This window comes from Panicum virgatum, chromosome 6N, assembly GCF_016808335.1.
Source record: "Panicum virgatum strain AP13 chromosome 6N, P.virgatum_v5, whole genome shotgun sequence".
In the NCBI taxonomy this organism is placed as follows: domain Eukaryota; kingdom Viridiplantae; phylum Streptophyta; class Magnoliopsida; order Poales; family Poaceae; genus Panicum; species Panicum virgatum.
The window spans coordinates 14522905-14594993 of NC_053150.1; the positions used below are offsets into that span (position 1 = coordinate 14522905).

At 43.7% G+C, this 72089-nt stretch overlaps 1 non-coding gene and 1 pseudogene across 1 annotated transcript; one reads left to right on the forward strand and one right to left on the reverse strand.

Moving 5' to 3' along the window:
* Positions 1-4327: 4327 nt before the first annotated feature.
* Positions 4328-4434, reverse strand: LOC120680326. The gene has a single exon (XR_005677597.1). It is a non-coding gene; the product is annotated as a small nucleolar RNA R71 (small nucleolar RNA).
* A 44552-nt stretch (positions 4435-48986) lies between these two features.
* On the forward strand, positions 48987-51353 carry LOC120677949 (annotated as a pseudogene).
* Positions 51354-72089: the final 20736 nt, after the last annotated feature.

The following is a 72089-nucleotide window of genomic DNA, read 5'->3' on the forward strand; positions in this document are numbered from 1 at the left end:
CACCAACGTGTTCTCGGCAAATCTCACAAGACAAGACCGAAAGGCTTAAACCAAGTGGAGTTAAGACCAAATCCAAAGACAACCCGAAGAATAAGAACCCAACTCGACTTGAGAAGCAATGTGGGCCTTGAAAATGATGTGCCAGAGAAACAGAAGATCGAGACGAGCCAGAGCCAGGCCAGCCGGCCTAGGAGAGGACGGTTGGCCTCTAACTATCACTTTTGGGGCTACGCAACATCTACCGACCTCAGGAGGACATCCAGAGCGTTCACTCAAAGGCGGTGGCCAGATGGCCACATCCCCAGGCCGGCCGGCCTAGGGGAGCCGGCCGGCCCCACCTGGCGGCCTCTGAAGCTCTCCCTTGTCGTGAAAGACAAGCATATCGAACTTACCTGCGTGCAACCGACGCTCAGTCCAGTATCGACCTTAGAGTAGTATAAATAGAGCACCACACCCCTCTTGTAACACACACCAATCCTTAGAGAAGAGAGTCACTTGATACACTCTTGTGTTGAGTAGGAAGAGAGTGAGGTGAGTGCTCTGGTGAAAGTCGAGCTGAAAGGAGCGGACTCGAGTTCTCTCGGTCTTACTCCACTTTGTATCCACCTCGGAGGAATATACTTGAGTAAGTTCCTTGTCTCAACTTCAGTTTCTCGCTAGCTTTACTTTCTGTCTTAGTTACTTGTTAAGTACTTACTTTGATCTGCGGGATCCTGAGTCTGCGTAAGTAGCAAGTTCTGCTTATTTGAGGTTGCTTTCTATCTAAGTACATGGCAGGAGCAAGTAGCTCGAGAGCTGTGGGCGTGGTGCCCAGGCTTGGTAGTTACCTTAGGTTGTGTTCCACCCCACAGAACCGTTGTGGTAGTCGGTAGGTGGTGACAACCCTATCCGTCTTTTATAGTCCACCACGTTCGGGTGTTTACATAGCAGTAGTGCAGGTTGCCATTTGACTCCCCTCTCATCCCTTTCTGAAGTTCTTCCTCTTCCAGCCGCCGAAGCAGATCAAGTCAGTAGTTAGCTCGTCAACTAGTCAGAGTAGTAGATTATCTGGAGTTAGGCCCTCTTCCTATTATCTTCTTCTCGTTGGTTGTGTCCGGTTGAAGATCTCTAAGTTTGGTCAAAGCTTTACCATTCCTTGGATTCGATATCTCAGGTATACTCCCTGGTGAAAGCTACAATCGGTCTCTGTGCGCTTGCGGAGTAATTCGTTAGGCTAAGGAGTGCCAACACCACTGACGCTACCTGCTTTACCGGCCAAGAACCGACCTTGGAGTGCTATAAATAGGACCCTCATCCCTCACTTGTAACACACACAAAAGGAGCTCTCATCTCTAATTCTTAGTTTCTAGAGTAGGTTAGGTAGTATGGGAGTTAGAGTCGAGTCCAGCCTGTCTCGAAATTCCGGAGTCATCATCGGAAGTCGGTATAAGCTCTTGTATCTTCTTTATCTTTTTTAGTCAGCTTTATTTTCCGCATTTATCTTTCCAAGTTATCTTACTTGTGTGCGGATGTAATTCTCTAGCTTAGGCTCTGTACCTATCTTGTTTATCAGGATCTTACCTTACGGGTTTTCTCGCCCGGAGTAGGGAGGCTCAAGTTAGTTCCCGAGGTTGAGGGGGATTTCTCTTGTTAGCGCGTCAAGAGAAATCCTAACACCAAGTACGGACGTGGTGTCTGAGCTCAGTGTTAGCTAGAAAGTGTGTTTCCACCCCACGGAACTGTTGTGGTTGGCGGCAGGTGGTGATAGCCCAATCCATCCTTCGTAGTCCACCACGTTCGGGTGTTTTCATAGCAGTAGTTGCAGGTTGCTGTTGGACTCCCCTCTCATCCCTTTCTGAAGTCCTTCCTCTTCCAGCCGCCGAAGTAAGCTCTAGGTTCCCGATAACTAGTTAGAAGCAAGGTTTAGTCTAGAGAGGCTTGCTTGATAGTTTAGATGTGTTTTAGGAGTCTTTCTTGCTCGTTGTCCTCCCAGCTGCTTACCTCTCTAAGGATTAGAGTCTCCTGTGTCAGGCGGTCATCGTTGGCCATTATCTTATCTATCATATCAGGCTTACCCCCACTAAGTTAGTCGGTTGATATCTCTAGTAAAGTTTGTCCTTCGATTCTCCGATACTCTTTATCCATAGTGCTTCCCTGAGGAAATATACGATACCCTGGAATACTCCAAGGTGAAGTGCTACAGCGGTGATTCTGTGCGCTTGCGGAATCCATATTCTATTGAGCGTAAGAAACGCCAACACACCTCCACTATGTGTGCCCCGTCTTCGGTACAGGAGTGAAGAGACATGTGTACAAAGCCTCTAAACCAGGGATTGCAGGTTGATTTGATCAAATGGACCGAAAGGCCAAGCACATGGATTGAAGGGCACACCTGCAGGACTTACCCAGATCTTTTGGCCCGAAACCACGTCTCTGAACTTCATACACATGTTGATCAAGAAGTCAGTGAAATGGAGGGCCGAGACGTGCCGAACCCAGGCCGGCCGGCCTAGGGGAGGCCTACAAATTTCAGCGTTGAAGCCAAGCAACCCACACCGACACCAGGAGGAGATCAGGAGCGTCCATGAGAAGGGCTGTTGCAAACGGAGAAAATCCTATGACTGCTGGCCTAGGGGAGGCCGGCCGGCCCCACTTTGCAGCATCTCGTGCTCAACTTCGCGTGGAAGCTACATCAACTGACCCTCTTGCTTACACCTGACATCTCGGCCAAATACCGACCTCTAGCTAGTATAAATAGGCCCCCCATACTCACATGTGAGACACACACCAAAGGAGTTCTCTCTTCTCATTCTTAGTTTCTAGAGTACGTTATGTAGTCTAGGAGTTTGAGTCGAGTCGAGCTTGTCTCGGGATTCCGGAGTCGTCATCGGAAGTCGGGTATAAGTTCTTGTATCTTTTCCTTTGACATTTATCAATATAAGTTATCTTCTTTATCTTTTCGAGTCAGCTTTACTTTCCGCATTCATTTATCTTCCCAAGTCATCTTGCTTGTGTGCTCATTCCTCTAGCTTAGACTTTGTACCTATCTTGTTTAACGGGATCTTATCTTACGGGTTTTCTTGCCTGGACTAGGGAGGCTCAAGTTAGTTCTCTAGGTTGAGGGGGATTTCTCTTGAACGCGTCAAGAGAAATCCTAACAACGAGTACAGATGTGGTGTCTAGCTAGAAAGTGTGTTCCACCCCACGGAACCATTGTGGTACGCGGCAGGTGGTGTCCACCACGTTCGGGTGTTTTCATAGCAGTAGTTGCAGGTTGCCATTGGACTCCCTTCTCACCCCTTTCTGAAGTGCTTCCTCTTCCAGCCGCCGAAGTAAGCTCTAGGTTCCCGATAACTAATTAGAAGCAAGGTTTAGTCTAGAGAGGCTAGCTCGATAGTTTAGAAGTGTTTTAGGAGTCTTTCTCGCTCGTTATCCTCCCAGCTGCTTACCTCTGTAAGGATTAGAGTCTCCTGTGTCAGACGGTCATCGTTGGCCATTATCTTATCCTATCATATCAGGCTTACCCCTACTAAGTTAGTCGGTTGATATCTCTAGTAAAGTTTGTCATTCAATTCTTCGATACTCTTTATCCATAGTGCTTCCCTGAGGAAAATTACGATACCCTGGAATACTCAAGGTGAAGTGCTACAGCGGTGATTCTGTGTGCTTGCGGAATTGATATTCTTTTGGGCATAAGAAATGCCAACAAGCATTTCTGGCACCGTTGCCGGGGAAGCAATTGGCTAAAGATTTCATTGAATAGTTTGATAAAATTTACTAGTTTGTCACTGCTAATTTTAGCGGGATTACCATTGCTCTTGGCATCATTGTGATTTCTGCAGAGCAGTGCAGGACCAAATTCGATGTGCCATATTACTTCAACTCAGATGCAGAAAGAATTGGGTGAATTATTTGATGCATAGTCGTCCTATCAGAAAAATTAACTTAGGATCAAGGTTTGACAACACCAGCTTCAATACACATGGCTTAGAAGACACTCCATCAATTCTCAGCCCCGTCCAATAGCCATATCCCTACTGAACTGACCAATGACCAAGGCACTGATGGCTTTGGGATAAAGACTGGGCTTGTTAACATGGTTCAAGCAAGTCCCTTCTGCGGAAAGGCATCAGAGGATGCCCACGCTCATCTACAGAATTTTCTGGAAGTGAGCAGCATAATCAACCCAAAAGACACTACGATGGATAATATTTGTCTTCGGCTGTTCCCATTCTTTTTGCTTGGGAAAGGAAAGACGTGGTTTTACACCTACAAGGAAGGATTCGACACTTGGGATACGTACTCTAATGCTTTTCTGGTCAAGTACTTTCCGGTGGGCAAGACCAATGCCCTTCGGAATAGGATTTCCAGTTTTGAACAACTCCAGAACGAGACAACCCTGGAAGCCTGGGAACGTCTTCAGGAATACATTGCAGCATGACCACACCACGGCATGGAAGAATGGCTTATCATTCATAACTTCTTCCATGGCCTGAACCAGCGATCGCAAGATCACATGGACGCGGCAGCAGGAGGAGCATTCCTCTCCCTCGATGTTGCAGGAGCTAGAACGCTCATCGACAAGGTTACTTCCAACCAAAGTTCGAAGGGAGATAGGCAGCCGGCTCATGCAAAAGGAATACATGAAATCGATAGTGTCAATATGCTGGCAGCTAAGATGAATCTTCTCATAGAAATGCTGGAATCTCCGCACTAGGGGGTCAACTAGACTATGGAGTCTCAGATGACATGTGAGAAATATGGCAATACTGGACACTCGGCCAAATCTTGGACATTCACTCAAGAGGACGAAAACTCCATTGGGAACAACACTCCCAATGACTCACACTGTAGTCCTCGGCAAGATTAGAATTCTAAGCCCGACCTCCCCTTTGACCAATGTTGGTGCTCCTTAAGTACCCATTTTATCCCTTTGTTTATCCTTGATAATGGCATGACTTTAATATCAAAATCACTAACCATCCTAACCCCGGCCTAATTATTGGTCATTTTCACATTTGCACATATATTTTGGAGGAACTTCGTTTTTGCAGGTTTGTGGCCTATTTTGGAGCATGAAATGACGAGGCCCGTGATCGAGCGCTAACACGGAGAAAGATGAAGGCCAAAGCCCAAAGGAAGGACCAAAGCTCATGTTGATTCGAAGCCCATTCATGCACATCCATCCTCCAAGAGAGCCCAAAGGACCAAGCCCACGAAGATGAGATCAAGATACTTCGGGATTAAGCAAAGCAAATGAAGATTTAAGGAAGGATTCTTGTTGACGTTCACTAACGCCCCCGATTTGTATACCGCAAGCGCACAGTTCGTGGTAGCTTTTCTCTTAGAGTATTTCCCCAAGGTTTATCAATCCGTGGATCGACAATGAACTTACTAGGGTTTTCCATCTAATCTAACGGATCTATCCTAACATGAAGCATTAATTGCATATAAAAGGTGAACCTTTGATAGATATGAGTGATGTACGAAGGTTGATCTCATCCATGAACATCGGTAAGGATAAAGCATGACCAAAGGCATGACTAAACCTATCACACGCATTCTAGTTGTAGTTCTAGCTAAACGAGTAAGCTCAACATGCATCTCATCCAAAGCCTCTTTAAATCAAAACCTCCAATCCGATCCCTCGATACCCAACCTACTAAGTGGCAACGGCCTGTCACGACGCCACCCCTTTCAACGGGATACCCTGAAGCAAGTCGAACCCCCTTTGGGTAGATCCGGTATGAACTCCTAGCCACCATAGCTACAAGAACACCCCATGCAATCTATCTCGAGAATAGATCTAGGAATAAGCGCACCCAAAGCAAGAACGAAATCGAAAGAGGTGAGACATGATCGCTAAATAGATCGGATGACATGAAGACATTACTCACATAATAGATTCGTTTGGATCGCCACCACCGCGTATACACCATTGACGACTCCAACTAGCTCATGAACTCCACCATGACACAACCACACAGGGAGGCCATGGCGGCTAGGGATGGCCTAAGCCATCTCCTAAACAACTTCGAAGACTTGCGACGGCCGTCGTCTCCCTCCGGTCTTGGCCCTAGGTTTTCGTCGAGTTCTGGTTGGATGGATGCCTCGAGTTGAATAAGATGCGAGCTATTTATAAGCCGAGGAAGCCACCGGTCGAAGGGGAAGGCAAACCGCCTCAGAAAAGGGCTGGGCCGGCCGGCCCCATGGGCCTAGGCCGGCCGGCCTACCCCTTTTCGGGCTCGCCTCGGTCTCATCTTTGGCATGTAGACTCCTCGCATCTTCTAGAGTTTCTGTCCTTCACGATTGCACCCCTTTGGTCGTTGTTATCTTGGAGATATCTTCGAGGAAAGGATAGGATAGGGAATCCTTCCTTAAATCTTCATTTGCTTTGCTTAATCCCGAAGTATCTTGATCTCATCTTCATGGGCTCGGTCCTTTGGGCTCTCTTGGAGGATGGATGTGCGTGAATGGGTTTCGAATCAACATGGGCTTTGGTCCTCCCTTTTGGGCTTTGGCCCTCGTCTTTCTCCGTGTTAGCGCTCGATCACGGGCCTCGTCATTTCATGCTCTAAAATAGGCCAAAAACCTGCAAAAACGAAGTTCCTCCAAAATATATGTGCAAACGTGAAAATGACTAATAATTAGGCTGGGGTTAGGACGGTTAGTGATTTTGATATTGAATTCATGCCATTATCATGGATAAACAAGGGATAAAACGGGTACTTAAGGAGCGCCAACATTCCCCCCATGCTTAAACCTTGCTCGTCCTCGAGTAAGTCCAGGAGCTTTGCTTATAAAGAAATCAGCGTTGCCCCTCAATGTCCTCTCTGCACTTAGTCATACATAGCAAGACATATTGCTCTCTCAAGTATTTAGCATTTAAGTTCATGTTGTGACCGGCTACTTTTTCATTATGGAAGATAGACTAGCAATTAAAGAACAAGCCACAATAATAAATAAATGCAATGCTCTCAAACTTAAGCGAACTTCAAACCTTTACCTTGTTTCATCGTGAAGAGTTTTCAAAAGAATGCATATCAAACATAAGTGAGGTTCTCTTGCAAAAGATCATGGAAATACTCATCTCATCAAGTCGCTCAAGCCTACATTAGATTGTTTTCAACCTATTCTACTCATATATAAAAGTGGAAGGCTTATGTGGAGCTTGGTAGGTAAAAATAATCCTAGCAAAACATTATACTTGAAATATTATCAAACTAAGAGAGAGATCTAATGGGATTACCGAGACTAGTCAAAAAGGCCATTGGAAAATAATGTTGGAGAGGGGGAAAGATGAAACACACACATTTAGATAGGTGGACAGGTGCAAGTGGCAAATGGATGATCCCGAGACACAAATGAAGTTCTCGTTATCGGATTGCACATGGTTGGAAGATTTGAGTATGGAATAGTTCTTCAAAGTAACTTGGACAATTAATGAAGCCAAAAAGAACTAAGGAGCATTTTATTCTTCTCTTTTTTTTCTTTCATTTTTCTTTTCTTTTCTCTTTCTTTTTGCTCCTTAGAACTTTTGATAGCATAGAATACTTACCCAGCCATCCCCCCCATGCTTGAATGAATGCTCGTCCTCGAGTATGAATAGTGGGAGAACCAACTAGCTAGGGTAAGTATCTCAAATTCACCTTCTTCTTCGTAGAACCACTTGAATCTCGGGGAGCCTTGTCTCCCAAAACTTTTCTTTATATGATGCCCTTGATTCTTTTGATTCCGTCGAAATGATAATCCATACTCAAAGTGGGTTGTGGTCAAGGAGGTAATCACAAAAAGATATTTTTGGTTTAGGGTGGATATCCAGCGAGGTTTGTAAAATTCCCGAAGTAGAAACTCACAATGCATGGATAAATAGGCTAGCAAAAAGAAGGTTACACAAAAAAACGGAATGACCAGCTTCTTAGTCTCGTACCAAAGAAATCAATCTTAATCCAACTCATCAAAATATAAGTTTGCAATCTAAAGGTTTCATCATGAAAGAATATGCTTCTATAGGCTTTGGTAGGTAGAACTTTGCAAGAGATTCACAAATGTAGATACCATAGGAATTAAGTTTTCAAATTAAACAACACAAGGTGTAAGGTCATCGGTAGACTTAAATCAAAGAGCAACATATAATATGTGGGTTTAGAATTTAGTCATTTAACCTCCACAAATAAAAGAGCTGGTATTTAATCATTTTAATTCCATTTAATTTAGAGCAAATGGTCAAGTCATATACAACATAGCGTAGGTAAAACAAAGCAGCAACTTTCATCATTTTTCCATAAGCATAAGGCATTGCCAAAATGTATCAATGTGGTGAGCTCAAAGTGATGGCGATCCTACACTTATTGAAAACAAAAACAAAACTAGGTTGTCCTCCTAGAAGCCATGTGATTGGTTGAGAGATATATACAAAGATTGCATCTATGGTTGAAGGCATATATGTACAAGCATTTAGAAAAAGAGAAAGTTGAGGAAGAATTACCGTCCTTCTCGATGCTCGTAATGAAGTGTAGCGCGGCCTCCCCCATACTTAAGCATTGTGCTAAGCATGGAAGAAGAATCATGAGCATCTTGTGGCAACCATGATTATCTTACTCCATGAGATCTTTCTTCCTTGTCCACGAAATCCTCCCCCATGCTTAGCATGATGCTAGGCGTGGAAGGAGAAGATGGACCATCTTGAAATTCTTGAAGTCCTTCCCTCATGCGTATGAATATCATCTTCAATGTGTATTCTCCTTTGTTTCCTCAATTTCCTTCAACTTCTTCTTGTACTAAGTCATGGTCCCAATCATTGCTTCACGTCATCGTCACCACCTTCAATTCCTCGTTGTCTCATTGCTGCTGCATCTTCACGAATTTTTCTTTCAATTTCCAGAACAGAACCTGTACTGAAACATTGCTCCATTGCGAAGTGCACGAATTTTCCTTTCCAACGAGTCCTTATTCTCCCAAAATTGATTCCGAACAAGAGAGTTGTGTCCATTTTATCCCAGCGCTGCAATCTGTCCCGACGAATTTCAGAACGCGCAACGTCCAATGTTCTTGCTACATCTCCTTGTACGGGTCTTCAAATTCATTGATCTTGAATGCATTGGAATGGAAATTTGATGGAGCTTCTGAATATCAACTTTTTGCTTCTTGTACAGCTCTGAACATGTTCTCAAATTGATGAAAACAGCTGCGTCCTTCTCGGGTTTCGACGATGTTGACGATCTTGATTGAAATTCTTTTGGTCTTGAACTCATGGGAGCACTTCTTCATGCCTGCAAAACATTTTAATCACACACTATCCCCGGGGTGACGGTTAGGAGTAGAAACAAATGCCAACAAACCTACCGTTCCTAAAATCTCAAATTGTGGCAAAGTTAGCTTAGCGAAACTAATGAGTGTACGTGTGTGCTAGTGTAAATGCAAATGAGAGGAAGGTATATAAACAAAGACAATGTTTACACCTAGTTCTAAACACCATGTTTACAACTAGGTTGCCGAACTTCTCCATAGCCACAAAGACTTATTTAACAAAGGTCAAAACACCATGTCTATCCCAAGATCAATAGGCCTTCATAGCATAAGAAAAAAATAAAGCGCATTGCAAAGCTTATAAACCAACCAAATGCAACCTCATAGCTTGGTAACTAAATGATGATGGTCTTCAATCATGTCTAAACACCATGTTTACACAAGATTGCAAAAAGGAAAATGCTCACGTGAAGCATTAACATGGATATGAAAGCTTTCTTCAATAAAGTTGAGACCAAGCTAGCAAAATGAGTGCATGAACAATGGAATGGACGCAAAGTGCAAATGCAAAGTTAGTAAAAACAAGTGTTAGCAAGGTTGAAAGGACCTTTCGACGTTGTTCCGTAACTAGCTTATTCAAAAACAATTGCTAAGAGTGACAAAAAACCTTCGCGGCACTTCATAAGAAGTGAGGCTTTGTCAATGAAAAGGTTATTTATCGAAAAAGGATCAAGCAACTAAGCTAACAAGGTTTTAGAAGTAGGTTTATGGGTTTCCTATATTTTTGGCTTAAAACAAAAATTTTGAAGAGAGAGAGTGTTGGGTATAGAAATTCTATCTAAGGTGGTTTCAAAAAAACTAGAGAGAAACAAAAGTTAGATTTTTTTTGAATGAAAAACATACCTTATGGTTTTAGGATTGCTCTATGAGTGGTTTTCCTAAGGGTTTTAGGATCTCAAAAGCGAGGCAGGTCAATGTTTTTAGAAAAGGTTTTTTTTAAATGCAATATGCAATGCAATGCAAGGGTGAGACGAACAACATGGTATGCAATGCAACACGGGGTGGGTGAAGAAAATGATATGACATGATGAGGTGGTCTAAAACAAAACAAAAAGTTAGCCTAAGTTAACTAGCCACAAGTTTAGAATCAAAGGGTGGTACAATGCTTCATAAATCTCTCTAAAAGGGACACAAAGAAAAAGACTCTAAACACTAATAGGCACACAAAAAGGTCTACAAGTTTCCCAAGATCAAATAACAAAGTGCTCCCTCAATAACATTTAGAATGAACAACATGAAGTTGTGGTTTTTATTAGAGCAATGGTACAATGTTACTTGATATTCCGATTAAAGAGTGCAATGTAGACGGTCATATTAATATATATAAAATAAAAGATCGGGTTGCCTCCCGCAAAGCGCTTCATTTAGAGTCATAGAGCTCGACTTTCTTACATACCTTCTCATTGATGCGAAGCCATGGTCCTTCATGCAAGAGGTGAAGGTGTTCCATGCAGCTCTTATTCCACTTCCCATATTGGACATGATCAATCACGCTTAATGGAAAACTTGCCCAATCGTCTCTCACATCATCGTCACCTCCTTCTTTGTTGTCCTTCGTCGCTACCTTTCTTTTCATGAATTTTCCTCTCTGTCCAGATTGGGAGTTGCACCAACTAATTGATCCAATGCAAGGTGCAAGAAATCTTCTTTCCAACAAGTCTTCATTTACCCAAAATGCATTCCAATTGAGGGAGTTATGGCCATTTTTCCCCGTTACTGCAATCTGCCTTGTGCTGATTTCAGCACGTGCATCTCCGATATTTGAGACATAGCTCCTCCCGTGGGTCTTCAATTGTATCGATCATGGATACGTTGAACCGAGGACTTGATGGAGATCCTGAATATTCAACTTTCTTGGATTGTAAACCTCTGGACTTGTGCACAAAATTGGTGAGGCTTAGCGACGTCCGTTCTTGAAACTTGAAGATGTTGATGATGGTGTTCAAAATTTTGGGCACGGTTTCCCTCCTCATCATTTGAGTTTCATGTCCTGCATGGTTAGTGAAATCCCGGGCTTCTCCCGACATGTGCTCTTTTAGGGTTATGAGCTTGACCAAGCGCAAAGCAAGATCGAGATTTGCAATTATTTGTAAACATATGCAACATAATCACATCCTCAATTAAATTTCATCAACAAGGCATGGTGTAATTAAATGCGGCATGTGTTTCTTGCATAGCGCGGCGCTCATTATTAGGCAGAGGTTCTTTAAGCATGAAATCAACATTCTCAAGAAACTCTAGCATATCATCATGAAAAGAACAAGGCATAGAATTTAAACTTTCATTCCGACTATCGGTTCGAGCATGAGATTTTTAAAGATTATCAACAAAACCAATAGAAGCTTGAGAATTCAGTGTATACCTTAGCCTCGGAGCTTTTTCATACACAATGGAGTTGTAGTGCTTTGTGCGAGATGTCATCTTGATGCACTCTTCGTGGTTTGCTTCTCACATCTCCATGTGTTGATTGTTGCGCTCTTGTAATCCGTCGTGGTTTGTTTGCAACATCTTCGTTTGTCGAAAGTCGACCGTTGTGTCTTCATTTGCCAATGTCATTGGGGTTCTTCCTCTGCTCCAAGCCTCTGAATTTTATCATGTACGCTTGATGAAAACATTGCCCAAGCTCCCCTTCATTGTTGTCATCGTCATCTTCTTTATCTCATTCTCATCGCATTGCTCCTGCCTCTTCTTCATGGAATATCTCCTGTATACTTAACAGAACATATACCAAAATATAGATCTATTGAAATGTTTATGAAATTACCTTTCCAACAAGTGGTCATTCGCTCTAATCGGAGTCCAAACGAGAGAGTTATGACCGTTTTACTTTAGCGCTGCGTGCTGTCCAGAAAATTTCAGAGTGCACGACCTTCGATGTTTTGGCCATAATTCCTTGTAGGAAACTTCGATTGACTTCATTCTTGATTCGTTGGAACAGGAACTTCATGGTGCTTTTGAATATCCAGAAATATTCTGCTATTTTCTTCTGAGGTCGAGCTGGACATTGATGAGAATAATATCTTCTTGTAAATTCATCCGAAGATGTCAATGATCTCGATCAAGTGGTCTTTGGAGCGTAGTGTCGTGCGTCCCTAGGCTTCAAGGTCATCACCATTGATTACCAGCAATCACAGCTTCAATGATGTGTCTTCTCCATTGTTCTTGCTTTACCCAAGGTGTCGGGATTGGAAGATGCTTGTGTGCATCGTGTTGATGATCCGAACGGTTTCCTTCCTTAATAGCATCACTCGATTAGAAGTATATCGAGCATCTCACTGGAGAAGATAGGTGGTGTTGTGGTTCTTCTAATCTTGTTGCCTCCAGCTTTGGTCAACTTCAAATCATCATCTTTTGTGTACACAGCCTTCCAATCATCGTCATCACCTTGTTCGTCGGTTGCTACTGCCTCTGTCCTCGTTGAATTCCCCTTCATCCAATGCAGAACATGTACTAAACTTCTGCTCCCTTGCAAGGTGCATCAAATTATCTTTCCAACAAGTGGTTATTCACCCCAATTAGACTCCGGATAAAGAAGTTATGCTCGTTTTATTACGGCGCTGCAAGTCTGTCCAGAGGGATTTCAGAACGCGCAGCGTTGAAAGATTTTACCATAACTCTTCACACCGATCTCCAAAGCTGATGGTTCTTGATCCATTGGAAAGAAGACTTGATGGAGCTTCAAAATAATCTATTATTTGCTCATGGTACTTCTCTGATCTTGGACGAAAAACTCATCACATCAGTAACACTTCATAGATGATGATGATCGCACGATTTTCTTCGTGGGCATGCTTCATACCTATTGCTTGAACAAACAATTCTTCCCAAAAACAACAGTCTTTAAAATTAATTGACACGGCGGCATACCTTATTTATCATATTTTTCTTTAGGGAGTGGGGACTCGATAGCGGATGCTTGGTCACTAACAAAAGTTAGCACCTACCACTAAAGAGTGAATCTTGATGTTGTTGCCGTCATGTCGATGTGGATGTTGTCGATGTTCCATGTCGAGGCTCCTCGATCATCTTGTTGCCGATTGTTGAAATTTGTCGAAGTGGATTATGGACTTCTTGAAATCCAAGTTTGGTGTCTAGCTTTTTCCACCTGCTTTCAAGGACACAAACAAGAAAACAAGGGTATATGCAATAATAAAAATTAGGGTTAGTCCAAAAAAACTAGATAGATCGCCCTAGGGTTCGAGTTGCCGATCCCCGGCAACGGCGCCAGAAAAGCTTGTTGACGTTCACTAACACCCCCGATTTGTATACCTCAAGCGCACGGTTCGTGGTAGCTTTTCACTTAGAGTATTCCCCCAAGGTTTATCAATCCGTGGATCGACAATGAACTTACTAGGGTTTTCCATCTAATCTAACGGATCTATCCTAACATGAAGCATTAATTGCATATAAAAGGTGAACCTTTGATAGATATGAGTGATGTACGAAGGTTGATCTCATCCATGAACATCGGTAAGGATAAAGCATGACCAAAGGCATGACTAAACCTATCACACGCATTCTAGTTGTAGTTCTAGCTAAACGAGTAAGCTCAACATGCATCTCATCCAAAGCCTCTTTAAATCAAAACCTCCAATCCGATCCCTCGATACCCAACCTACTAAGTGGCAACGGCCTGTCACGATGCCACCCCTTTCAACGGGATACCCTGAAGCAAGTCAAACCCCCTTTGGGTAGATCCGGTATGAACTCCTACCCACCATAGCTACAAGAACACCCCATGCAATCTATCTCGAGAATAGATCTAGGAATAAGCGCACCCAAAGCAAGAACGAAATCGAAAGAGGAGAGACATGATCGCTAAATAGATCGGATGACATGAAGACATTACTCACATAATAGATTCGTTTGGATCGCCACCACCGCGTATACACCATTGACGACTCCAACTAGCTCATGAACTCCACCATGACACAACCACACAGGGAGGCCATGGCGGCTAGGGATGGCCTAAGCCATCTCCTAAACAACTTCGAAGACTTGCGACGGCCGTCGTCTCCCTCCGGTCTTGGCCCTAGGTTTTCGTCGAGTTCTGGTTGGATGGATGCCTCGAGTTGAATAAGGTGAGAGCTATTTATAAGCCGAGGAAGCCACCGGTCGAAGGGGAAGGCAAACCGCCTCAGAAAAGGGCTGGGCCGGCCGGCCCCATGGGCCTAGGCCGGCCGGCCTACCCCTTTTCGGGCTCGCCTCGATCTCATCTTTGGCGTGTAGACTCCTCGCATCTTCTAGAGTTTCTGTCCTTCACGATTGCACCCCTTTGGACGTTGTTATCTTGGAGATATCTTAGAGGAAAGGATAGGATAGGGAATCCTTCCTTAAATCTTCATTTGCTTTGCTTAATCCCGAAGTATCTTGATCTCATCTTCGTGGGCTCGGTCTTTTGGGCTCTCTTGGAGGATGGATGTGCATGAATGGGCTTCGAATCAACATGGGCTTTGGTCCTACCTTTTGGGCTTTGGCCCTCGTCTTTCTCCATGTTAGCGCTCTATCACGGGCCTCGTCATTTCATGCTCTAAAATAGGCCAAAAACCCTGCAAAAATGAAGTTCCTCCAAAATATATGTGCAAACGTGAAAATGACCAATAATTAGGCCGGGGTTAGGACGGTTAGTGATTTTGATATTGAATTCATGACATTATCAAGGATAAACAAGGGATAAAACGGGAACTTAAGGAGCGCCAACAATTCTCTATCCTATCCTTTCCTCAAAGATATCTCCAAGATAACTACGTCCAAAGGGGTGCAATCGTGAACAACATAAACTCTACAAGATGCGAGGAGTCTACACGCGAAAGATGAGACCGAGGCGGGCCCGAAAGAGGGTAGGCCGGCCGGCCTAGGCCCATGAGCTGGCTGGCCTAGCCCGTTTCTGAGGCGGTTCTCCCTCCCCTTCAACCGGTGGCTTCCTCGGCTTATAAATAGCTCGCACCTTATTCAACTCGCGGCATCCATCCACCCAGAACTCGACGAAAACCTAGGGCCAAGACCGGAGGGAGACGATGGCCGCCGCAAGTCTTCAAAGTTGTCTAGGAGATGGCTTAGGCCACCCCTAGCCACCATGGCCTCCCTGCGTGGTTGTGCCATGGTGGAGTTCATGAGCTAGTTGGAGTCGTTAATGGTATGTACTCGATGGTGACGATCCAAACGAATCTATTATGTGAGTAATGATAATCATGTCTTCCGAATCTATTAGCGATCATGTCTCTCCTTTTTTATTTCGTTCTTGCCTTGGGTGCTCTTATTCCTAGATCTATTCTCGAGATAGATTGCATGGGGTGTTCTTGTAGCTATGGTGGCTAGGAGTTCATACCTGATCTACCCAAGGGGGTTCGACACGTCTAGCGTGCTTTATGGTGCTTTTGTCCAAAGGGAGTGTCGTGACAGGGCGTGGCCTGAGTAGGGGGTTCCCGAGGGGTTGGATTAGAGGTTTTGATTTAAAGATGCCATTGATTGAGATGCATGATTTATTTGCTCGTTAGTTTGAACTACAACTAGATGACAATAGGCCTAGTCATGTCTTTGGTTTTGCTATGGTTATGCCTATGTTCATGGATGAGATCAACCTTTACACAACACTCATATCTATTAAAGATTACTCTATATGTGCAATTCATGCTTCATGTTAGGATAGATCTGTTAGATTAGATGGAAAACCTTAGGTAGTTCTTTGTCGACCCATAGATTGATAAATCTTGGGGGAATACTCTAAGGGAAAAGCTACCACGATCCGTGCGTTTGCGATACATAAATTGGGGCGCTAAGGAGCGTCAACAAGCTTTTCTGACGTCATTGCCGGGGATCTGCAACTCGAACCCTAGGGCGATCTATCTAGTTTTTTGGACTAACCCTAATTTTTATTATTGTATATACCCTTGTTTTCTTGTTTGTGTCCTTGAAAGCAGGTGGAAAAAGCTAGACATCAAACTTGGACTTTGAGAAGTCCATAATCCACTTCACCAAATTTCAACAATCGGCAACAAGATGATCGAGGAGCCTTGACATGGAACATCGACAACGTCCACATCGATATGACGGCAACAACATCAAGATTCGCTCTTTAGTGGTAGGTGCTAACTTTTGTTAGTGGCACAGCATCCGCTATCGAGCCCCCACTCCCCAAAGAAAAAGATGATAAATAAGGTACGCCGCCGTGTCAATTAATTTTAAAGACTAATGTTTTTGGGAAGAATTGTTTGTTCAAGTGATAGGTATGAAGCATGCCCGCGAAGGAAATCATGCGATCATCATCATCTATGAAGTCTTACTGTTGTGATGAGTTTTTTGTCCAAGATTAGAGAAGTACCATGAGAAAATAATAGATTATTTTGAAGCTCCATCAAGTCTTCTTTATTTCCAACGGATTAAGAACCGTCAACTTTGGAGATCGGTGTGAAGAGTTATGGTAAAATTTTTCAACGTTGCGCGTTCTGAAATCCCTCTGGACAGATTGCAGAGCCGTAATAAAACAAGCATAACTTCTTTATCTGGAGTCCAATTGGGGCGAATGACCACTTGTTGGAAAGATAATTTGATGCACCTTGCAATGGAGTAGAAGTTTGGTACATGTTCTGCACTGGATGAAGGGGATTCAACGAGGACAGAGACAGTAGCAACCGACGAAGAAGGTGATGATGATGTCAAAGGATGATTGGAAGGCTGTGTACGGAAAAGATGATGATTTGAAGTTGACCAAAGCTGGAGGCAACAAGATGAGAAGAACCACAACACCACCTATCTTCTCCAGTGGGATGCTCGATATACTTCTAATCGAGCGATGCTATCAAGTAAGGAAACCGTTCAGATCATCAACACAAGGCATGGGAGCCTCCTTCTATCCCGACACCTTAGGCAAAGCAAGAACCATGGAGACAGACTATTGGAGCCATGCTACTCGCTGGTCAATCAATGGTGATGACCTTGAAGCCAAGGATGCACAACAAGACGCTCCGAAGACCACAAGATCAAGATCATCGACATCTTCGGATCGATTTGTAAGAAGTCATTGTTATCATCAATATTATGATCGACCTCAGAAGAATATTGCTGTATATTTTTGGATATCCAAAAGCCCCATGAAGTTCCGGTTCCAACAAAACAAGAATGAAGTCAATCGAAGTTTCCTACGAGAAGTTATGGCCAAAACATCGAAGGTCGTGCACTCTGAAATTTTCTGGACAGCACGCAGCGCTAAAGTAAAACGGTCATAACTCTCTCGTTTGGACTCCGTTTAAAGCGTATGATGACTTGTTGGAAAGGTAATTTCATAAACTTTTCAATAGAGATATATTTTGGTATATGTTCTGTTGAGTATTATTGTCGGTCGAAACCCACCGGCGAGCAGCGACGGGCAACACGAAGAGCCGGGAGGTCGCCGGGGCGCTGGCAGGCACTGCTCCCTCGTCGACGGCCCGCAATTCCGTCACACGCCCGGAGATTCTGTGGAAAGCCGGGCGTTCCACCTGACCTATACCCGATCAGGAGGGTGCAAACGTGCTCCAAACAGTTTCCTGCATACAAAGACACGTGTAAACGTAAGTCCGAGCCGTGGTCGGCTCCCCGGGACGACTCTTGCATCGGCTTTAAAGAGCTGATTGAGTCCCGGTGTCAGATTGTATCTGTATCTATCCAGATATTGATGAATAAAGCAAATGACTACGAAGCTGCTTCAATTAAATCTAATTAATCTAATCCACGATGGTAAAAGCATCACTGCTAGATCAGAACATCCTACACGTGACTAGGCCTAATGAACATAACAGACAACTAAACCATAACCCAAAATAGAGGCCTAAGAACTAGCAAGAGCCAATTCCCGGAACAATCCCTATCAAGGCTAAGATAAAGCATCTACTACACCACCGGATCGTCCAATCCGTTTGCAAGGCCTAACCTACCAGATATTGCACCAACTCTTAAGACAAGAGCAAACCATAACAGATTAGATCTACTAGACATAAAAGAAGCAGGGTGTTGCCTCTGTGCAACTAATTCTATGCAACAAGAACTAGCATAAGATTGAAAACGTGACTCCACAGAGACAACATGATATTCGTAGATGATAAGCAACGAAGCACAATAGATCTGCTAAAAGCCATGCTACGAACATCAAGATAACTAGCATTACTCGCCATAAAAAATGCTTCAGTATGAGTAATACCAAGGTAAAAGCAAGAACAACGCTGCCCTGATCGCAAGAAGCGATATGGGCAGCATGGCGCTTACTTGGATGAAACCCTAGGATTAGGGGTGGCGATGTGCCGAGAGTTGTTATTTGCGAGACGTGATGACGCTCTCCCTTCATGAATAACATAGGGTACATATTTATAGTCCGGAGACTTGGGAAACAATCTAAACTAATCTTGTCCCGATCGGACTCTATCTCTAATCTTAAACTAAATCTAAGGATACATGGCCCATGTGGCCCAGATGCTCACGCAGGAGCCGATTTACAAGTCTTCTTAATCTTCTGCTTCAAGCCCATCTTGCCTTCGGCCCATAGATTAATCCTATTAATTTATGGCAATAACAAGTATACAGGAGAGATTCCACGAAGAAGAGGCAAGAGAAATGAGATGAGAACAAGATAGAGAAGATGACGATGACAACATTGAAGGGGAGCTTGGGCGATGCTTTCATCAAGCGTACATGATAAAATTTAGAGGCTTGGAGCAGAGGAAGAACCCCAATGATATTGGCAAATGAAGGCACAAGCGGTCGACCTTCGACAAATGAAGATGTTGCAAACAAACCACGACGGATTACAAGAGCGCAACATTCAACGAAGAGTACATCAAGATGACATCTCGCACAAAGCACCACGACTCCAATGAGTATGAAAAAGCTCCGAGGCCAAGGTATACATTGAATTCTTGAGCTTCTATTAGTTTTGTTGATAATCTTTAAAAATCTCATGCTCGAGCCGATAGTCGGAATGAAAGTTTAAATTCTATGCCTTGTTCTTTTCATGATGATAGGCTAGAGTTTCTTGAGAATGTTGATTTCATGCTTAAAGAATCTCTGCCTAATATTGAGCTCCGCGCTAAGCAAGAAACACATGCTGCATTTAATTACACCATGCCTTGTTGATGAAATTTAATTGAGGATGTGATTATGTTGCATATGTTTACAAATAATTGCAAATCTTGATCTTGCTTTGCGCTTGGTAAAGCTCATGACCATAAAAGAGCACATGTCGGGTGAAGCCCCAAATTTCACTAACCATGCAGGACATGAAACTCAAATGATGAGGAGGGAAACTGTGCCCAAAATTTTGATCACCATCATCAACATCTTCAAGTTTCAAGAACGGACATCGCTAAGCCTCATCAATTTTGTGCACAAGTCCAGAGATTTACAATGCAAGAAAGTTGAATATTCAGGATCTCCATCAAGTTCTCGGTTCAACGCATCCATGATCAATACAATTGAAGACCCACGGGAGGAGCTATGTCTCAAACATCGGAGATGCACGTGCTGAAATCAGCACGGGGCAGATTGCAGTGACGGGGAAAAAGGGGCATAACTCCCTGAATTGGAATGCGTTTTGGGCAAATGAAGACTTGTTCGAAAGAAGATTTCATGCACCTTGCATTAGATCAATTGGTTGGCGCAACTCCCAATCTGGACAGAGAGGAAAATCCGTGAAAAGAAAGGTAGCGACGAAGGACAACAAAGAAGGAGGTAACGATGATGTGAGAGACGATTGGACAAATTTTCCATTAAGCGTGATTGATCATGTCCAACATGGGAAGTGGAATAAGAGCTGCATGGAACACCTTCACCTCTTGCATGAAGGACCATGGCTTCGCATCAATTTGAAGGTAAGAAAGTCGAGCTCTATGACTTTAAATGAAGCGCTTTGCGGGAGGCAACCCGATCTTTTATTTTATATATATATTAATATGACCGTCTACATTGCACTCTTTAATCGGAATATCAAGTAACATTGTACCATTGCTCTAACAAAAACCATAACTTCATGTTGTTCATTTTAATGTTATTGAGGGAGCACTTTGTTATTTGATCTTGGGAAACTTGTAGACCTTTTTGTGTGCCTATTAGTGTTTAGAGTCTTTTTATTTGTGTCCTTTTAGAGGGAAATATGAAGTGTTGCACCACCCCTTTGATTCTAAACTTGTGGCTAGTTAACTTAGGCTAACTTTTTGTTTTGTTTTAGGCCACCTCATCATGTCATATCATTTTGTTCACCCACCCCGTGTTGCATTGCATACCATGTTGTTCGTCTCACCCTTGCACTGCATTGCACATTGCATTTAAAAAAAACTTTTTTCTAAAAACATTGAATAGCCTCGTTTTTTAGATCCTAAAACCCTTAGGAAAACCACTCATAGAGCAATCCTAAAAACCATAGCTTATGTTTTTCTTTCAAAAAAAAATCTAACTTTTGTTTCTCTCTAGTTTTTTAAAAACCACCTTAGATAGAATTTCTATACCCAACACTCTCTCTTCAAAATTTTTGTTTTAAACCAAAAAAGTATAGGAAACCCATAAACCTACTTCTAAAACCTTGTTAGCTCGGTTGCTTGGTCTTTTTCGATAAATAACCTTTTCATTGACAAAAGCCTCACTTCTTATGAAGTGTCGCGAAGGCTTTTTGTCACTCTTAGCAATTGTTTTTGAATAAGCTAGTTGCGGAACAACATCGAAAGGTCCTTTCAACCTTGCTAACACTTGTTTTTGCTAACTTTGCATTTGCACTTTGCATCCCCATTGTTCATGCCACAAGTTGAGTCTAGGGATGCTTGGTTTGTTGGCATTTGTCTCTACTCCCGACCGTCACCCCGGGGGTAGTGTTTGCACTTGATTGTTTTGCAAGCATGACAAAGCATTCCCATGAATCCGTGATCAAAGAAGAAATCAAATTCGTCAACACCTCCAAAGTTCGAGAGCAAGCTCAGCTTTTTTCATCAAATTTTGCACATGGACAGAGATGTACAACGAAGAAAAATTTGATATTCAGAAGCTCTATGAAATTTCCGTTCCGATGCATCCAAGATCAATGAATTTGAAGACCCGTACAAGGAGATATGGCAAGAACATTGGACGTTGCGCGTTCTGAAATTCGTCGGGACAGATTGCAGCGCTGGGACGAAATTGACATAACTCTCTTGTTCGGAATCAATTTTGGGAGAATAAGGACTCGTTGGAAAGGAAAATTCGTGCACTTCGCAATGGAGCAATGTTTCGGTACAGGTTCTGTTCTGGAAATTGAAAGAAAAATTCGTGAAGATGCAGCAGCAATGAGACAACGAGGAATTGAAGGTGGTGACGATGACGTGAAGCAATGATTAGGACCATGACTTAGTACAAGAAGAAGTTGAAGGAAATTGAGGAAACAAAGGAGAATACACATTGAAGATGATATTCATACGCATGAGGGAAGGACTTCAAGAATTTCAAGATGGTCCATCTTCTCCTTCCACGCCTAGCATCATGCTAAGCATGGGGGAGGATTTCGTGGACAAGGAAGAAAGATCTCATGGAGTAAGATAATCACGGTTGCCACAAGATGCTCATGATTCTTCTTCCATGCTTAGCACAATGCTTCAGTACAGGGGAGGCCGCGCTACACTTTATTACGAGCATCGAGAAGGACGGTAATTCTTCCTCAACTCTCTCTTTTTCTAAATGCTTGTACATATATGCCTTCAACCATAGATGCAACCTTTGTATATCTCTCCCTATAATAACATGGCTACTAGGAGTACAACCTAGATTTGTTTTTGTTTTCAATGAATAATAACCACCATCACTTTGTGCTCACCACATTGATACATTTTGGCAATGCCTTATGCTTATGGAAAAATGATGAAAGATGCTGCATTGTTTTACCTACGCTATGTTGTATGTGACTTGACCATTTGCTCTCAATTAAATGGAATTAAAATGATTAAATACCGGCTCTTTTATTTGTGGAGGTTAAATAACTAAATTCTAGACCCACATATTCTATGTTGCTCTTTGATTTAAGTCTACCGACGACTTTACTCCTTGTGTTGTTTAATTTGAAAACTTAATTCCTATGCTATCTACATTTGTGAATCTCTTGCAAAGTTCTACCTACCAAAGCCTATACATACATATTCTTTCATAATGAAACCTTTAGATTGCAAACTTATATTTTGATGAGTTGGATTAAGATTGATTTCTTTGGTATGAGACTAAGAAGCTGGTCATTCCGTTTTTTTGTGTAACCTTCTTTCTGCTAGCCTATTTATCCATGCATTGTGAGTTTCTACTTTGGGAATTTTGCAAACCTCGCTGGATATCCACCCTAAACCAAAAATATCTTTTTGTGATTACCTCCTTGACCACAACCCAATTTGAGTATGGATTATCATTTCGACGGAATCAAAAGAATCAAGGGCACCATAAAAAGAAAAGTTTTGGGAGACAAGGCTCCCCAGGAGATTCAAGAGGTTCTACGAAGAAGAAGGTGAATTTGAGATACTTACCCTAGGTAGTTGGTTCTCCCACTATTCATACTCGAGGACGAGCATTCGTTCAAGCATAGGGGGATGGCTGGGTAAATATTCTATGTTATCAAAAGTTCTAAGGAGCAAAAAGAAAGAAAAAGAGAAAAATAGAAAAATGAAAAAAAGAGGAGAAAAGAAAAATGAAAGAAAAAAAAGAGAAGAATAAAATGCTCCTTAGTTCTTTTTGGCTTCATTAATTTTCCAAGTTACTTTGAAGAACTATTCCATACTCAAATCTTCCAACCATGTGCAATCCGATAACGAGAACTTCATTTGTGTCTCGGGATCATCCATTTGCCACTTGCACATGTCCACCTATCTAAATGTGTGCGTTTCATCCTTCTCCCTCTCCAACATTATTTTCCAATGGCCTTTTTGACAAGTCTCAGTAAATCCAATAAATCTCTCTTAGTTTGACAATATTTCAGATATAATATTTTGCTAGGATTGTTTTTACCTACCAAGCTCCACATAAGCCTTCCACTTTTATATATGAGTAGAATAGGTTGAACACAATCTAATGTAGACTTGAGAGACTTGATGAGATGAGTATTTCCATGATCTTTTGCAAGAGAACCTCACTTATGTTTGATATGCATTCTTTTGAAAACTCTTCACGATGAAACAAGGTAAAGGTTTGAAGTTCGCTTAAGTTTGAGAGCATTGCATTTATTTATTATTGTGGCTTGTTCTTTAATTGCTAGTCTATCTTCCATAATGAAAAAGTAGCCGGTCACAATATGAACTTAAATGCTAAATACTTGAGAGAGCAATATGTCTTGTTATGTATGACTAAGTGCAGAGAGGACATTGAGGGGCAACGCTGATTTCTTTATAAGAAAAGCTCCTGGACTTACTCGAGGACGAGCAAGGTTTAAGCATGGGGGGAATGTTGGCGCTCCTTAAGTACCCATTTTATCCCTTGTTTATCCTTGATAATGGCATGAATTTAATATCAAAATCACTAACCATCCTAACCCCGGCCTAATTATTGGTCATTTTCACATTTGCACATATATTTTGGAGGAACTTCGTTTTTGCAGGTTTTTGGCCTATTTTGGAGCATGAAACGACGAGGCACGTGATCGAGCGCTAACATGGAGAAAGATGAAGGCCAAAGCCCAAAGGAAGGACCAAAGCTCATGTTGATTTGAAGCCCATTCATGCACATCCATCCTTCAAGAGAGCCCAAAGGACCAAGCCCACGAAGATGAGATCATGATACTTCGGGATTAAGCAAAGCAAATGAAGATTTAAGGAAGGATTCTCTATCCTATCCTTTCCTCGAAAATATCTCCAAGATAACGACGTCCAAAGGGGTGCAATCGTGAACAACATAAACTCTACAAGATGCGAGGAGTCTACACGCGAAAGATGAGACCGAGGCGGGCCCGAAAGAGGGTAGGCCGGCCGACCTAGGCCCATGAGCCGGCCGGCCTAGCCCGTTTCCGAGGTGGTTCGGCCTCCCCTTCGACCGGTGGCTTCCTCGGCTTATAAATAGCTCGTACCTTATTCAACTCGTGGCATCCATCCACCTAGAACTCGACGAAAACCTAGGGCCAAGACCGGAGGGAGACGACGGCCACCGCAAGTCTTCGAAGTTGTCTAGGAGATGGCTTAGGCCGCCCCTAGCCGCCATGGCCTCCCTGCGTGGTTGTGCCATGGTGGAGTTCATGAGCTAGTTGGAGTCGTCAATGGTATGTACTCGGTGGTGACGATCCAAACGAATCTATTATGTGAGTAATGATAATCATGTCTTCCGAATCTATTAGCGATCATGTCTCTCCTTTTTTATTTCGTTCTTGCCTTGGGTGCGCTTATTCCTAGATCTATTCTCGAGATAGATTGCATGGGGTGTTCTTGTAGCTATGGTGGCTAGGAGTTCATACCTGATCTACCCAAGGGGGTTCGACACGTCTAGCGTGCTTTATGGTGCTTTTGTCCAAAGGGAGTGTCGTGACAGGGCGTGGCCTGAGTAGGGGGGTTCCCGAGGGGTTGGATTGGAGGTTTTGATTTAAAGATGCCATTGATTGTGATGCAAGATTTATTTGCTCGTTATCTTGAACTACAACTAGATGACAATAGGCCTAGTCATGTCTTTGGTTTTGCTATGGTTACGCCTATGTTCATGGATGAGATCAACCTTTACACAACACTCATATCTATTAAAGGTTACTCTATATGTGCAATTCATGCTTCATGTTAGGATAGATCCGTTAGATTAGATGGAAAACCTTAGGTAGTTCTTTGTCGATCTACGGATTGATAAACCTTGGGGGAATACTCTAAGGGAAAAGCTACCACGATCTGTGCTCTTGTGATACATAAATCGGGGCGCTAAGGAGCGTCAACAGCCAACAGCAAGATAACAATTTTAATAACAGTTTTCAGCCCTCGCTTAAAAACTTCATGAACGGCCAAGAACAAATGAATGACAACATTAGTGAGAAATTTCTTGCCAATGATAAAATTCTTGAGTCTTTGGCTATGTAACTAGAGGGGTTTAACTATGTTATTAAACATTAGTTGAGTTTCAATAAATTGATAGAAACTAAAGTAACTCTGCTGGCCTCATCCTACCTTAACCATGACACGGGGAAGCTATCCGGGCAACCGGAAGTGACCCCGAAAAAAAGTGTGAATACGGTAGATGTGCGGGCAAGACAATCCGCACAGAAACCACATCTTCCGCAGGATGTAGGTACACTATCCTGCCTTAACCACGACACGGGGAAGCTATCCAGGAAACCGAAAGTGACCCCAAAAGAAAGTGTGAGTGCGGTAGCTGTGCGGGCAACACAATCCGCACAGAAACCACCTATTCCACAGGATGCAGGTACACGGTGGAAGACCGTAACCGCCAGGAATACCGATGCTGAAGACGGGGTGCTGGTGGAGGCCGAAGAATCCAACACCATTGCTACCCAGGAAGACCCTGTGGAACCCCCTAGAACTTCACGGGATTGTCACGATACAACTGCCTTACTGTTTCTAGAGCGGAGAAGGAGGCCGATGGCCGACGAGCAATTCGGCAAGTTCGTCGAGGTAACTAAGAAGTTTTACGGCAACATACCAATTCTAGATACTATGTAGTTTGCCACGAACGCCAAGTATCTCAAGGATATCCATGGCAATAAGAGGGTCCTGCCGACCACCGAGGTCGTGCAGCTTACAGATGAGTGTAGCACAACTATACTCAATCCTCTCCTAGAGAAGAAGAAGAAACCAGGATGCCCACCATCACATGTTCCATCGTAGCTCAACACTTTAAGGACGCTCTTTGCGATCTGCGAGCAAGCATCAGCGTCATGCCAAAGGTAATTTATGATAAAGTTAACCATCATGCGCTTGCTCCTACTGCCATGTGTTTGCAGCTAGCAAACCAATCAGTTCGTCATCTCGCGGGGATCGCCAAGGATATTCTGGTGAAAATATGGAATTTCTTTGTCCCTGTTGATTTTGTCATTCTCGACATGGAAGTCGACACTACGATCCCTATCATATTGGGGGGGGCATTCTTGAGTATGACAAATGCACACATTGATGAGGGAGTTGGAGTAATCCAACTCAACAGCAATGGGCAGAAGGAGAGATTCGGTTTCAGACCGAAGGATGAAAAATGCTCACAGATCAAAAGTTTCAACCGGAAGGAATCCGTGATAGAGCTGGAGAAGCCATATACTCCATCCAACTATACCCTCATCGAATTTGTCGAGAATCTTCGAACTCGAGAGGAGATCAAGGTGTATAACCAACGGAACGCGAAGCGGAATATCGAACGTAAGAATTTTCTGGAATTTGAGAAGAAAGAGATCGAAGTAACTCTGCCTTCACGAAAGGTGTGGCAGAAGAAAGCATCACCACCAACATCTCCATTAAGTGACGACGACCGAACCCAAGGTATGGATAGTCTCGCTCGAGGCGAGAAACTCGAGTCCTTGCCATGAGGTACGTGGTAGTTATCCATTCCTGCATTTGCATATAGGATAGTTTATCTTCTTGCAAATTTTTCCCTTTCACATCATGGCATGTTTAGATTCTCTCAAATGCATTATTTTGATTTTACACTACATACGAAAAAAAATTAGCCAAGATGGCAGACCTACTGAGCTTCATTCAAGCTTGGGGGGTGGGGTGCCGATGTATCCAGGTAAGTCATCCGACCTATCCTTTCGTCTTGTGTAGTAAAAAAAATTAGTTAGTTTAAATCATTCAAAAACTCAAAAATGGTAAAAGTATAAAATAAAATAAAAATAAAAACAAAATAAATAAATTAAAGCGCAAAAAAATGTTTCATGCTTTGAATAAAACTCCCAACTCATATGTGTGGAAATCCGTGTAAGCCCTTATCATAGAGATGATGTATAGTTGCTCTGTCCATGCTTTGCAAGTGCCTCATTTACAACTTTTTACTCTCCTAGTACTTGAACTAGTTGGCACATGAGTAGTTCCACTAAAATCTGGTTTGAGTGGGAGCATGAGCTTGATTTCCAAGTCTAAGTTGTTGTGAGATTTGAGATGGCCCGAATCGGGATGAAACTGCTTTCTCTAGTAGGGAAACTCTCGGAATTTGTTTAAAATGAAACATGGTAAAGATTTCCCCTTTGGTTTGCATGTCCTACCTAGAGCCATAAAGTTTTATCATATGAATCGATATAAGCTATCTTGAGTTATTTTGAGCTTTGCCGAATGATGAGTCCATTCAAGGAAGGTACTTGTCATCTACCGATTTTCTCCTTTGCGTACCCATTGTTTTGCTAGCCTCAAAATGTCAGTCATATCAATTACCTACCCCGGGTATTGATATCCACCTTCGTCAGACAATTCCCCTCACAACAAAACCCAAAATCTCCACGTGAACCTATCCATCTCGAATGGTCTATCCAAGCAATGCTCCCTTCCAATAACTCTATCATCATGGAGTATGGGCCATCTTCTTAAAAAAAACTAGAGCAGAAGAAAAAAACTGGAGCAGAAGCAAAAAAAAAACTGAGAGAGACAAGACCCATATCTCCACTCAAGAGAGTTGAAATAAGGGGCTCAAATAAAAAACCAAAAAATTTTCCAAGTGTGAGTCCATTTCCTCCCTCTCCCCTGAACATTTTACCTTATATAAGATCGGGATTTGATCAAGTACCAACCTCTTGTGAACCACTCTTCGGTTCGGCAACACAGATAACCAAGGTATGATACACTCTCCCTACCTAAAACTCCACATATAAGCCTTAGAGTAGGAAGAAGATGGTCAAATTGTCCGACCATGATGAGGATCATACACCTTGAGTGACTTGAGAGTACCATCAGGGAATCTTAAACCACTTTTGAAAAAACTTGCAAAACTCCGAGATAGGAAACTGAACAGGAGGCAGGAAATATTCCGGTGAAGGTTCAATCTCTCAACCGCCCAAGACGAGGAATGAAATGCGAGTGAGCCCCATCTCCAGAAACCAAGGTATGAGCCAACTTATTCAAAGTACATATGGGTTAGAGTATTATGCTATGCATAAGGTTTCTGCAGTGTATGAGCACTAATGCAACTCCTGATCCACCGAGCCTCTGCTTTAGCATTGCTCGAGGACGAGCAAAAGTTTAAGTTTGGGGGTTGGGGGGTGGTGACGGCCATTATTTCTCATTTTGACAGTCAACTTCTCGGGAATAGAATGAGTTTCACACTATGTTCCATACATATTTTGCTTATTTCTAACAAGTGCAACAAGTTTTGGATGAGTTGTGGTTGCAGGAACTAATATACCAAAAATGAGGCAAAACTTGGAAAAACCCAGGCCAGCCGGCCTCACCTAGGCTGGCCGGCCTATCACCTCCACTATGTGTGCCCCGTCTTCGGTACAGGAGCGAAGAGACATGTGTACAAAGTCTGTGTACAAAGCCTCTAAACCAAGGATTGCAAGTTGGTTCGATCAAATGGACCGAAAGGCCTAGCACATGGATTGAAGGGCCCACCTGCAGCACTTACCCCGATCTTTTGGCCCGGAACCACCTCTCTAGACTTCATACACATGTTGATCAATAAGTCAGTGAAACGGAGGGCCAAGACGTGCCGAACCCAGGCCGGCAGGCCTAGGGGAGGTCGGCCGGCCTACAAATTTCAGCGTTGAAGCCAAGCAACCCACACCGACACCAGGAGGAGATCAGGAGTGTCCACGAGAAGGGCGGTTGCAAACGGAGGAAATCCCAGGTCGACCGGCATAGGGGAGCCAGCCGGCCCCACTTTGCAGCGTCTCGTGCTCAACTTCGCGTGGAAGCTATGTCAACCGACCCTCTTGCTTACACCTGACGTCTCGGCCAAATACCGAGCTCTAGATAATATAAATAGGCCCCCATCCTCACTTGTGAGACACACACCAAAGGAGTTCTCTCTTCTCATTCTTAGTTTCTAGAGTACATTAGGTAGTCTGTGTAACACCCCAGAAGACAACAAAACAATCCTCTAGAGAATTACCACACTACAGCACAAGAACATATAACAGAGTATGCTAAAGTAACATAAATCGTTTAGATTGATTAACAAAGACTTAAGCTTTTCACAAACCAAACCACATGAGAGAATTTAAAAAAATATCAAAGTCTCCACATCCAAACATTTTATTATAATCATTTGAACAACAAAATAGACAACTGTGTGCACATGTGCTGCTACTCCCATCCAACGCTGCACCCACCAACTCATGAACCTGCGGAGGGGGGAAAACGTATGAGGTTTATGGAAAAACCTCAGCAAGCAAACAGCTTTAACCAAGCTATTCAAATCATAGTTTGATTAAACATTAGATTAATAATTTGATTAAAAAAAGTATCATAAAGAGGCAATGTAACTTCAGGTAGAGATTTGTAAACAAGTGCTTCATAAAGATGTTTCAATGCATATGCAAATGTTGCAATGCAATGCATGACTTCACTTTTACCCACAAATCCCAAGAAAGGAAGTGAGGGTTGCAACCACATTGCTATATCTCAATGTGTGTTGCTATACCGGTACTTACCGCACCAATCCAGCTACGGTTTTTTCATATGCATATTCAATATGAGAGTGTAAATGTATGCTTGCAATGCATGTACTTTATATACCTCCAAACTTTATAACTCCAAGAGCAATGCCACAAGTGGATAAACATATAAATCCACAAATAAAGCAAAATTCATACTTTATCTGGCTAGTGTGGGCTTCTGAAATTAATGGAGGCAATTCAAATAACAAAGTTAAAGCGAGTAGACCACAATCCTACGTTTACTTGCCTTCACCGAAGATCAAGAACGTGAGCTAAGCACGGACCGAAGGTGCACCACCTATTCACAAACATAGCTCAGCACTAAAACAAACACACTTCATAATAAATACATCGAGTAAGGCAATCCTACGCCCGAACCCAACGTCCTCACACAAAACACTCCAAACTAGACATAACATCAGCGCTGTAGATTATTCTTTCTGTATAATTAAATTCTGATGGACAAAAATTCTGGTATTCTTCCACATGAAAGATAATTCCAGAACCTACAACTTTCTAGTTATCCAGAAGTAGAGAAAAAATCATAATCACTGGGGTAAACTTGAGGTGAACCTTAATCCGACAATCTGACAGATCCTGCACAATAGTCCTACTAAAATAGTCATAACTGAAGAACCAAAATTTTGTATGAATATGAACTTTACCAATCTGGAAAGCTTGTGAAAATATCTACAACTTTTAACCACCAGAAAGTCTAATTCGGCCATTAAGATTTCGTAAACTTCAGGTTAACAGACGCTGCCCAGAATTTCGAGACTGAAAAACAGTCAGATTCAAACTTTTGTTTCTCCCTCATCTTAAATCCGATTGAGGTGTTCTTTGCGGCCACGGAAAGATCTCAAAGTCTTCTCCAACTCATATAAAGGTTTAATAAAGCATGAAAAACTGCCACGAACAGAAACTGCTCAGATTGACAGCGTGCTGAGAACAGCGACGAGGGTAAACCCTTAACCCTAGTCCGAACGGCGACTAATACCGCTACTCCTATGAACTAAAAACCTCTAAAATCAGAGGCAAAATCAAGTTCTACAGCAGGGGCATATCTCACCAAGGGTTTCCCCTTGAAAAGATCAAAGGCGACGGCGACGGAGACCATTCAAACAACAATTCCCCACCGTTTTCTTGGCGGCGAGGGTCACGGTAACCCTTCGATTGCCCCCAAACTGCAGCACACATGGGGAAACCACCATGAACAGCGAGGAGAAGCCATGGAGATGGGGAAAAACGGAAAGAGGAGAGGAAATCCTACCGGTTTTTAAAGAGGAACAACAACGACAGACGGCGGCATGCCATAATCTCCCTTCTCTTCTCTTCCTCCCCCCCCCCTCTATTTTTGATCTGGTCACGGCAACAAGGAGTGGCGGCAGAGGGAGGGGCATGGCACTGTAGCACGGTGCCACGGTGCTACTGTAGTACACGGCACTGTTCACAGTCCAAAAGTGCGGGCCCGCCTGCCTAGCAACTTAAAAAAACTATAACTCTTTGATCCGAACTCCAAATGCGTCATTTAAATAGTCAAACAGAATGTACTCGACCAGTTCTATGCAACCACAGTGTCCGTTTTTCCATTCGAACCATGGATCAAAAAGTTAATTTTTGCTATCATCTTTATGTTTTCCCATGCAGAAAGCGTATTTTTCCATTTGTTCATTTTGGGTATTACATTCTCCCCTCCTTAAAGGAATTCGTCCCCGAATTCAGCATCACTAACGCATTATTGGGATAAAAACCACATATAAATAACCAATTACTTGCAAGGCTCGAAGAGCTCCTGGTATTTCTCACGCATCTGCGCCTCCAATTCCCATGTGGCTTCCCGCTCTGACTGATTAGTCCATAGAACCTTCACATACTTGATGGTTCTATTCCGCATAACACGATCGGAAAAATCCAATATGTGCACTGGGTGACACTCTATAGTCAAATCCTGCTGAATAATCAATGGATCAGCATCCATCTTCTGCTCTGGATCCTTTAGATACTTCCTCAGCATTGATACATGGAACATAGGGTGCACACAACTCATCGACTCTGGCAACTACAAACGATAAGCCAAGGCTCCAACTCGAGCGGTAATCATGTAAGGTCCAATGTACCTCGGACTGAGCTTTCCTCTAGCGCCAAAACGAACAACACCTTTTGTTGGTGACACATTGAGAAGAACCTCATCACCAACTGAGAACTCTAAGTCCCTCCGTCTAACATCTACATAGCTCTTCTGATGACTCTGAGCGGTCAACAATTTTTTGCGGATCTCCCACACCTTATCATGAGTCTGTTGTACCCAATCCGGACCAACCAATGACCTCTCACCGATGACATCCCAACAAAGTGGGGAAATACACCTGGGGCCATACAATGCTTCATATGGAGCCATTTTAATGCTAGCCTAATAACTATTATTATAAGCAAACTCTGCCAGAGGTAAGTGATCTTCCCAACTACCCTTCCAAGAGAGGACACAGGATCGCAACATGTCTTCTAATGTCTGAATAGTACGCTCTGACTGACGATCCATCTGAGGGTGAAAAGCAGTGCTGAGATCCAATCTGGTGCCCAAAGCACTATGAAAGCTTTTCCAAAAAATTAGATACAAAATTGGAATCACGATCAGAAACAATAGACTTAGGCACACCATGCAACCTTACCACTTCCTTGATATACAAGGCAACCAAATCTGAAGCAGAATTTGTAGTCTTCATGGGAATAAAATGGGCAACCATCATGAGTCTATCAATTACAACCCAAATAGCATCCTTACCTTTAGGGGAACGAGGTAAACCAACCACAAAGTCCATGGTAATATTCACCCATTTCCACATGGGGATCTCCAATGGTTTCAACAATCTAGCTGGCCTTTGATGCTCAGCCTTCACTTTCTGACATACACCACAAGAAGCCACATATTTAGCAATATCAACCCTCATCCGCTTCCACCAGAAGCTTTGCTTCAAATCCTGATACATCTTTGTCTCACCAGGGTGCACTGTATATGGACTGTGATGAGCTTCCCACAAAATCTCCATCTTTACTGCAGCTTTCTGTGGTACACAAAGACGACATCTAAGAAAAATAATGCCATCCTCCTCCATACTAAACTCGCGAGGTCTCCCCGCCAAAATATGCTTGCGAACAGCCTGAAGCAAGCGATCCTGTAATTGTGCCACTCGCACCTGCTCACGCAATGGTGACTGAATTAACAACCGAGTCTCCTCATGGGCTACACCAGCATAGCAGAGAGAAATACCCATACGATCCAAGTCAACTATCAAAGGCATACAAGTCTTAGGAACACCCGTCCTATTGAGTGCATTTGCAACAACATTTGCCTTGCCAGGATGATACTGAATAGTCAAATCATAATCCTTAATCAGCACAAGCCACCTCCTCTGTCTCATGTTTAACTCCTTCTGAGTGAAAATATACTTGAGACTCTGATGATCCGTAAAGATATCACACAACTCACCATAGAGATAATGTCTCCAAATCTTCAATGCAAAAACCACGGCTGCTAACTCTAAGTCATGTGTAGGATAATTCTCCTCATGCTTTCTCAACTCCCTGGAAGCATAAGAGATCACCCTTCCCTCTTGCATGAGCACACAACCAAGACCGACACGGGAGGCATCCGTGTACACTGTGAAACGCTTGCCACTCTCTGGCAACACCAAAATAGGAGCACTCACCAACTTCTCCTTCAGAGTGCGAAAGCTTGCCTCACAATCATCAGTCCAAACAAATGGAGCACCCTTCATTGTTAGCTTCCTCATCGACTTTGCAATGGTGGAAAAATCCTGAACAAACCGACGATAGTATCCGGCAAGACCAAGAAAACTTTGAACCTCTGTAACAGTAGTTGGTCTCTGCCAGTCCACCACAGAAGTTACATTCTTCGGATCAACAGTAATACCATGCTGATTAATAACATGACCTAGGAAAGCAACCTCAGAAAGCCAGAATGCACATTTCTTCAGCTTGGCATAATATTTATACTCCCTCAGCTTATCCAAGACCAAACTAAGATGCACCTCATGCTCTTCCTCCGTCTTTGAATAAACCAAGATATCATCGATGAACACTACCACAAATATGTCCAAGTACGGGTGCAACATCCTGTTCATGGCTTCCATGAAAATAGCAGGAGCATTTGTTAGACCAAAAGACATGACCACATATTCATAATGCCCATACCTTGTGCTAAAAGCTGTCTTCTCAATGTCCTCCTCCTTAATCCTCAACTGGTGATAACCAGACTGCAAATCAATCTTGGAGAATACCTTGGCACCCTTCAATTGATCAAATAAAGCATCAATGCGAGGCAAAGGATACTTATTCTTGATTGTCACCTGATTAAGCCCTCGACAATCAACACACAACCTCTTTGTGCCATCCTTCTTCTCCACAAAGATCACAGGAGCTGCCCAAGGAGAGATGCTTGGTCTAATAAATCCCTTTGCTAAAAGCTCATCAATCTGCTTCTTCAATTCAACTTGCTCAACAGGTGCCATTTTATATGGTGACCTAAAAATAGGTTGAGTCCCAGGGACCAACCTAATCTCAAAGATAGACTCCCTTTCTGGAGGCAAACCAGGAAGATCCACAGGAAAAACATCCGGATATTGACAAACCACTAGAATATCCTTAATGCTCAAGGTAGCATCACGAACCTCGGTCATAGCCCACAAAAGACCTGACTTCCTCAACCAGCGACTACGAAACATGTAGCAAAGCAGTGCAACAGAAAACTTGGGCGCACTACCCTGGAAGACCACCTCATGCCCTGAAGGCGCCTGCAGTGAGATTGTCTTCCAGAAACAAGAGATAATAGCTTGATACTGAGAAAGCTAGTCCATCCCAAGTATAGCATCAAACATATCTAGTGGGATAATCACTAGATTAGCCACAAAATCTTCATCTGCTAGGGAGATATGACAACCAGGACAAACAGAAGTACTAGAGATAGGTCCCTTAGCAGAACTGACTGTAACTGCCTGACTAATCTACTGAACAGAAATACCAGTACGAACCACAAAACCCTCCGAAACAAACGAGAAGCTAGCTCTAGAATCAAATAAGACATATGCATCAAAGGAATTGACAGAGATAGTACATGTCACCACATCACCACGGTCTCGGCCATCAGTTGAGGGCATGGTATACCCCCCCCTTGAACACCACTTGAAGTAGAAGGCCTAGGAATCTCAGCCAGAGTAGGTGTCCATGTAGGATCTGATGGAGTAGGAGCCTGGGAGAGCCAATATGCACCACCGGGTGCAGGTGCTGGTGAAGAACCAAACATCGGAGCCGCTGGAGGCGCCGGTAAGAACTGCTGCGAAGAGGACGCAGGTAAATACTGCGGCACAAAGGATGCAGGTAGAAGCTGCTGTGTCGGAGTACTGTGCTACTGCCCAAGAGAAACTCCAGTCATCTTGTGTGCAGTACCACGCTGTCCAGACGAGGAAGAAGATATTGACTCCCAAATAATCTTGCTATTCGGATTCTTCCTACATACCATCTCCTTGTGATCTTTACCACACCTCGAGCACTGACCATTCCACCGACAATCCACGCAGCAGTGGGCATCACCACATCGGAAGCACACTAGTCCCAATCCTGGCCTGACAGTAGCTCGGTACTGGCTGAGCCATCTCTAGAACCACCTCCAGAAGCACGAGACTGAGATGAACTACCACTATAAGCATGATGACGACGGTGCTTGTCCTTCTTCTGACTAGGGCCACCAGAATGACCCTTCTGATCCTTCTGGGCTTGAGACTGATCTCCACCCCTTAGCCCCTCAGTGTAATCATCCTGAACCTCAACACCCAAAGCTCTCTCAACTTTCAAGCGGAAATCCTCCAAAACAAAAGCCCCCAAGACTCGGCGAATAGAAGCCTTCAGACCCTGTCTAAAAATCCTTGCCTTCTCATACTCATCATGTGCCACATGAGGAACAAAGCGCACAATCTGGTTGAAATCCATCTCATACTCTGCCACACTCCTCTTGCCCTGATGGCACCTCTCAAGCTGAGTCTTCATCTTATCAACAAATGCAACAAGGTAAAACCTCCTCTTGAACTGACTAACAAACTCTATCCAAGTGATAGGACCACAAGCAGCAGGACGAGACAACTGGACATTCCTCCACCACACAAGAGCATCACGCTTCAGTAACTGATGAGCATAACGTACCCAATCTGAAGCAGGAACCTGAAAGGACTCTAGCTTGTCAATAACTGCAGATAGCCAATCTGCTGCCTCAATAGGAGCACCAGTACCAGCAAACTTCTCAAGTGACATGCCACACCAATCTCTCAACTCCAAAGGACGCTGCGGAGCTACTACTGGTTCTCCACCACCAGTAGCCACCCCACTAGGATCAACAGGAATAGTGCCATTAGCAGCAGCCCCCAACTCAGGAGCCTAATGAAGAGCATTTAACTCTGCACGCATTGCTTACATCTCTGCTAACACTGCAGGCATGTCCACATTCACAGGAGCACCCTCAAGAGCAGCCTCTCCAGAGCCCCTGCCACTACCACGACCGCGACGACCTCCCCTACGCGTAGGAGGAGGCATAGCTACAACCATCAATAACACAAACAGTCAACAAGTCAAATACAAGTAGTTGAATGCATAAATACACAACCAACCATGTAAAAAAACACACATAAAAGCGACAACAAGAAAACCCATCCCCAACCTAGATGTGCAAGTGTGTCAAATTTTAAAGTGAGTCAATTTTAGCAAAAACAACTCAGCCTAGGATATCCTAAGCTCTGATTACCAACTGTAACACCTCAGAAGACAACAAAACAATCCTCGGAGAATTACCACACTACAGCACAAGAACATATAACAGAGTGCGCGGAAGCAACATAAATCGTTTAAATAGATTAGCAAACACTTAAACATTTCACAAACCGAACCACATGAGATAATTTAAAATAATATCAAAGTCTCCACATCCAGACATTTTATTATAATCATTTGTTCAACAAAATAGACAACTGTGTGCACAAGTGCTGCTACTCCCATCCAATGCTACACCCACCAACTCATGAACCTACGGAGGGGGGAAACATATGAGGTTTATGAAAAAACCTCAGCAAGCAAACTGCTTTAACCAAGCTATTCAAATCATAGTTTGATTAAACATCAGATTAATAATTTGATAAAAGAAAATATCATAAAGAGGCAATGTAACTTCAGGTAGAGATATGTAAACAATTGCTTCATAAAGATGTTTCAATGCATATGCAAATGGTGCAATGCAATGCATGACTTCACTTCTACCCACAAATCCCAAGAAATAAAGTGAGGGCAGCAACCACATTGCCATATCTCACTGTGCGTTGCTGTACCGGTACTTACCGCACCAATCCGGCTACGGTTTCTTCATATGCATATTCAATACGAGAGTGCAAATGTATGCTTGCAATGCATGTACTTCATATACCTCCAGACTTTATAACTCCAAGAGCAATGCCACAAAGTGGATAAACATATAAATCCACAAATAAAGTAAAATTCGGACCTTATCTGGCTAGTGTGAGCTTCTGAAATTAATGTAGGCAATTCAAATAACAAAGTTAAAGCGAGTAGACCACAACGCTACGTTTACTTGCATTCACCGAAGATCAAGAACGTGAGCTAAGCACGGTCCGAAGGTGCACCACCTACTCACAAACATAGCTCAGCACCAAAACAAACACACTTCATAATAAATACATCGATTAAGGCAATCCTACGCCTGAACCCAACGTCCTCACACTAAACACTCCAAACTAGACATAACAGCAGCACTGCAGCTTATTCTTTTTGTATAATTAAATCCTAATGGACAAAAATTCTGGTATTTTTCCACATGAAAGATAATTCCAGAACCTACAACTTTCTAGTTATCGAAAAGTAGAGGAAAAATCATAATCACTGGGTAAACTTGAGGTGAACCTTAATCTAACAATCTGACAGATCCTGCAGAACAATCCAAATAAAATAGTCATAACTGAAGAACCAAAATTCGTATTGAAAGTGATCGGGTGCTCTAGCCTAAGAGGGGGAGGGGGTGAATTAGGCACAATTAAAACCTTAACCTATGACTCCAACTAGTTTGCACAAAACTTAAACTAAAACAAGCTATCTAGATGTGCAACCACGATTCACCTTAGTGTGAAACCCTCATCCCAAAAGAGTTTTGCAACCTATAGCCAATCCTAGCAAGATACTACACTAAGAAAGTAAAGGCACACAAGTTGCAATATGAAATGCGGAAGCTTAAAGGGAGGAATGAGAGGAAGCGAACTCTCGACATGAGGATTTATCCCGTGGTTCGGTTTGCCACAAAGACGCCCCTACGTCCATGTTGTTGAAGCACTCACTAAGAGTATCGCTTCCCGGCAATCAAGTCTCTTCCGTGAACAGAATCACGGTCACCTTGATCCCGATCTTCACTAAAGGAGATTGCCCACGAAGGAGGGGTCTCTGTCCCCCGCACAATGTCGTCGACGCCGCTCCACACCAAGCCGGAGGGTCGTTGACTTGCCGGCGAGCCACCAATTGCTCCAAGGGGCCGGCGCACCGTAATACAAGTGTGGTTCACTCTAGAACCAGCCACAAGGATCTCAACCTTGCTTGTTCACTCACTCAAGAGCTAATCTAGCACTCACACTTTACAAAGCTAGTGCTAAAACCTAAGGATATGATCAATGAGCTCTTGTATGGCTTGGAGGTGTTCTTGGGTGTGTAAGAGATGTCTTGGGACTCCAGCCAGCTCAAAATGGTTGGGGTGAGGTGTATTTATAGGCCACCAACTCAAGAGAGCCGTTACTAGCCGTTGGCCAGTTTTCTGCGTAGGCATCGGAACTTCCGGTGCTTAGGCCATTGGTTCTTCCGGTCACTCTGCGCTCTGAAGTAGCCGTTGGCCTCTCTGACATTGCTGTAGCAACTTCAGGGACCATCGGATGAACCGATGCTATAGTGTCGGAACTTTCGGTGGCATTTGATCTTCATATAGCCGTTACACCTTGCTGACGTCATTGCACCGACGCATTGCTCCGATGGCCATCGGTTCATCCGGTGCTGAAGGCTTGCTGCTGCACGCTTGACATCGTCTCTGGAACATGGTACATCGATTGCACCGATGCATCTGAATGGACCGTCGGTTCAACCGGTGCTACACTCTTCCTTCAGTTGATCTTCCCTTGATCTCCAGAGGCGCTCAGACTTGCACCGATGACAGGGCGTCGGATCTTCCGACAACCATCGGATGCACCGATGCTCATGCATCGGTTAAACTGGTGCCTCTGTTTTCTGCCGAACTCGTCCAATGCATCGCAGCGATCAATTGGATCCTTCGGATTTATTCTATCTCTGGATTTCCACTATGCTTTGACATCTCTACGGCGGATTGGACTTGTCATCTTGATGGTGGATTGGACTTGGCGTCTCGACGATAGATTGGACATTGCGTCTTGACGATAGATTGGACATATTGACTCATATCCATGGGACCTAAAAACTTCTACAAGTGTGATCTCACAAACTCATTAGTCCCATTGATTATGTTGTCACTCAATCACCAAAATCACAAACAATGGCCTAAATGGGGCCAATGTCCTTACAATCTCCCCCTTTTGGTGATTGATGACAACACAATCAAAACAAGCATAAATTTACAAAAAAATTTACAAATTTAACCACTTACACTTGCTTGGATGCTTACCACCATCCAATGTTGACTTGGCCTCCCCCTACAGTTACGATTCCCCCTTTGTTCCTCCCCCTATTTGCTACTCCTCTCTCATATGTTGACTTGATCCACTCGACATGTCTCCCCCTTTGGAATATTTTTCCTTCTTGGGAACATCTCTCCCTCTTTGTTGGGAACATGCCTTGCTTTGATCAACATTTCTCCCCCTTTGGAATCAAATCACCTAAAAGGTCTTGTACCTAAAAGGTCTTGCAAAACAATATAGCTCAAGAGAAGATTAGTAGCCTAGGGAGTTTGTTTCATGACTCATGATCCAATTGTATGATATCAATGAAGATACCAATTGAAAATTTACTATGGTGGATCACAAAATCACGAAACTAGCATGACATGAGCTAAGCTTTCCACAAGTGTGTACACAACATGATAATGTGAAAATCAAGTGTACAACAAAAAGTTTCAACAAGAAAGCTTAGATCATATCATGCACGGAGGTAGCTCTAAAAAGATAAGAAATTGACAATTATACCAATTGAATGAGTTTAGAACCTTGCATACCTCCGGGGGTGCTTTGTTTACCTTGCATGTACCAATTGAAAGTCGTTAAACAAAGAGCACTTGGTACACCAAGGTTAAGCAAATGTATGAGCACATAGCCTATGAACTTAGATATAAGCATTTAAGTTCAATAGAGCATGGCTCAATCTACATGAAAGCACAATTTATCTACTCACTCTTATAGAGTTGTTTGTTCACATTGATCGTGAGAAACATTCTCTTAGAGTGTTAACTCCACGTGAGACTACAAAATATAAACTTACAAACATGTTAGTCTCAAAATCACAACTTATAGGATGAACTCCCCCTAAATGTGTGCATTTAGTGATTGAATCACCAAGCAAATGTATGCACATTGATTTTGATAACAATGGGAAGTTTACACTATAGCTTGTGTTCATGATACACATATGAAATACATACCTCATAAAGTTCATGTACCATGAAGGGTGACTTTGTGTAGCTTTCTACATACTTAACAAACCATGTAGGTTGCTCATGGGTTAGAATCATGACACAAGCAACCTACCATATATAACACTAGGAGATGCAATGTATGCAAACAACCTAGCAAAAGCAATGGAGCTACATGATGCTTGAATTGAAATCTAGCTACCATTACCTTATGGGGGACTTGGGCAACAAATGTCCAAGTTGTGGGCTTAGCTTGTTTTGGCTTGAACCTTCACTTCAACTTGTAAGCTAAGTCTCCAATCCCCCGAAGCCGTTCTTGGCTTTAAGTCTCCTTTGGAACCCACACCATTTGAGGCCCCTTCATGTTGGTGATGATGTCCTTGGACACCCAAATGGAGTGGTTCCAACTCCTTTCCTTCTTCCCAACCTTGTGAGCAACCACCTTGCCATTGGTTTTCTTTTTGATCACATAGGAGGTGCTATTGCTTTTGTTTCTCCGGTTGGGCTTGGTGTAGATGAGAGAACTCTTGATTGTGAGTTTCTTCTTGTTCTTCTCATCCGGAAGCTTCTTCCTTGGTTGAGGACACTTGTTGGACTTGTGGCCTTCTTTGTGGCACTTTGAGCAAGTCACGGTGGACCCCTTCTCAAGCTTCTTCACCATGTCTTCACGGTTATCTTGAGAAGGTTGGACATTGCTCTCTATGCTCTTGCCCTTCAATCTATACAAGTCCTTCATGAGCCTTTCCACTTCTTGCTTGAGCTCATTATTCTCCTTGGCAATGAGATCATCACATGATTCTACAACAACATTCTCATAGCATTTCTCATTGCAAGGGTTAGAGCAAGAATCATCAATTAAATCAATGCAAGAAGTTAAAGCATCTATCCTAGATATAGGAATTGCACAAGGGATAGTTTGGTTCATTTCCAAAGAGTCATTAGTATCATTAATGCTCTCAAATTATAATTTGAGCTCTTCATGCTCCTTGCTAAGCAATTTGAATTTGCACATCAAATCTTCAAAATTTGTAGCAAGAGAAGCATTTAGATCATTGAGAGCATTAAGATTTTTAATTTCTTTTGATTGCTTCTTAATGACTTTTTGGTGCTCATGAACAAGGTCAAGAAGTTCATCAATTGAAGGAGAGTCGGAGTCATCATCACTTACATCGCTATCCATACCTTTTGCCATGAAGCAAGTGTTGGATGATGGTCCTATGCGGGTGGTGAATTTCTTGTTTGATTCGTCACTTGAACTTGCACTTGATTCTTCACCACCGTTTACCCATTCACCAAATACGGCATATGATTCATGCTTGGGCTTCTTCTCCTTCTTTTGCTTGTTCTTCTTGAATTTCTTCTCAACCTTCATAAGTTGATGGTGAGGCCCATCTTTGAGGAAGAACATATACCCCATTGAGTTGATTTCCATCAAGCATTTGTTCATCTTCTTCACTTGCTTGTAGATGTTGGGGTTCATTGGCTCTTTTTCATCATTTGAGGAGCTTCTTGCATCCTCTTCTTCCTCATCACTTGAGCTACCTTTGATGGCCATCTTCTTCAACATCTTGAGATGTTTGCATGCAAGTGCGCTATGTGTTGGTGAAGAAGATGGCGCTTTTGCCTTGATGTCATTGCGTAGCTCATGGGCGATCACCTTGTTGAGGACTTGATTTGGTGTCATTGTGTCGAGCTCTTTCTCATATAGAATTGTGGTCACCAAATCATAGTCCGGCCTTCGGAGTGAGTGAAGGATCTTGCGAATGAGTTCCAAATCTTCAATTTGCTTCACACCTAAGGAATTTATCTCATTCACAAGAGTGTTCAAACGTGAGTACAGAGATTCGGCATTCTCATCATCAATTTGCTTAAAGCTATTAAGCTTATCAATGAGAACATGATATCTTTCGTTGGCAACATCCTCCGTGCCCTCATGGTTCTCAATAATAGTCTTCCATAGCGTTTTAGCATTTTCACAAGAATAAACCCGATTGAACACATTGTCACTAAGAGAAGACAAGATTATGCATTTAGCGGTGACATCATATTGCTTCTCTTGTTGATTATTTTTTACACCTTCACTCACAACTCTCCAAACGTTTAATCCCGTTGCTTGGAGACGGGCTTGCATCAAAACCTTCCAACGTTAGAAGCCCATGCCGTCGAACCGTGGAGCGGGTCTAAAAGGATCCATCCTTTCCCCCTAAGAGCTAACTCACCAGGCAGTGAAGCCTACCGATCTAATGAGCCGGTAAACACAAATTTACCAATGGAATTGGCTTTCTTTGTGAGAGAAGTGAGTCCCGGCTCTGATACCAATTGAAAGTGATCGGGTGCTCTAGCCTAAGAGGGGGAGAGGGTGAATTAGGCACAATTAAAACCTTAACATATGGCTCCAACTAGTTTGCACAAAACTTAAACTAAAACAAGCTATCTAGATGTGCAACTACGGTTCACCTTAGTGTGAAATCCTCATCCCAAAAGAGTTTTGCAACCTATAGCCAATCCTAGCAAGATACTACACTAAGAAAGTAAAGGCACACAAGTTGTAATATGAAATGCGGAAGCTTAAAGGGAGGAATGAGAGGAAGCGAACTCTCGACATGAGGATTTATCCCGTGGTTCGGTTTGCCACAAAGACGCCCCTATGTCCATGTTGTTGAAGCACTCATTAAGAGTATCGCTTCCCGGCAATCAAGTCTCTTCCGTGAACACAATCACGGTCACCTTGATCCCGATCTTCACTAAAGGAGATTGCCCACGAAGGAGGGGTCTCTGTCCCCCGCACAATGTCGTCGACGCCGCTCCACACCAAGCCGGAGGATCGTTGACTTGCCGGCGAGCCACCAATTGCTCCAAGGGGCCGGCGCACCGTAATACAAGTGTGGTTCACTCTAGAACCAGCCACAAGGATCTCAACCTTGCTTCTTCACTCACTCAAGAGCTAATCTAGCACTCACACTTTACAAAGCTAGTGCTAAAACCTAAGGATATGATCAATGAGCTCTTGTATGGCTTGGAGGTGTTCTTGGGTGTGTATGAGATGTCTTGGGACTCCAGCCAGCTCAAAATGGCTGGGGTGAGGTGTATTTATAGGCCACCAACTCAAGAGAGCCGTTACTAGTCGTTGGCCAGTTTTCTGCGTAGGCATCGAAACTTCCGGTGCTTAGGCCATTGGTTCTTCCGGTCACTCTGCGCTCTGAAGTAGCCGTTGGCCTCTCTGACACTGCTGCAGCAACTTCAGGGACCATCGGATGAACCGATGCTATAGCGTCGGAACTTTCGGTGACATTTGATCTTCATATAGCCGTTACACCTTGCTGACATCACTGCACCGACGCATTGCTCCGATGGCCATCGGTTCATCCGGTGCTGAAGGCTTGCTGCTGCACGCTTGACATCGTCTCTGGAACATGGTACATCGATTGCACCGATGCATCTGAATGGACCGTCGGTTCAACCGGTGCTACACTCTTCCTTCAGTTGATCTTCCCTTGATCTCCAGAGGCGCTCAGACTTGCACCGATGACAGGGCGTCGGATCTTCCGACAACCATCGGATGCACCGATGCTCATGCATCGGTTAAACTGGTGCCTCTGTTTTCTGCCGAACTCGTCCAATGCATCGCAGCGATCAATTGGATCCTTCGGATTTATTCTATCTCTGGATTTCCACTATGCTTTGACATCTCTACGGCGGATTGGACTTGTCATCTTGATGGTGGATTGGACATGGCGTCTCGACGATAGATTGGACATTGCGTGTTGACGATGAATTAGACATGTTGACTCATATCCATGGGACCTAAAAACACCTACAAGTGTGATCTCACAAACTCATTAGTCCCATTGATTATGTTGTCACTCAATCACCAAAATCACAAACACTGGCCTAAATGGGGCCATGTTCCTTACACATATGAATATCAAATTTACCAATATGGAAAGCTTGTGAAAATATCTACAACTCTTTTAACCACCAGAAAGCCCAATTTGGCCATTAATGTTTCCTAAACTTCATGTTAACAGACGCTGCCCAGCATTACGAGACTGAAAAATAGTCGGATTCAAACTTTTGTTTCTCCCTCATCTTAAATCCGATTGAGATGTTATTTGCGGACACAGAAAGAAGTCAAAGTCTTCTCCAACTCATATAAAGTTTGAATATTTTTTGGGATCAAATAAAGCACAAAAAACTGCCACGAACAGAAACTGCGCAGATTGACAGCATGCTGAGAACAGCGACGAGCGTAAACCCTTAACCCTAGTCTGAACGGTGACTAATACCACTACTCCTATGAACTAAAAACCTCTAAAATCAGAGGGAAAATTAAGTTCTACAGGAGGGGCATGTCTTTCCCCTTGAAAAGATCAAAGGCGACGGCGACCATCCAAACAACAATTCCCCACCGTTTTCTTGGCGGCGAGGGTCATGGTAACCCTTCGATTGCCCCCAAACTGCAGCACACATGGAGGAACCACCATGAACAGTGAGGAGAAGCCATGGAGATGGGGAAAAACGGAAAGAGGAGAGGAAGTCCTATCGGTTTTTGGAGGGGAACAACAACGACGGACGGCGGCTTGCCCTAATCTCCCTTCGCTTCTCTTCTCTTCTCTTCCTCTCCCCTCTCTATTCTTGATCTGTAGCACGGTGCCACGGCGGCTACTGTAGCGCACGGCACTGTTCACGCTCCAAAAGCGCGGGCCCGTCCGCCTAACAACTTAAAAAAACTATAACTCTTTGATCCGAACTCCAAACGCGTCATGTAAATAGTCAAACAGAATGTACTTGACGAGCCCTATGCAACCATAGTGTCCATTTTTCCATTCGATCCATGGATAAAAAAATTAATTTTTGCTATCATCTTTACGCATTCCCATGCAGAAAGCTTATTTTTCCCTTTGTTCATTTTGGGTATTACAGTCTGGGAGTTAGAGTCGAGTTGAGCTTGTCTCAGAATTTCGGAGTCGTCATCGGAAGTCGGGTATAAACTCTTGTATCTTTTTCTTTGATATTTATCAATATAAGTTATCTTCTTTATCTTTTCGAGTCAGCTTTACTTTCTGCATTCATTTATCTTCCTAAGTCATCTTGCTTGTGTGCGGAAGTTCATTTCTCTAGTTTAGGCTTTGTACCTATCTGGTTTATCAAGATCTTATCTTATGGGTTTTCTCGCCCAGACTAGGGAGGCTCAAGTTAGTTCCCGTGGTTGAGGGGGATTTCTCTTGAATGCGTCCAGAGAAATCCTAACACCGAGTACGGACGTGGTGTCTGAGCTTAGTGTTAGGTAGAAAGTGTGTTCCACCGCACGGAACCATTGTGGTAGGCGGCAGGTGGTGACAGTCCTATCCATCCCTTGTAGTCCACTATGTTCGGGTGTTTTCATAGCAGTAGTTGCAGGTTGTCGTTGGACTCCCCTCTCACCCCTTTCTGAAGTCCTTCTTTTTCCGGCCGCCGAAGTAAGCTCTAGGTTCCCGATAACTAGTTAGAAGCAAGGTTTAGTCTAGAGAGGCTGGCTCGATAGTTTAGAAGTGTTTTAGGAGTCTTTCTAACTCGTTGTCCTCTCAGCTGCTTACCTCTCTAAGGTTTAGAGTCTCCAGTGTCAGACGGTCATCATTGGCCATTATCTTATTCTATCATATCAGGCTTACCCCCACTAAGTTAGTCGGTTGATATCTCTAGTAAAGTTTGTCATTCAATTCTTCGATACTCTTTATCCATAGTGCTTCCCTGAGGAAAATTATGATACCCTGGAATACTACAAGGTGAAGTGCTACAGCGGTGATTCTGTGCGCTTGCGGAATTGATATTCTTTTGGGCATAAGAAACACCAACACTTTGTCGTGTGTCAGATCTAGGGCACACGGCAAAGTCTGTTTGAAATAATTATTTTGACCTTTAATTTTTTACCATTCAATTTGTTCCACTATTTCATATTCGCATAACTTTGTCATAATTTTTACCTTGTCAAAGTGATTCAATAATTCATGTTTGAAGATGCTATATGAAAAAAATCATTATTTCATGCGTTTCAAGCTCAAATACAAATTATATATTAATTCTGTAATTGCTCTTGTTACATTAAAATTATCAATCGATTCCAAAAAAATTACCAAAATTTTATACGAAACAATTTATATTGTCCTTTGGCTATAGAAAAAATTTCAAAGTCAAACCCGAATTCTATTATCACTCTCACTCCAAACCTAACCACATCCTTCTCAACTCTCTGATTCTTCTTCGCTGATGTTTCTATTTGTAAGCATAGTAAGTGAAAAATTGCGAAATCCACTCAAATTTTTACCACAGCCTCCACGTATGATGTCATGAGATATTGACAAATCTCATAATTTTTGGACTTTATTTGCTTTTTTTAGAATTTTAAAATCATTCAAACACACGTTCATGGTCGTGTTTCTGGGTAAGGCCACAAACTAGGTTAAATAATATGAATATCATTTTTTACTTATTTTATTCTATTATTTGAATCACTTGCGGTTCAAATTTGATTTAATTCAAAAAATTGCTTGAAATGCAATTATTTAGTTAAATATAGCAAACAAACACAAAAAATACCAAATTTTAACATGGAGTATCATATGTTGCATGCAAATAGTAGAAAAAGTTTTGTGGTGAGAAGAGAATTTTTTTTACTTTGTCGTGTGCCTAAATAAAACACACGGCAAATCATGTATTTGCCGTGTATCAGAAAAAAGCACACGGCCAAAAAAATGCACACGACAAAGCATGATTTTGCCGTGTATTATATTTTTGCCGTGTGTGCACACGGTCAAAGACTTCTTTGCCATGTGCCCGATAGAAAACAGATGGCAAATACGCGTTTTGCCATAATATATGCGTGGTCCAGCACAGTAGCAAAGAAAAGGTCCATAAGTGCACACGCTGTCCAACTCTTGCCCGAGCCTTGCCCGATGCCTATGGCCTCCTCTCTAGTCTCTACCCCTGCGCGTCAAAAAATCCCTCGACACTATTTGCTCTCTAGTTCTCTCACCGTACCTCTCCTACTAGATTTGTGTAGTACTCCGTCCATTCACTGATGATTGTTTTATTTGGAATGGGCAGAATGACCAAGACAAAAAACTTAGTTATCAATCCTACTTATCCCGTCATTATTTACCTAGTGAAAAGAAGCAATCTATAAGGGCAGCCCAAACAGGCCGTTAGTCACTCTCTATAGTGAAGCCACCTCAGCATTTCACATTAAAAAAATATAGAGAGAGAAGCTGATGTCGCTATATTATGCGAGTGCGCTAGCATGCGTTCCCAGGCAAAACGGTTCCCACCATATTCACCTCTTCACTATGCGGTTCTCTCTGTGCTCCCTTGGAGAGTTAAGAAATTACTGATATATAGAGCCCACATAATTTACGAAATTGAGCTATAGTAAGGTTGTTGGACAGATCATCTACACTACATGGATGTTATTATAGAGAGTAGAATGTTGTAACTATTGCTGGTGCCCTAATGGCTAAACCTCATGAAAACAAATGATATTTAATGCCCCTCCTACATGTAGCCAGTTTTTATCACGTTGCGTCGTTTCCCGAGGTACAAATTTACTACTGCAGTTAATTAGTGTTGGGTCCAAGAGGCAATAGGCGGTTGGGCTCAAATAAGAATATCAATCTTGAATTTTTCAATTTTGAAATAATACTATAATCTGTGAATGGAGGAAGTAGGAGAGAGAACCAGAAAGCAAACCAATTCTTGGCGTGGGCAGCGAAAATAAGCTCTGAGCTTGCAAATGAGATCTAACTACCTTTTACTTTTTTAAAACAAAGTAAACAAAATTTAGAAAGAGAACAGTCACATTAGAATTGGTTCCATCCATACATTAATTGGCGTTTGGAACTAGGTATCTTTAACTTTGATTCTTGGCGTGCATCTTTTCGTTTTCGTTGGTTGGTTCATTGTGTCTAATCACTTTTTTATATAGTGCTTTGGTAAAGAAGACAACGTCTTTTTCTTTTACATAATACATCTTTTCCATTACTATTCCCGATCGATTTTTCTTTTGATGAAACATTACTATTCCCGATCGATTCGTTCTGTCTCATCATGAGTTAAAGAATTTTATTTTCCTTCAGACTCCTTTGCTTTAGAACCTTCGTTGAGGGGAACTAGATTTAATCATTATGCATCTGTCCCTTTGTTCAGATCGCCTCAAGAGTGTCGAGGCAAAATAGATGGAGGAATGGATATTTATCTACTATAGAAAACACACAATATATAGTTCATCTGAAATTTTATGGTAGTCCTTGCTATTTTGGAACTCAATATACTATATGATTGAATGGAGCAAAAATCCAAACGTGTGATTGGGAGATGTACTACGATTGAAAATTGGAGTTGAAATAACAATAAGCAATTCCGCTCAAAGAAGCCGGACACTTGCCTGAGCATTCTCATTGTGCTTATATATGCACATGCCTGCTGCTCATTTCTGCAACAACCAAAGCAAACTAGCCATTCGAGAGATGGACTTCCGCTACTTGCCTAGCTCCTACGACCTATCGGCAGTCTGTCAGACAAACAATGATAACTTCAAGAACCTGACGAGGTCCTACACCCAGCAGCTCCATGACGCCACCACCTTGTCCGCCTCCTTCGTCATGTTTGCCATCACCGCCGTCTTCTTCATCCTCAACCTCTTCAGCGGCCTCTCCGACGTCAGCGCCATCATCGACCCCAAGGTCCGTGTCGGCCTCTCGTCGGCGCTGTCCATCTTCCTCCCCGTCATGTCCTACCTCTTCTCCGAGGCCAAGAACAAGGGCGGCGCCAATGACCCGGACTCCAAGACCGAGCTCCCCCAGAGGGCTCGGTTCATCCTCATCTGGATGCTCCTTGTGGAGCTCCTCCGGAAGAAGGTGGAGGTGATCCACATGCAGGGGTACTCGGGGACCCTCGAGCGTGCCGGGCGTGTCCTCTGGCTCGGGAGCCTCGTCTTCTCCAACCTTGAGGCGACCGGCAGGAAAGCCATGACTGGCATCCTCTGGGTCATCTGTGCCTCCAAACTGGTGCAGAGGATTTCCTTCACCGAGTTTGGGAAACGTTCCCTCGCCTTCGGCAAGAACGCCAGGCTCATCTCCTCCTAGATGGCCCAAGTTGTTGGAAAAGATGGTAATCCCTGTCTCCTGCCGGAAGATACTACGGACGAGCTGTTGAAGAGATGCAAGTACGCGGTAATGGACGAAGACAAGTTGGTGGTCGAAGCCATCCCAACTTCCCAAGTGGCTATAGGCTTAAGGAAGATCACCACGACGCTGCCACCGTCGGCAAAATCTGGGTGCTCGCGGAGACTGACCCTCTCGCTTCTCTTGACCGAGGGAAGCGGTTGAGGAGGATGTGCCTGTCCTTCTCCCTTTTCAAGCTGCTTCGTCAGAGGTTCGAGCACCTGCCTGCACTGACCACGTCGGAGGCTCCAAGCTACAGGCAAATCATCTTCAGAGGCCTGCACGACAAGCAGCACGACACCCTCACACCGGAGGTTCTCTTCGACGTGACCAACGATGAGCTCAACTTCCTCTGCGAGTACTACCACTCTGTGGTCCCCGTCGTCCTAGCGAGCCCCTTCTTCCTCCTCGCAAACTACATCCTCCTCCCGCTCGTGCTCTTCATCCTGTGCTTCGTGCTCATCGTCCTGTGCAGCAACGGCGATGTTCCCTTCGCCTTCAGCAAAATCTATAGTGACAACCACCTAACCTACTTTGGCGTCACCCAGATGACTCGATGCCTGCCCCAGTTCTTCAAGTCTCCGATCGTCTTCTTCCTCATCGTCGACTTCTCCATCACCTTCCTCCTCTTCATCATGTTCATCTACGAAGTGTTGTGGGAGTTCTTCGTGTTCCTGCTCTCCGACTGGTTCGTGGTGTCGCTGCTCTGCAAGTACGCGACCAACCCCTTGTAGCACAACAGCCACGCCTTCTTCGGCTGGTCCATGCGCTGCATCTTGTTCGCGCGAAGCCTGATGCACCGCCCGAGCATCAGCTTCAATCAGTTCTCCGTGCTCCAGTTCTGTGGGGTAACCATCCCGGCCCACATCCCATTCAAGTTTCCGATCCTAGTCCGTCAAATTCCTGTCCCAAACAAGTCAAGCATTCCATCTCGGATTACCTCACCAAGCTGTACGACCGTGACGGCAACGTGGCACCCAATGCTCCTGCTCTCGGCAATGGCAGGTCCGCGCTCAAAGCTCCCAGGTATCACGACCTCTTGGCGTTCTGCGACTGCGAGAGCGTCGCCGAGGTTATACTCACCTGGCACATCGCCACCAGCATCCTGGAGGTGGAGCTTCCTCCTCCAAGCGGCAATAATAACAACCAAGTGGCGACGAGCCTGTCCAAGTACTGCGCTTACTTGGTGGCCTTCCAGCCGGAGCTGCTCCCGGAGAACCAGGACAGCGTGGAGCGCGTGTTCAAGGCCACGAAGCTTGAGTTGTTTCAACTCCTTGGGCTATGTGGCTACTATTTCTCACCGTGCCGGAACACCCGGTATCGCAACATCAAGTCCTCCGGCAAACCGGAAGGAACGCCAGCAGCGGAGGCGACGACAGTGGTGGTGAAGGGTGCAACCCTGGGAAGCATTCTGGCGCGCAAAGCTGGGCAGGATTCTGCAGAGGAAGTGTGGAGCGTCCTGGCGGACCTATGGGTCGAGCTCATCGTCTACATTGCGGCGTCCAGCAACGAGGAGAGCGTGGGAGCGCACGAGAATGTGCTAGCCAAGGGCGGCGAGTTCATCACTGTGCTCTGGGCGATGGCGACACATGCCGGCATGAGACGCCCGGACGATACACCGATCTCTGGAGGGAGCAACGCCTGATGTTCCCGGACACGTTGCTGGTCTATCTGCAACGGTGTGTTTGTTGTGCTGTCGTGTTTGCTAGTTTGGTGTGGCTGCTGCACAAACATTTGCTTCATCGGGTGTGCATGTTTTTTTCTTCAGAACAAATGTCGAGCGTGCAGGTTGCTTGTGTTTTGCCCCTTCTTATTTGACCGCAGGATCTGCTTCTGTGGGTGTATGAACAAAATAATATGTGCACACATTGTTCTCAAACAAATAAAACTAACATATTTTCTTGTCTTCAAGTGCTTGAACATTCAGTCAATGATATTAGTTTTCATTAACTAAATGAAAATATTTGTTTCACTTTGTTGGATGTTTTAATACGTCATTGGATCAAAGATCTAATGGCTAAAACTACTTTTCGCTTGAACATAAGTCTTATGTTCAAGCACTTGAAATTTAGCATCCGCTTAAAACTAATATTTTGATTCCATAAGTGATTACTTTTTAAGTAATATACTTGGGCCTTAGGGCCCAACCACTACTCCAGCGCCACCATCACCGCCGGTTCGAAATGGGCCATCACCACCGGTTTGGGGGCATTGGATTTAAATCGATGGTGGTAGGTAGAACTGGCGGTGACGGGGGGTTCATCGCCGCCGGTCCATAAACCGTTGATGATGAGTGCTCATCACTGCCGGTTCGTGTCTGGAATCGTTGGTACGTGATGGGTACATCAACACCACCGGTTCAAGACACAAACTAGCAGTAAAGACCCTTTTCCCATGAAAAATATATTCATACAAAGAGTCCATACACCAAATATATTACAATGTTTGATAAGAACGATACAATCTTTGCATCACACCCTACTATGTTGTACTCAGCTCCTGGCTTCACAACGTAGTCCACAAGCCATCCGGCTAGTTGCTATAGAAGTGCTACTAGCCCGCCAAAGAGTAATTCAGAAGTACTCAACTTAGCATTCTGTAAAATTACGAGACATAATAACATGATATTAGACAAGTTAGGAAATTCAAGACACAAGAACATACATATCCTAACATCAAATCATTTCATACGAACTAGATTGGCACCTCTAAAATCACCAGTGTAGCAGTGCATGTAATGCATTGCATAGAACCTGCAGTGATCGTTGCCTGAAGGCTGCTTGAGGATGTATTTAGCCTCATGTATAGTGAAGTCTCCCCAAAAAGGTCTATAGTTTTGCTTTTCTTACTGTGCTTAGCGAAGGCTCTATGTGCAAAATTATGAATGAGAAATTTCATGAATAAGATACAAGATATTCAAATATTTGTATTAAATCACTTGTTTTACTTGTTGAGGACATCAATGACGGCCTGGATTAGTGATAGTGGCCTCTTTCGTGAGTCAAGAACTAGGATTTGACTTTCGTTGAGGCAGATATCGAGTAGGTTATGATGGTAGCTACATATAAGGCGCAACAAAGCAAATCATTAATAAGCATGGTGAGCATAACTTTGATATGGAAGTAAAAAACAAACTTAGTAGCACTTGTATGAAAGAAGTATGCATCTTTTGTCCAGAGTGGCGAGGAAAGCATTGTACAAGTAGCGAACAGTGGCTGGTAAGTTGATTGTCTTCTCATTTACAGTGCTAGGGTCCAAGAAGCCTACAATGTTAATCCCCTCTTTGTCTGCATTTGTGTGACTCTATTAATTCTAGAAAGAATGATGAAAAGTTGAACATGCAAATGAGTTATAATTGACGTCAGATGACCACTAGTGAGGACACTTACATAGTCCACAAGCTCATGATCGAGACCTCGAGGGTAGCCTTTTGGTAGAAGTGATACAAGTACTTGAATTTAACCCACACTATGTTTTCCTCCTTATGAAGATCTTCATCATGATATCTTCGCACCTTTTTGAGTCTTGTACCAAGAACGCAACTGCCGCATTCTCGTGGGTAGCATCGGGATTTGTTCTGGCTCCACCAGTTCCTTCCCCATTTCAAATTGCTAGTGAAGTTGTGCTACTAGTAACGGTTGTTTCCACTAATCTCTATACTCTATTACGAGAAATTCTTCCTCTGTCATGTTGTGTTGGGCACAAATGTAGCCCATTCATCTACATTACACTTGTGTACAACTCGGGTTCCTTCCCGCCAGCTCTCCTTACTCATAGTTCGCTCAAAGTCTGATGGTGGAGGTCGCGGATTTCCAGTTTGCTTCACACTCATTTGCTTTAAGTAATGATCGCTTGCTTTTTGCGGGACTATGAAGTCCTTCTCTCCTTTCTTTCCTTTTTCTTTGACAAGCGATGTTATGCTCCTACTCACTCGTTTTGTGCCCGTCCCTTCACATGGTGCCTCTTGCTTTTTTGTCGGTTCTCAATATTGCTTCTGAGATGATAACTTCAGTGTTCTCGATGACCATCACTATTTTTTTGGTGGGGGGGCTAGGAGGAGTTTGCTCCTTTCGAGGCGGCAGACATGGTGGAGGAGGTAGGTCCTTCTCCAATGACTCTTGAGGATCATGATCAGATGACTCGAATTCTGACTCAAATATTATGTAGCGTTTCCGCCACGCCACAAAGCCTCCGATGTTATCCCCTAGAAACTTGCTATCATCAGCGGAGATATCCAACTCCACATTTTTGTATTTCCTCTTAGCAAGAGTATCAATGGTAACCTTTGCGTAACCTTCATGTAAAGGGCGATTATGTAGCATAACCCCTTCGCCAGCTGGCCAAGCCTGACCTATGACGACCTTCATATCAAAGAACTTATGATGGATGTATAGCTTGCAGGTTGTTTGTTGTGTGATCTTATCCATAGAGAATGTGACTCCAACATCCTCCTCAGGCAACACGGTGCTTCCATAGCTTCTCTGAACCAACCCTGGTGGACTTGCAAGATGTGGTCCAGCATGTCTGATTGCTTCTCCCGGTGCGTGGGAGCACCCCGGCCAAATGATTCCACAAGCTTTGCCCGGAACTTCTCATTTGTTGCGGTTACTTCTTCACGAACAGCTTGTAAAAGAATTTGCAACTCGGCCTCTCATTGAGCATTTCGCGTCCCACGGCTCCGAAATGTGCCCAAATGTTCATGGAAGGCAACCCCCCATGTGTTGACGCAAAATCATGATGATGACGAACCTTGCATTGACCAACACATGAACCTGGGTGTCGGTGTTTAGCCGCCAAGCCTAATCTGGGATACCCCAATTAGTAGGATTGTAGGCAAGGGATCGACTAATTCTGAAACTGAGGGTGCAAGGAACACAAAGATTTGGACAGGTTCGGGCCACGAGGTGCGTAATACCCACATCCTATGCGGTTGTTTGTATTGCCTTAGAGGTTGTATGTTTCAAAGGGGTCCCTACCTGCCCTTATATATGCCGGGGGAACAGGGTTAAATGGAAAGTCCTAGCGGAATACTACTCAAGGAGTCCTTCCCGATGTCTATAGGGTAGTTTCCTTCTATTTGACTAGTCCTACTTCTGTATGAGTAGTTACAACAGGATAAGGTACATGCCACGCGCTATCCCTTATTCTAGACCATTCTATGCCTATGAACAGTCCCGCTGCCCTGAGTCTGACAAGCCCCCGATCTCTTCGTAGCTGAGTCCTGCAGGAATCGAGTACTTCTGAAGGCATCTTCAAGTGCTTCGAGTGCTTTGGACATCATATGGCAGCTCGGAGCATAGCTCGGGCCATCCTTAACTTCTTCCTTCCTCGTCGTAGTGTGACGCCATATGGCAGCTCAGAGTGCTCTGACACCAAATGATGAATCTGGCCCATGCCAAGTGCTATCCCTTATTCTATACTATTCTATGCCTATGAGCAGTCCCACTACCCCGAGTCTGACAAGCCCCCGAGCTCTTCATAGCCGAGTCCTGCAGGAATCCAGTACTTCTGAAGGCATCTTCAAGTGCTTCGTGTGCTCTGGACATCATACGGCAGCTTGGAGCATAGCTCGGGCTATCCTTAACTTCTTCCTTCCTCGTTGTAGTGTGACGCCATACGGCAGCTCGGAGTGCTCTAATACCAAATGATGAATCCAGCCCAGGTGGGGTTGGTTGAGGCCGAATAAATTAAGGTTGCCCAGACCCTAACAGTTCTTAGTGCACACCCACTCGGAGAAAGGCCCAATTTCCCTAAAAGACTAGTCCGATAGGGGAAGAGTGGCTCTCTCTTTTAAGGCGGCTTGCTCCTCCCAAGCTAAGCAAGGTGGTATTATTCAGAGGCTCACACGGTCACCGCCTGACTACAATTGGGCCACTTGGCCCATTTTTATTGCGTATTTGCCAGCGAGTAATAGAGGAGGATGTCCTCATCATTCCCACCCTCTTAAAAGAAGATTAGCTACCGCTTCCACTTTTTTGACTATTTTCCATTTAGCCCAAGGGGATTGTACTCAAAGATTCATATTACAATCCTCTAGATTATGTACAGAATAAACCCATGTAATGACATAAATGTCAGGTACGTCTGTGAGATGTAATTGAAATGAGTTTTGTATGTGATATCTACTGATCCAGAGACTATCACAACGATACAGAGAGTCGGGTTCTCCTTTCGGAAACCCAGTTCATTTCATTTCACCTCAGAGTATTCCAGGGGTTATCAAATCCAAGGGAACGTGAGTACGATATCTAAGATTCAGGATCATCCAAGGACACAACACCGGTAGGATCAAGGGGTAGAGAGGACTATTCTGATTCAAGGTAAGATTAGACTAAGAATCAGCTGTTTACGTCGGGTGCCGGCTTTGCCTGGTCAGACTAGAAGTTCTATCATAGGCTCTTGTCATGCAACCGGAAAGTGGAGGAATACGATGGCACTAAATATGGCAGTCACAACTTGCAGGCTACCTCTACATACCGTGGGAGGCACAACAATCGAATGGTCAACTCTAGCCTAGGCACCATGCCGACACTATCGTTTACTAACTCTAGTCTCAACCAAGAACATCTGTCTCTATCAGGAGTCTTAGACTAGAGCTAACTACTATAATACTAGTAGACACTCAATCCAGTAAACATCATGAAACTACTAACTGAACTTGAAATGAAAATATGAAACAGAATAAGTCACAAACACTTACAGACCAATAAGCATCTGTCAAGGTACAAGCGGAGAAGATCGCCGATAGGCCCGCTTCTCCTCACTCTCTCCCTATTTCTCCTGACCTCCTAGGCTGCTTAAGCTCCAAGGAAGGACTCCCAAGCTCCAAGTGAAAGATGAGAGGTAAGGGGTGAGATGGTGTGTCCTATTCTTACCCCCCCTCCCCTCATATTTATAGGGGTGAATCAGGGGTGGTCAGCCGGGAGTTGCACCGCCATTCACCTAGAACCACCTTCTACATCTAATGGAGAGTCACCACATGGAAGATGGAGCCAAGGCGAACCGACCAATACTCGGCCGACCTAGGTGGTCGGCCGACCGGTGGGACCGGCCATTGGCCCTGGTTTTCGTACTGGAAGGTTACTAGGAAGGTCCTAAGGTCGATTATGGGTGCATGCGCTGTTCTTAAGACAGTTTGCTAGCTCTAGTGGGCCTGTGGGTCCTCGTGAACGCGCCTGATTTGTCGAGAAGGTTTCACCATGGATTGATGGCATGTCATGCTCATGGGTTGTGTTTCCTTCTCATGTGAGGCTGTCAAGTGGCAACCTCGCAGCATGGTCCTTAGTCCAGAAGCTTAAATCCAAGGGTGTTTTGGGTGTAATCAATCTAAGATTGCAAAACGATGCTCTTCTAATGAAGCATCTACACAAGTTCTATAACAAATACAACATACCCTGGGTACAGCTCATCTGGTTTAAATATTACACAAGGAAAGTTCCTCACTCTTCTTGTGAAGTTGGATCTTTCTGGTGGAAAGATGTGCTTAGGCTAAGCACTCTCTTTAGAGGTATTGCAAGATGCAAAGTGGGGGATGGAACCACAGTAACTTTCGGGGAAGACCTTTGGTCTAAAGATATCCTTGCTAATCAATTCCCTGTGCTTTATTCCTTTGCCAAAAATACCAACTCCTTGGTACAGGACATCATGCTAGTTGATGACCTGGATTCACTCTTCCATTTGCCCCTGTCTTTGCCAGCTTTCAGAGATGCTAGACTTGCAATGGGAATGATTCTGATGCTTGGTTTTTCATTTGGGGTAACCAAATATACTTCCAGGAGATACTATAAACTTGTCTATCAGTATCTGCAAACATCTCCAGTTTTCAAGATGATGTGGAGTGCCAAATGCACTCAAAGAATTAAATCTTTGCCTGGCTTTTCCTAGTGGATAGACTGAACACCAAAGCTATGCTTCTTAGAAGACATTTTTAGGTCCAGCCCAATGCCCACCGTGTGATGTGTGCATCTGCAGTGGAGGAGGATATAGAGCACCTATTCTTCTCCTGTCCTTTTACAGGATCTTGCTGGAGCAAGTTGAGGATACATTGGCATGTTGCAGTTAATATACAAGACAGAATTGTGCAAACTGCAAGGAGTTCTAATATTCCTCTGTTCATGGAGGTCTTCTTGGTAGCAACATGGGAAATCTGGAATTTGAGGAATGCTAAGATTTGTGATAATTGGAGACCAGTGCTTCGGCTGTGGCTACACAATTTCAAGTAGCAGGCTCAACTCTAGCTCTTAAGAGTTAGAGAGATAGATAAACCTCCTTTTGTACAATGGCTAGACACAATTACTTGATGTTCTTTCTTTTTCTTCCCTACCCCCTATGTACTCCTGATGTAAGTATTCCCTTCTCGTTTCTTGTACAGTTTATTTTTTTAATGCATGCGTTGTGGGGAACTCCCCCACAGTTTTCCCTCAAAAAAAAAAGTGGTTCCTTTTTGCTTGTGATTGTCCGAAAATTCCTGCTTCTGATCACACTTGCTCATTTCATGTATTTTTTGCCCAAAGTCACCTACACACATTCTCAGACTAGCATCTGTGGAATCCGTTAGTAAATCATCCTATACTAACATTTATCCCCTTTGATGCTCATAAATTTGCACGAAAGTTGACGGTCAAAATGGGTCGAAATAGACCATCAACAGTTTTCCGGTAAATCATGAAATTGCCATCCGTGCCTATTATTTATGTGCATGGTGACTCCTTAGGTTTTTTACCCCTCATTTCACTCTCCTAGCCAACGACGTTTATTCTTCCAGATCTAAACTTCTGCCGCTTCCTTCTCTTGCCATCCAAATCCTAGCGCCCCTCCGGTAGCCCCCAAGAATCTTCACCAGGGAATCTCGTGACTATCCAGATGGCTCCCAAAAAATCCAAGAACAAGGCGGAAGTAGTCGAGAATCTGGCGAAATGCTGGAAGAAATGCAAAATGCTAGAATTTGGATTAACCAATCTGGTTGACGAACGCCTTCTTCAGACCCACACCGTCATCCAATGGCGATGCGCGGAGGGCAAAGACCAGCCGTATGAAGGTACGAATGAAATCGTTCTTTTCCATGATTTTGTTGAGCACGGAGAACAGGGGGTTACCATGGAAGACAATGAAGAAGAAGATTTTGACGACCACTTTCCCGGGAATGCTGGAATCGGTGCATTCGATGACGATATTCCCATGGAATAGCCCGAAGTAGGTGTAGCAGAAAATGATCCCAGCGACGATCTGGGGCAGGCATTGCACAATGTGCAGGCAGATTGTGAGAGTGAAACGGAGAGGTTGAAGTTCCAGAAGTTGTTAGAGGACCACCGTAAGTTGTTGTACCCAGATTGTTAAAATAGATTGAAGAAACTTGGCACCACCTTGGAGTTGCTGCAATGGAAGGTGACAAATGGTGTATCCGACAAGGGATTTGGTGAATTACTCAAACTTTTTAAAAAAATGCTTCCTAAGGACAACGAATTGCCTGCCACAACGTATGAAGCCAAATAACTTGTTTGCCCTTTAGTATTGGAAGTGCAAAAGATACATGCATTCCCCAATGACTGCATCCTCTACCGAGGCGAGTACGAGAATTTGGATGCATGTCCCGTATGCAGTGCATTGCATTACAAGATTAGAAAAGATGATCATGGGGATGTCGAGGGGTAGCCTCCCCGGAAGAGAGTTCATGCGAAGGTCATGTGGTATTCGCCTATAATACCATGTTTGAAGCGTCTGTTTAGAAATAAAGATAATGTTAAGTTGATGCGATGGCACAAAGAGGAACGCAAGAAAGACTCGATGTTGAGACACCCCGCTGATGGGTCGCAGTGGAGAAAAATAAATAGAACGTACCCTGAATTTGATTTGGATGCGAGAAACATAGGGTTCGGTTGAAGTACGGATGGAATGAATCCTTTTGTTGAGATGAGCAGTGGTCATAGCACTTAGCCTGTGACTCTTTGTATGTACAATCTTCCACCATGGCTCTGCATGAAATGAAAGTTCATCATGATGCCAGTGCTTATCCCGGGTCCAAAGCAGCCCCGAAATGACATTGATGTGTACCTAAGACCATTGGTCGAAGAACTCTTATTGCTCTGGGGCGATGAAGGTGTACGGATGTGGGATGAATACAAACAGAAAAACTTCAACCTACGAGCATTGCTGTTCGTAACGATCAATGACTAGCCTGCTCTTAGTAACTTGTCAGGACATTTGAACAAGGGATACAAATCATGCACACACTGTTTAGATGATACCGATAATATATGGTTGACTCACTGTAAGAAGGTTGTATACATGGGTCATCGTCGGTTTCTTCCCATCAGGCATGCGGTACGAAAGAAGGGCAAGCATTTCAAAGGCCAAGCGGACCACCGAACAAAACCGATGCACCGTAGTGGTAAAGACGTCTTCAACATGGTAAAAGATCTAGAAGTTATTTTTGGAAAGGGATCTGGTAGCCAACCTGTTCTGAACGAAAATAGAATGGCGCCCATGTGGAAGAAGAAATCTATATTTTGGGAGCTACCATATTGGGAAGTCTTAGATATTCGTCATGCAATTGATGTGATGCACCTCATGAAGAATTTTTGCGTCAACCTGATAGCATTCTTGGGAGTGTATGGAAAGACAAAAATACAGTAGAAGCACATCAAGAATTGCAACGTATGGAAGAACGAGATGCCTTACATCCACAATAGCGAGATAATGGATGACAATACTTAAGTCCTGCCAGCTATACTCTTAGCAAGGAAGAGAAAGAAACCATGTTTGACTGCTTGAGCAGTATAAAGGTTCCATCTGGATACTCATCCAATATAAAAGGAATCTTAAATTTGGCAGAGAAGAAATTTACAAATCTCAAGTCCCATGACTGCATGTGCTTATGACCGAACTTCTTCCGCGTGTGCTGCGGGGGATTCTACCTGATAACATCCGGTTAACCATCGTGAAGATATGTGCCTTCCTCAACGCAGTTTCACAGAAGATAATTGACCCGGAGAATTTGATAAAGCTGCAAAACGATGTGGTGCAATGTCTTGTTGGCTTTGAGCTGATATTTCCACCATCTTTCTTCAACATCATGACACATCTTCTAGTGCACCTTGTGAAAGAGATTGATATCCTCGGACCAGTATTTCTACACAACATGTTCCCATTCGAAAGGTTCATGGGGGTACTCAAGAAATGTGTTCGTAATCGAGCTCGTCCAGAAGGAAGCATCGCCAGTGCCTACGGAACTGAGGAGGTCACTGACTTTTGTGTTGACTTTATTGATGACCTTAAACCGATTGGAGTCCTTGAATCGCCATATGAGGGGAGACTAACTGAAAAGGGTACATTAGGAAATAAATCTTATGTCTGCACAGATGATTTCTCATTCAAGAAAGCGCATTATACGATTCTTCAACAATCATCCTTGGTTGACCCATATATCGAGGAACACAAGAAAATTCTGCTCTCCAATTTCCCGGAAAAGTCTAAGGCATGGATTATACGTGAGCACATGAACACTTTCTGCAGCTGGTTGTGGAAGCATCTAATGCATAATATGGATATAAGTGAACAACTGTTCTTATTGGCTAGGGGACCATCTTGGAATATCTTAACATACCAAGGGTACGAGATAAATGGAAACACATTTTGTCTGATAGTCCAAGATAAAAAGAGTACCAACCAAAACAATGGTGTTCGTATGGATGCCACGGACAATAATGGAAAAAATGACACATATTACGGCTACATTGAAGAGATATGGGAGCTGGATTACAGTCCCAATTTCAAGGTGCCTCTATTTCATTGCCAATGGGTTAAGCTATCTGGAGGAGGGGTAACAAAAGATGAGTATGGGATGACAATAGTTGATCTCAACAATCTTGGGTATAGAGACGAGCCATTTGTCCTAGCCCAGGATGTCGCTCAGGTTTTCTACATTAAGGACATGTCCAGCAAGCCAAAGAAAGGGATAAATAAGCAAAAGGATGAGCCTAAGTGACACATAGTTCTATCAGGAAAGAGAAACATCGTTGGAGTGGAGGATAAGACAGACTTGTTAGAAGAATATAATAATTTTGTTGTCATTCCACCTTTCGAAGTAAATGCTGATCCATGCATCCTGCTAGCCAATGATGATGCTCCATACTTGCGCCGTGATCATAATCAAGGGATATTTGTGAAGAGAAAGTCTGTTACCGCTAATCCTTCATGTACTTGAATCATTTTATATTATTGTATAAAACGTAATCGCAATTCGAATACTTTTATTATATATGTACTGTACAATTATACTTTATGTGTTATATATATCATTTTTTATATTTTTCACTTAATTACCAGACTCAATTATAATTTTATTTATTTCATGAAATTACATTCACATTAACACACTATACTCTCTCACTAACACACACAATCTCACTAACACACACACTATCTCTCAAACTCACACACTACTCATTAATATCATGAAATTACTTAATTTTATGTAAAATTCACTTTTTAAACGTTAATATTGTGATAGAATCCACTTTCTGTCGAAAAGCAATAGTTTGAAAAAATTTGTTCACCTAATATATTTTTGCATGGTCAAAATAACAAATATGATTTCAAAAAAGTTAGATATTTCGTTGACCCAATCACTTGAATGAAAATTAATTATTTTTGTTGCGTGTATCAAGTTTATATAGAGATAAGAAATTTTGTTCCATAATTTTTGGAATCAAAATTTATTAACTGAATTAACAAATGAAAGCCTATTTTAAAAGAGAAGTAAAAAGAAACAAAAACAAACATAAGATTTGGCGGGAATGAGGGAAAACAGCCCCTTTTGTCCCGGGTGGTAGATCCACCCGGGACTAAAGGGGGGCCACGAGCTGGGAATTTTCCCGGCCCGCCCAAAAATACCTTTTGTCCCGAGTGGATCCACGACCCGGGACAAAAGGCCCCCCTTTTGTCCCGGGTGAATCCACCACCCGGGACAAAAGGGCCTTTTGTCCCGAGTCGTGGCTCCACCCTGGACAAAAGGCCCCCCCATATATTTCTTCCCCTCGCCCCTTTTTCCAACACTTAGCCACTTCTGCGCCGTCGATCCACCTCGCCGCCGTCGTCCCGAGCTCCGCGCCGCCCCGACCGAGAGCTCCGCACCGCCGCCCCGAGAGCTCCGCACCACCGCCCCGCGACCCCGAGACCGCCGCCGCGTCGTGGCCCCGACCACCGCCCGGAGGACATCCCCGCATAGCGTACCGCTGTCGTCCTCCCCGAGCGCCGCCCGGAGGACTACTTCCCCGCCTAGTGCGCCGCCGTCGTCCTCCCCGAGTGCCGCCCGGAGGACTTCCCCACCCAGAGGACCGCCTCCCCGAGCACCGCGCCCAGAGGATCGACGTGTTGCGTGGCCTCGTCGTCCCCGACCTCCACCTCGCCCGTGCGCCGCCGCCGAGCCCAGCCGTCGCCGCACCTGTGCACCGCCACGACCTCACCGCCGTACGTGAGCACGCCGGCTGTGGGCCGCCGCCACCCCGCCCGCAAACCCAACATTTTTTTGTGAATTAGGCTCAAATTTTAGTGATTTATGACCAAATTTTAGTGAATTTTATGCAATTTAAAACCATAATTTGATGTAAATTAGGTGTTAATTTGTTTAATGTGTTAATTTACAAATTTGAGGATATGAAATTTGTTTAATGTGTTAATTTGTAAATGGTAAATTAGGGTATTTAATTTGATGTAGTATGAAATTAGTTGATAATGAATTTTAGTAAATTTAATTTGTTTAATTTGTTAATTTTTTTGTGTGAATTTCTTAAATTGTAAATTTTGGTATTTAATTTGATGTAAATTAGGTGTTAATTTGTTTAATGAGTTAATGTATAGTGAAATTATATTTAATTTGTAAATATATGAATGTGTATGTATATGTGTGTATGTGTGTACGTACGCAGATCTAATCCTCGTCCAGCTAAACGTACGCCGATTTGATCCTCGTCCAGCTAAACGTACGCCGATTTGATCATAGTCCATCTAAACGTAGGCCGATCCAATCCTCGTCCATGTAAACGTTGTCGTCCCATCCAATACTCGTTTATCCAAGATTGGAGGAAGAGGTTCAACGCCAAGTGGCCATAGCAATGAGCCAGCAACAGCAAGCGCAAACAGTGCCTCCAGAGCCTAATGTCACAGCCGATCATCTGTCTCAACGGAAAAGCAGCTGCGCTTCCACAGATGTCGCCGTCGCCGAGCCAACGGGGATCCAGGCCGCAGTTGAAGCGACGGCCCCGCAGCGATTTCCAGTGCATGAGATCATCCAGCGGACACCTTGTGATTTACAGACTGCCCTTAGGAACTTAATGTTCACTGTTGCGTATGGTACTGCCATGCCAACCCAACCAGGCGACGTGTACCACGGGCAGCAAATTCCGCCATGATACACAAGAGTTGGCGTGGAGCAGGTGTGCCGGGGTTGGGAGACGCTCGAGCTTGATATTCCTGGAGGCGATGGGGAGAGGACACTAGCAGAAGCCATTCATGGCTACATCCTATAGGATAAGCGCTACATTGTCCTATAGTCGGATGATCAAACACCAAGACCGGCATCTCAGCATGCCTCTCCAAGGCCGGCATCTCTGCAAAACTCCCCAAGGGAAGCACTGTCTCAGCAATGTTCACTGGCACATTCTCCATCACCATCATCTCATGCGCCGATGAACACTCAACCGTCACCGTCGCCTCCATGGTCACCCCCTCCGCCGCCGGGAAAGAAGCAGAAACAGCGGCTGGCAAAGAAGGTAGCTACACCGGCTAAGGAGCCTCCAAAGAAGAAGGAAAAGGAGAAGTAAACCAAGGAGGCTCCTATTAAACCCTGGGACATGAGCCTTGAAGAATGCGATCGGATAACTCAAGAAAGAGTTAAAGAGCACTTCAAGCCGAAGCCGAAACCGGAGCCCGAGAAAGTGATAAATCCGATAGATTTGAAATTTTTAAGGGAATGTGCGAAGCAAATAAGAGAAAATTCATTCCGAGAGATCCCCCTTCAGACTACAAACGCACAATTATCAAAACTACTGAGAAAAAGAAGAGACAATCAAAGTCGTCGTCGTCCGACGTTCCACAGCTCGGAGCCCAAAAGAAACAATCCATAGAGCCTCTCGTAGTGGGACAGATGACGCAAGAACAAGAATTTGTTATATTTTTGAAAGAATCAAACCTGACGTCGGCTCAGATTGCAGGGGGAGAAGATATTCCAAAGGCCGATGTGGTCGTCAAATGGACGTATGAGATCGGCAAAACTCTTGTACCCCCCGAAGAAGTGTCCGTGCTTCCAACGCAAATGTATAAGCTGCACCAGCACTACATGCGTGCGATGGCCGATTGCATCTTCATGCAGGGCGCAAAGATTAAAGATGACGATTTCTTACGGGGGGAGGCCATTATATGGATAAACTGGGAAGAAATTTACCAACTATTCCATCAGGAGGCCCTCGACATTTTTATGGTCGGCTTGTGGGTTCTGTAAGTATTTTACTCATATTGTTTTGCATGATCTCAATATATTGATCCCTTGATTTATTCGGTATCATGTAGAATGGAGATACAAACTTGCAGGAGAAAGGGATACTCTCACCTCGGCTTCATCGACCCAATTACTTGTAATTGGAGGATTCTACGCGACACTGCCGATGAACTATACCAAAACTTGTTCAAGTACATAAGCGTTCATCACAATGAGCTAATGATATTGTTTCCTTACAACTTTGCGTGAGTGATTCCTTTCGTCTAACTCTTTCTATTCTGTAATCGAATTGTTTAAACCTTAACTACCAATAACTGCCTCCGTATAATCTTACAGTGAACACTGGATCCTAATTGTCATAATTACCGAGAAGAGCCTACTCGTGGTTATGGACTCATTGAGGAGACCTCCAGAACAATACGAAAATATTCTTAACATGATGAAATAGTAATTCTACCACTACTCCGTCGATGACCGATAATTTGAATCACTTTGTTACTTGACTATAATTGTTCTAATCATGCACAAGATTTGGAAAGAATTCGCTAAAAATCATCCAGGCAAATTTGACAAGGAATTGAAGATCAAGACAGATTTTGTGGTACACACTTGGATGATTCGTTGCACGATTCAGTAGTTTTATTATATATTCATGTAAATACCTGATAACTTCTTCTCTCTTAAAGTGTATGAGGCAGAAACAAGGCACTGTATTATGCGTATACTATGTATGCGAGAACATCCATGGTCTGGTAGGTCCTCCAAAGGGCTGGACAGATTGGGAGGAGGAAGTAAGTAAAAAACTTGTTAATATTTGAGGTCGTATTTTAATTAGTCGAAATTAATTATCCCATTTTTCCATAGGTCGAGGAGATGCGCGATAAACTCATGCGGGAGGAAAAGATTATGGCGATTCAAGAACAATTGTCCGGATTTATTGTTGAGCAAGTCCTCGATCCAAAAGGTGAATTCTTCTATGATGGACTATCTAATATTGACAATCGCAGAAAATATGATAATATACGCGTACGAATATACCTATGTAAATATATATGTGTGTGTATGTATTAAATTTCTATTTATGAGTATGTATGTATTATATATATAAGCACTCCAATAATATATATGTGTGTATATATATATATTTATATAATATTGGTCCTAAACATTTTTATATGTAAAGGAATTCACATGTATAGATATGTGTATACATATATATATATAAGTGAATTAATTTATATATGAAAACTATCTAGGACAAATATTATATAGTAACTATATATATATGTATATATTAGTGGAGATCATACACACTGAATTCCAATACATAAGTTTAATTGAAATGCAAAAGTATAATTGAAATAGAAAAAGAATCGAGAAAAGGAAAACAGGGAAAAAAAAGGGACCACCAACCGGGACAAAAGGGTGCGCCAGCCATGTGGCGCTGGCAGCACCTTTTGTCCCGGTTGCCAGACCCGGGACAAAAGGACCCCCTTTTGTCCCGACCTGGCGTTCTCGGTTGGGAAACCGGGATAACAAAAATTTCCCAACCGGGACAAATGAGCCTTTCTGTAGTAGTTTGTGTAGTAGTGATCCGTATTGCCATTTGTCGTTTTTCCGGTCCGAAGCAACGTTCATCTTCCTCAGTCCGTTTCCGCTTGTGGGAAATACCTGTCAGTATTTTGCTATCTTGGGACACGGTATCCCTACTCTCAAGCGGGTAAACACTAAACAGGCCGGGGGCATTGCATGCTCATGGTCGTCCTTTACTGACCGCGAATCTCCAAACTGATGAACGGCTGCATGCATGGTGTAGAGTACATGCAGGTATGATTAGACTTTGGCTTGTCGTGCATGAATGAGAGTCTTGCATTTTTCTGGCCACGATGAGCAGCTCATCTCCCTTTCTTAGTTATATATGAGACGGACAAATTAAATCTAAAGATGGAGCGCGTGATCATGTTCTTCTCTTTGCCGAACGAAAGCTAAAGGGGAACGAAAGCTGATGGGTTGATTTGAGACCGCCCCCACGCGGTATGCGTTTCCTTCAAGTATTCCCTGCTGCAATTCGGTGGTAGGCCAATTTGCAGGATATAAATCTTCCTTGGCCAGCTCGCCACACTTAGTGCTTGTACAGTATGTTCATCTAATCATCTACTTACAAGTGCCTAATATTTTCATACGATTGCGACTCATGACACTACTACAATAATTTTTTCTGAGGCAGTTGAAAATATTTTCAGAGGCAGGCAAACGCAACCACCTCTGAACAAACGTCTCTGTAAAGCATTTTCAGAGGAGGTTGCCTGCCTGCCTTTGTTAATTGAATAGAAAACACACAAAAAAAGGAAAAGCCCATCGAGCCCATCATGGGCCCATCGAGCCCATCGGCCGCCGCCGCCGCCGCCGAGAGCAGATGCCGTAGGGGAGAGGGAGGAGATAGAGGCGCGCTGCTGGTAGAGAGAGAGAGAAAGTGGAGGGAGGGGGCGCGGCGGGATGGGGAGTAAGGAGGAAGAGAGTGGGTCAAGTGGGTTAGGATTAGGGTTCTGTTATATAGTCATGTGCGGTAGTGGGTTGTGAGTTGGGCCTGATTTTTTGAGGTGGACGCCTTATACTTATCCGCCTCTGTAAATGATTAACTGAGACGGATATTTTTAACCGCCTTGGTAAATAGAACAACCGCATCGTATAATCTATTTTGCGAGGCGAATTTTCTAACCGCCTCGGTTAATAGAAAATGATCGCCTCAATACCGAGGCGGTTGAAATTCCTACCCGCCTCTGAGGTGTTAAAAAAAGATCGCTGTAAATCATATTTTTTAGTAGTTTGAGCTGATATATAGTAAATTTATGCATATTCAAAGATTATATATATTTTTATTGAATTGTGACCATTCATCATATTATGTATTTTTATACAAATGAGTAGTGGTAGGTTCGCATATAGGTAGATTTTAATCCTATCTCCGCCACTGGCTGTAACTCACTTGTAATAATATGTGATATCCTACACACCTGCTAATATATGGGGCCTCAGGGTTTGTGCACACACATGAAGGAAATGATCCCTTCCTCTCTATTTCCTTTCTGCCGCTAGCTAGCTAGAGAGAGATACCATGGAGAGCAGCAGGAGCAAACAAGCAAGCGCGCCATGGAGGCCAAGGAAGTATGTCCTGGTGGGCATGGGCGTCATCCTCAGCACGAGCGCCCTGGTCATCATCACCTCCATCATCCTCCAGCCTGCGAACATCTCCTTCTCCGCCACCGACTTCTCCTTCCCGGCTACAAGGAACAATAGTAAGGTCTTTGCCTTCAAGCTGACGTCCCACAACCCCAGCCACCGAGCCAGGTTGGTGTATCGCTACATCTCGGTGAGCATGCAGCTGCAGCACAACGGGAACCCGAGCGTGAGGAAGACAGCGGTGCCGGCGCAAGTGACGTCGGAGCTCCAACAGGAGAGGAACTCCAACAAGACCATGGCCGTAGAGGTGTTATTGGACGATCAGTTCTACGGTTTCTACAGTAGCAACGCGTCTGCGACGATCATGCTCTTTGCGCAGGCCCGGTTCAAGGTTGGGCTGGCCTGTACCAGGCTCTACAATATCAGGGTCAGATGCCAGCGGGTCGACTTGCTACCTGTCAGTAAAAGCAACCATCCTCTCGGAATAATTGCCAATTGCTCTGATGCGTGAACTGATCCACCACCTCCAGCTTGCTTTGTTCCCTCGCGTTGATTCCTGGATCAATCCATGAATTCAGAATCATGCGTGCGCGCGGTGGTTTGATTATTTATGCGGGAAACAGATATGATTAAGATTTATATATCGTGTGTTGTATTTACTATTTTACTACCTGATGATGATGTGGATTTCCGTGTGTGTGCTTGCGTTGTGGCATGCATCAGAGAGGGTCATGCGTATGTGTAGTACCATGCAATTAAAAGCTTAATTGAGTATTCACTAGTAGAAAACAAGCCAATGGTCCACCTTAAAAATACCGGTATGAAGATGATTCATCTTCATACCGGTACTTTTGGAGTTGATGGAACAACAACCAGTACCTAAGGCTCACCATAGGTACCGGGTGGTAATTTTTACATTAGCATCGGGTGGTACCATTAACCGGTACCTATGGATAAGCCTTAGGTACCGGTTGGTGCTACCAACCAGTACCTAAGGCTCATCCAAGGGTTACTTCAAAAGGAAAATATCTCTTTTCACATCACAAATGATGTGTAGGTGAGATGGTAAAGGAAATACATGTGATGCAAGAGATCCCAAGTTTAAATCCCAGCCACCATCCGCATGCATATTTTTGACAAAAATAAGTGCCTTAGGTACCGGTTATTTTACCCGGTGTTAAAGGCTCGCCTCCGTGAACCAAATGCGCCCTAAAAGCTAGGGATATATATTGCTAGCTGATGGATCAGTAGTGACGGACTGAAAACGACCATGCAATATTGATACTTGGGCGTGCAATTGGTTTAACAACGTGGCTGGTTTCATGTGATGAGAAATGATTAACAACGTTTATTATTACATTGAGATATGATTAACACTAATTCATGTGATGAGAAATTAAAACGAACGACCACATACAGCCAATAGTAACATAGAAATTCACATTTTGATGCAGTACCCTTGAAGTTCCCAGACGACGGTTGCGCCAGCTTGGTGTATCTTTTGAGGGTCACCGGCTCGCACCTGAAGAAAATGTGGGAGGTTGCGGTGCCAGGCTTGATGTAGTTGGATACGGACAGCTTGCCGCTCAGCACCATGACTGCGCCTTCGACGTCGTGGTCGTCCGTTGTCGCGACCCTGTAGAGTTTATCCTCGGCGTGCGTGCTGGTCGCATTAGCAACGTACGACGAGTGCACGAAGTACTCCTGCTCCTCCATCTGCGACAGGGATAACAAAGGCGGATCCAGGTCGAACCCGGCGAAGAGCGACTCTTCCTTCGGCGGCGACGTGTCGTAGAGCTTGACGGTGATGTTGTCGAAGCGGATGAACACGACCTTGCTGGGGTTGTTCGCCTCCAGGTAGAATCTGAACTGTAGGTGCTTGTACCGTCGACGTACTCGTACCTCTGCACGAACATGTCGCTCTGAGCGATGTTGAGCTCGATCGTCGTCCCCGGCTGGAGTACCAGGCGCAGCCCATTGACGAGGACGACCGCGGCGAGCACGGTGACCACCAGTGCCAGCGCAGAGCGCGCCAAGCATAGCCACCGGAACCCGGATGAGCCGGTCTTGCACACGCAACTGCTGTCTTCTCCTCCCATGTGTGCCTGCTGACGGTTGGGTGTAAAATCCGCATTCGTTCGTTCTCTACTTAAGCGATCCTCCAATATTGCTGCCAGCATATGATTGTCTATCTATAACAAAATGTATATTCGATACCCACATGGCCTGGCATCATTAGTATTAAAATCTCAAAAGAGCTAAATCTGAAGATCATGTGATTATATTCTCTTCACCAAAAGAAAAAGATTGAAGCAAAAGCGCACCAAATTCATTAGCGCAGCGCAGCCCGAATAAAAAGAGTAATAGAGAGCTTTCAAATGAGATCTAGCTACCTTTTACTTTTTAAAGCACACGAGGATAAATCGAGCTAGCTAAAGAAAGTGAGAATTAATATAATGCACTTTTTTACACTACTACATGGAAATGATGGAAAACCCCACCCTAGAAACGGTTTTCGAACGTTACTAAAACTCTAGTGTTGATGACCAAAATTGGCAGCAAACCAGACCAACCGGTCTGACGGCCGGTCATCCCAGGCGGTCTGACCGGTCTGTGATGCTGTAGCCGATCCGGCTGGAGCCGACCGGTCTGATCGTGGGTCTGACCGGTCCATGAGGAATCCAAGGACAATTAGGAAATCTTATAGATTTTGATCTGTAAACAGAATTTCTTGCAGGGTAAGTCTTCCCCACCCTAAAAATAGAAATGGTCACGGCCGATTGAGGATACAACCCAATCGAATCTATCAAATCAATTTGCTTTTATCATTTTTACCTTCTTTCTCGTTACCCTACTTTTCCAAACCTCGACATGATGTTCTTCTCTCGTCTCCATGGCGTTTGAGGATGCCCTAGCTGGCCTGCCGAGCCTAGGGCAACCCTACGTGCGCTTGCCCCAACGGGGTTCCTCCTGGGCGAGCGTTCGTCAGATCATCGTCATTCTGCACGGTAACCGGTCTGATCGGTCTGACCGCTCCACATAGGAGGCACTGCAAGGATCCCCTCCTCGCGCGCACGCGATCTAGCATGTTCATGTGTTGACTAGAAAAAGGTGTCAACACAAATTGGCGACTTCGCTGGGGACGAGAATCTAGCTATAATGGCCGATCTATCAAACTCTAGTAATATGATGACACTTGAACGATTGCCTGAAGACCTACGCAAGGGCATCGACACAATTTTGCATTCTCACTATTATCGGGTGGCGGAACAAGGCATCATCATGGTGAAAGTATCTGTCATCAATGAGTTGTGGATGTACGATCTACCAAGACATAGTAAGTCCACAGCTACTTTTATAAGTGGTTTCCTTACTTTTGTGGATGAGCTGATTAATAAAAAAAAGTGTAGATCCAATTCCTGTTATTGAAAAGTCAGTTGTTGAGAAGCCGACTAATAATCCTTGCAAAGCTTTGCCTGATGTTGCTAGTCAAGATACAATTCGGCTGTCTCAAGCCGAAATTGTTGAACAAAAATCCCCTAGAAACAGCACAGAGACTATATCTAGTACTTCTATGCTCGGGGGGCAACAAAACAAAGTCAAATGTGCCTGTTGTGCCTCAACCAGTCTGACCGGTTGCAAGACCGGTCTAACCGGCTCATCTAGGGTTTTGCAAAATAAATCAAAACCTAAGACGGTTAAGCCCAA